This window comes from Protopterus annectens, chromosome 3.part0 (assembly GCF_019279795.1).
Source record: "Protopterus annectens isolate FY-2018-M chromosome 3.part0, PAN1.0, whole genome shotgun sequence".
Lineage (NCBI taxonomy): Eukaryota > Metazoa > Chordata > Ceratodontiformes > Protopteridae > Protopterus > Protopterus annectens.
In genome coordinates, this window is record NC_056731.1 from 1,465,431,791 (window position 1) to 1,465,503,879 (window position 72,089).

Below are 72,089 nucleotides of genomic sequence, written 5' to 3' on the forward strand. Positions count from 1 at the left end.
CTTATAAAATATTCCATTAATTGTATCACAGCACTGCCTTTAGACTACCTTTACTCTGTATTCCAACAGTGCAGAGGATTTAAGCACATTTTCACAAAAGTAACCAGACCACTGCAGATTAAACTGAAATCTTCATCTTTTTCAATAAGAATTTAAACAGTGTTCTGTAACACACAGCATTGATACTTTATGCCAACCTCTGCACAAATGACAAGGTCATAAAGGGAAGGCTTTTCCATGGGCTATTTCTAACTCTGTGTGTTGTGTGTAATCTTTTTAAATTTGCCGCTAAAAGCCGTACTGTTTGAGAAACCGCAAAATTTATTGAAACGCTAAAGTACAAAAGTTTTTCGTCTAACACAATGGTTAGACTTCCTCAGAATGAAGCACAAACAATGACAGTTAATTTTTAAAAAACTGTTATATATACTCCCCGCCAAATACTCTAATAGTACCACAGGTCCTTAAAGGCACAAGTTCATAATTAAAAATAACTATAAATCTAAATCATCTAAAACCACAGTAAATATATAAAAATTACATGATATCAAGTACCTTATATTACATCTAAATTCAACAACAACTATCTTTAAACAAATAAAGATATAAAACCTTATATTCATATTAATAACTATAGATTATAAATAACTGAACAATAAATACAACATACATCATGAAAGTGCATTACATAATTGAAAAGAAAACATGCATAACTAGGTAAAATGAAATAGCCTGCACGTAAGTCTAAAATAAACTAACACTAGAAAAATATCATCCAATAAATACTTCTTGTACCCTTATTATATTAAAGGTATTTAACTATCACATAGGACACTAACTTTATGTAAACAGTTGTGCTTAAAGAATGACATTTAATGCATTACACATTACAACCTTTTAATTAAATTTGTATTCTAAAGCTGTATGAAAAGCATCTAACAATGTATAAGATTTTAACATTACCTATCCAAACTCCTGAGTTTTAATAAACACATTAAGGAGCATTTTTCATTTAAGCCTGGGTGAGAATTTTGCGGTTTCTCAAACAGTATGGCTTTTAGCAGTAAATTTTAAAAGTTTGTTTTCGTATTTTTGCTGTAGTAGCGTGTTGTGTGTAATCTATTTTTTTAACTAGATTACACAAGTAAAAAGGGGTGGATAGAGCAGTGGTGAAAATGGGGTTGGCAAGTAGATGGTAGGACATGAGTTAAAGAATACAGGAATTTGCAGGAGGATCATGTGAGAGCACCACACCTAGTAACTTCTTAATGACATAAATGTACATTTGCACATACAATTTCATACCTTTGGAGTGTCAGCACACCAGTGATGGAAGACAACGACAACATAATGCTGTATGGCCAATTGGACCAAATCAAGCATGTCAAGATGACATGCAGCAGAAATGGAGAGCTATGTATGGGGGCATAATTCATTTGGTGGAACATGCCCTTTTCTGGGGGAGGGGTGAGAAGGAATGTTGTGCTTGGTACTTATGAATGAGACACAGATATACAGGACATAAAAGACAGACACATGATGATGGAAACAAAAGGTTGGGAAGCACCATGATTGAGGATAGATAGGGGAAATTGGAGGTATACCCATGTCCAGCTTAGCTTGAAAATAGTGAGAATTTAATCCTCACCTTCAGAAATGTCATCACTGCCTCCTGCATTAGCTCCCTGGGTCAGAGCTGGAAGTGGCATAATCTTTGCAATTCAACACAGGACATTTTTAATCCTGCTGATATGTGCATTGAGGCTCTGCTCCATTATATCCTCCACCAGCCTTGTTTGATCCTGCTGGTTGAAAAAATTGCCACCTACACCACTACAGCTCTCTGAATGTGCCACTGCTCAGCATCCAGGGCAGAGCTACCTGATGCAGGTGGAATAGGTATGGCAGGGGTTATACAGGCAGCACTGACAGGTTCTGAACCTGAAGTGCTGGGTGTCTGTGTGCCCATCTGTGTAGGTATGGTGAACTGGGCTACAGTGGTTGGTCTACCTCTTTGTGCTGTTGATCATTTTTTTCAGCAGCATGGTATGCAAATAGCCGATTGTGAATAAATTATAATCCCCAAAAAATAAAAAAGAAAAGAGGGAGAAAGAGTAGGGGAGACAAAAAAGAGATAATTAGATACATAACATTTAATAGTAATGTATTTTTTCAATAAACTTTGTCAAAACATAAACATTTATGGTATTTTACTATTGTACACCTTTGCCACATCCATATATGACGGAAAGGCATTTATATGTCATAAAATAGACAAGTCTCACTGCTATGATACAGCACAGAGTAGCTTTTACTTCCTTGTGATGGATAAGAAATATGCATTCAAATGTAATAATTGCAAATACCATAATTTGATACTTCCTGATATATTATTGCTGTTAATATGTTATAAATATTTATCCAGTAAGAAAAAGTAGCTACTGCTTCTAGGTACTGAACACATACACTTAAGCTGCTGTTCTCATTGCCTATTGCAAGCAGCAAGAGTTATTGGGGAAGGCACACATGCTTGAGATGAAGGTTGAGGTATGCCTGCTTAAAATGCTAGTGACTGAGGGAAAGAAAATAAATTTCTATTTTGAATTTGGACCTGAGACACACTTACTCCACACCTCTCTGAGGCAAGTAAGTCTCTTCTGGTGCACCTTACAGTTTGCAGCTATCTCCTCTGCAGTGGTACAGTAAAAAAAAGAATATATACATATATACATGCATGTATATATATATATATATATATATATATATATATATATATATATATATATATATATTTATATATATATATATTTATATATATATATAGTGAGAGGAGTCTGCATGTCCTCCCTGTGGTCATGTGGGTTTTCTCCCACATCCCAAAGACATCCTGTAGGTGGATTGGATACTCTAAATTGGCCCTAGGTGTGAGTGTGTGCATCTGTGTGCCTTCCGTGGAAGGTTGGGTGCCAGCTGGCAAATCGACACTGTAAAACTCCACTGCCAATCATGAGCGGACAAGTGATCCGCTGTGGTGACCCCTAATGGGGAAAAGCTGAAAGAAGAAGAAGAACAACAACAATATATATATATATATATATATATATATATATATATATATATATATACAGTTTGAGAGAGATACAGATATACATATATGTATATATATATATATATATATATATATATATATATATATATATATATATATATATATATATATAGCTTTAGCTAGCTATATACATACATATATATATATATATATATATATATATATATATATATATATATATATATACACATATATATACACACATGGGTCTATTTTAGATCACTGAAATCCCATTTAATTGACTTTCATTTCACTGAGACCAAATCATCTAAATTTCAGGACACTGACAACTCATTTCACTGAATCTCATTTCAGCGACAGCTTACAATACTAAATTTCAGAAGACAAAATAGGAAACCAAAGACAAACACACTCACAAAACTAATGACTACCTCTTTCCACAATTTAAAAACTTCTTACTTATCCTCTTAACAGAAACCAGACAATATAAAACTAAGTGGGGGGCTATGCCCCCACTCACCCCCTAACTATATATACTAACTCCAGGATCGCACTACAGTGGGAAAAAGGACATATACCTTTTACTTTCCTCACAGTACTCTACATGGTGCCACTATTGCTGGGAATTCTATTGCTTACAATTCAGTGAAATGAATTTTCAGTATTTTGAAAATTAGGTGATTTGGTCTCAGTGAAATTAATTTCAGTGAAATGGGATTTCAGTGATATAAAGTAGACCTATATATATATATATATATATATATATATATATATATATATATATATATATAGGTCCCCTTCAGTAGATCGAACATATAACAAGTTTGAACCTCATATGGCCGAGACCATATGTTCGAACTTGTAAATGTTTGATCGGACTGAATGGAGATCTCCGGGTGATGAAACGCGATAAGGGTTGGGGGGGGTACTATTAATGTACCAATGGGACTACGCTGCTAAAATGTTTGAAATTTTGAATGCAGGAGAAAGATATATACATGTATGACATGAAGAGGTTCTAATTGCATAACAAAGGATAGATTTAATTTTGGAAGATAACCTATTGCAGGGTAGAATTAATAAACAACTGTAAAATTTTTTCAGAGTTACTAAACCTTATATAGCCGGTATGTTTGGGATACCTAAAATTCATAAAGATCTGGACAATCCTCCTTTGAGACCAAAGGTTAGTTCCAAGGCTTCCAAGACACAACCCCTGGGTTATTTTGTGAACAAAAAACTGAAACCTTTTTATGCCCAACACTTACATATATTGATAGACTCCTGGGATTTTCTAACCAAGATTAGTATGTTGGACTTTAATGATGAATACACATTTGTGACAATAGATGTCAAGGACTTATTTTCAGTGATTACACAAACATTGGGTCTATCTTGGTTCGAGGAAATGTTAGTGGAATTTAACTTGTTGAATGCCAATGATTTTCATATTGTTTTGGAAAACATGGAATTAGTACTTGCTAATAATTACATATACCATCAAGGAGAATATTATCACCAGGTGGATGGAGTGGCTATGGGGGCAGTTTGTGCCCCCATATATACTAACACTGTAATGTTATATTGGGAAACTCGTTTTGTTTTCAATAGTAATTTTATGACATACATTAAAAAGTATTATAGATACCTGGATGACATTTTTGTTGTGTGGCAAGGTCTGACAGAGGTTATCTTGGAATTTATGAATTATATTAATTCTTCTACTGCTGTTCTTTCTTTTACGCATGAGGTTGGGGACCAGGAAGTGAATTATTTGGATGTCAATATTAAAAATAATTTACCTAACCACAGATATACATTCTGCATTTATAGGAAGAATTGTTTTTCTAATACCTACCTACATTATAAAAGTAGTCATCCCAATATTTAGAAGAAAAATATTTTAAAAGGGCAGATGGTTAGAGCCGCCCGTATGACATCAGTAAGATTGGATTTGGAGAAGGAATTGGAATATATAGGTGGGTTGTTCTATAATAGGGGTTATCCCATAGAGATGATCAATAGTATCAAGAATGAAATTTTATTAGGATGAGGGACAAAATTTAAACCACTTTTTTATAATGGAGATGATATGCTGAACAACGCCACCTTAGTAAAGAGAGATGAGAATATACTGTACATGGTATTAACATTTAACGAAGATACAAAGAAGATATGTGACATTTTGATGAAATAGTGGGATCTATTTAGGAAAATGTCCAATAGGTTGGAAGTTTTTAACCAGTCCCTAAAATTTGGTTATAAGAAAAATGATAGTGTAAAAGAATTATTTGAGAAAGAGGTTTGGGGTGAAGTTATAGGCAAGGCAGGCACTTTTAAATGTGGGCATTGCAATCAATGCATTTTTATAGCCAATAAAGAAGAATTGGTTATACCAGTACGACAATACAGATGTCATGTGAATGAACTGTATAATTGTGGGACTAAAGGGGTGGTTTATACTGCTTACTGTCTGGTATGTTGGGGAGTCTACATAGGCAAGACAGAACGTAGTTTAAAACAACGTATCTATGAGCACATGTATGAAATTAGAAAGAAGGAAAAAAGCAATGCACTGTATAGACAAGCTTTAAAATGTGCCAACGCTGATTTCAAATTTTGGGTATTGGAAAAGGTTCAAATTACAGAAAGATGGGGTGACTGGCAGAATAGGCTTGAGTATAAGGAATTGATGTGGCAGTTGAGGCTTGGTGCATGTGTTTTTCCTGGTCTAAATGACCATGTGAATTTAACATCAGCATTGAAATTAAAAGCCATCTGCTAGTAGTTGATAAAGTCCTATGATAGAAAATTTTTATGAGGAAGCATTATTGCATGTTATATGTATTTGTATTTATTTATTTATTTATTTACATATGTTGTATCTTTCAGCTTTTCCCAGTTAGGGGTCGCCACAGTGGAACTCTGGTCCGCTAATGATTGGCAGTAGATTTTTACATACCGAATTGCCAGCCCTGATGCATAACCTTCAACAAAGGTACGCCCATTCACGCATGTCTCCACACAGAAGACGCTTTAGCTGAGAATCAAACAGGACAACGTCTTACTGTGAGGTGACAATGCTATCGCAGCACCACCACCGCAGTTATTTATTTACATATGTGATATTTATATATGTACCAGTTATACAAGTAATTATTTACATGTGCAATCTTAGTATTTTATATATATATATATATATATATATATATATATATTTACATTTTTTTTATATACAAGCTTTTTTATAATTATGTTTTCTACAATTAGATTTTTTAACATAAGTTTTCTTATATATTAGCTTTTTACACATAATTCTTATGGATTACTTATATGTAACTATATGCATTTAAATAACTCATTTTATTGATGTCTATTGGTGTTTATCCAATTATAATTAGAGGTGAACTATTTAAATGATGAAGGGATGTGATGCAAACAGATTCTGATGAAGTTTCCTGTTTGGAAAAAAAAAACGCTTAATTGGTGTGTTTGTTGTATAAACAACTTATTATTCATTACTTTGGATCCTGTGGATTTACTTGGGACATTTTATCCTGTTTGTGGCTGCCTTCATCAATTGTTTCATGTGACCAGACCTTCTTGAGTTGTTTAGACCTATATATATTTATATATATATATATATATATATATATATATATATATATATATATATATATGGTTCCCCTTGACTTGATCGACACGCCAAAACACCGACGCTCAGAAGACCGACTCCAGAAGACCGACGAGACACATGATCGACAAGGTGAAATCCCGACAGCCGAAACACCGACATGGGCAATGTGTGAGCGCTACTCGGTAAGTGTGCGATAGTGAGGGATTTAGCATTAGGGAGCGGACAGTTAAGTGTGAGATAGTGAGGGATTTAGGGTTAGGGTGCGGGAAAGGTGAGTGTGCGGTAGTGTCAGACTTAGGGTGCGGGTCAGGTAAGTCTTCAATAATGACGGAGTTTAGATTTAAGGGCGGGTTAAGTGAGTTAGAGTTAGGGTGCGGGTAGGGTAAGTGTGTGATAGTGACGGATTGTAGGTTTAGTGGCGGGTTAAGTGAGTTAGGGTTAAGGTGCGGGTAGGGTAAGTGTGCGGTAGTGTCGGACCTTAGGGTTAGGGTTTGGGTTACGGTTAGTGCAAGTATAGTTGTGTGTAATGTGTAGTTTACATTTTGTGTGTCGGTGTTTTGGGTGTCGGTGTTATGGTGTTCGGTTTTGTGAGTTGTCAGTTTTGTGCATTTTCGGTCTTTTGGTGTCGGTGTTTTGGGTGTTGGCTTTGTGGCGTGTCGGTGTTGTGATAGGGATCCATATATATATATATATATATATATATATATATATATATATATATATATATATATATATATATATGGGTCCCCTTCAGTAGATCGAACATATAACAAGTTTGAACCTCATATGGCCGAGACCATATATTCGAACTTGTAAATGTTCGATCGGACTGAATAGAGATCTCCGTACAGTGTGGAATGGAAAGATTTCCCATTTCCACAATATAGTGCAATCTCGGAGTTGGTATATTTAAGTAAGGGGGGTGTGGGGGGGTGAAGATGTTTAAAAGTTTTTGTTGTTTTTTTCTTTTTTTTACTTCAGTGTTCGAACTATTACAAGTTCGAACATACGGTCTCGGCCATATGTTGTTTGAACTTGTAATATGTTCGATCTACTGAAGTAGATCTATATATATATATATATATATATATATATATATATATATATATATATACTTACATACATATACACACACACACACAGACACACACATACATATAGATAGAGAGATAGATGTAGATATATATATATATATATAAGGGTTCCGTTCAGAAGCTCGAAATCCTGAAATCTCGAATTTCACTATTTCAAGCCCAAGAAGCCGAATCCACATAATAGCGAAAGTTTAGAAGCGCAAAATTCAAAACCTTGAATACCGGAGGTTTTGAATTTCGCGCTTCTAAAGTTCCACTATGGTTATGTATTGAGGTAAGTGTGTGTGTTAAGGGGTTTGGGTAAGGGCTGTCATGTGTGTCAGTGTGTTTTGTTGCTGTGATGTGTGTGTGCGAAGAGAAAGTAGCTTGTGTGCTGGTGTTTTGTATGTGTTTATATGTAGTGCGATCTTGGAGTGAGAATATTTAAGTAGGGGGGTGTGGGTGGGCGCAGCCCCCAACATGGGGTGTAGGGGGACTTGCCCCACTGTTTTCATGTAGTAGTGTGATTGTGTGTGTTTGTGTGGTGGATGGTTTTTGTGTGTGTGTGTGTGTGTGTGTGTGTGTGTGTGTGTGTGTGTGTGTGTGTGTGTGTGTGTGTGTGTGTGTGTGTAGTAGAACCACAAATTTCAAAACTTCCGGTATTCGAGGTTTTGAATTTCATGGTTTTTAGTTTTCTTTGTTTTGTGGATTCTACTTCTTGGGCTCGAGATACTGAAATTTGAGATTTCGTTATTTCAAGCTTCTGAAGTGATTCCATATTATATATATATATATATATATATATATATATATATATATATATATATATATATATATATATAAAGCATAATGAGCACAATTGTTGGTAGATCTATAATGCCATATCATAGACAGGTGATGAGTTAGTATACTTACATAACTGAGGAGTGTTTGCAGTCCTAAATTCATCCTCTTATCTGTGTAGGAGGTCCTGCTTGCACTTTTTTAAGGTGACTATAGTGGTGACAACTTTGTTCTTCAGTGTTGTGAATGCCAGTTCCACTCAGGACAGCCTTCTCTAAGCTATTTGAACACTCAGTCTTATACTAATTTTGTAGGTCTTTACACCATGTTTACATTTCCTACACTTAGTGCAGATTGCGGTACTCAGGAATGATAATGATTTAACACCTCGTTTGGATACTTACAGTGCTCATTGGGCTGACTTTGCACTTTATAAAAGTAATCATATAGCTAATGCCCTTCTATCATACTGGGAAGACTGTTTGGATTCAGAGAGCTCAATTTTGCTAAATAAACACAACGTTTTGAGAATTATCTATTTTCTACACTGCTGCATTGTCAAGGTCTGTTGCTATGCCTTACTTAATGCTTTTATTTTAACATTAAAAGATAAATTGCCCAGAGCTCTGAAAAGCGTTTATTTATCTGATTTTTTTTCTTTTCCCTTTTCTTTTGGCATAGTCATGTTTGAATTACAAAAAGTATGCTATAGAATGCCACGATCTATATTTTTAGTTTGTATTTAAATGTTTGCAGTTTTATTGCTGATGTGTGTATTATAACTTTATCGGAATTTCTGGAATTTTTACATTTGTTGCAGAAAGAAAAATGTTTTATCTCTGTGAAATTCTAACTGGCTACCCTTCACAAAAGCAGAGATGGCACTTATAATAGTTTTGTCTTAAATTTCTAATGCTACATTTTGAATTTTTATTGTTAATGCTGCAATTTATGACACAGTTATACTTATATTGTCTGCATTACAAAATTGTTATAGATTGTTGTTGATATTTTATTTCGGAATTCTTTTGGGGGGGTGGACTGTTCTAGCTTGTATGTAGAATCATTAACTTTTAAATTGTTGTGTTCATGATGGATACGCGCATAAACACATAGTTGAGCTCACAGCCATGTTTACTGTGTATTATATATATTTATATATTTATAAATAATTACATGTGTCTGTTCTGTGTTGCACGTCAACAACATAAAGAAAGAGAGGAATACACCTGCAGTGTTTCCAGTCTTTGTTTAATATTGTGTGAGCACATGCTTTCTTAACTATTGTCAATATCACAATCTTCCAGAAATTTGCTGTCAAATGAGAAAGATAACATCATCGGGAGATTTAATAAAGCCTACATGATCATTTTTACCATGTGCATGTCACAGCATGATGTACCCATAGCAAGGGAAAGTTTTAGATTCAGTGAGCACAGTGTGGAGGTGCTCAGTCCTGTGCAAACCAGGTAAACACTGAGGTATGCTAAGCATAAGCAGCTAAATTGCATGCTAGTCAACCAATCCAGCACAGTGGAGCTATTCAATAAGCTATAAAGCATCCGTGTAGGCTCCATGCTTGCTTGTCCTGCATATTCCAAAACTTTTGGAATATAACCAGGGAAAATAGTCTACATGGACAGAACCATGTCAACTGCTGCATTTGCAAGGTAAGTCTTGAACCTGGAGTATATTGAGTAATAATAGGAATGAGTGGCATATCCTTGTATCACACTAATAGAGCAAAATATCCTTGCTTGTGCCATAACAGTAGCTCACCTTTGCCCCCCCCCCAACAAAAGAACAGTCTATGCTTGTCTGTGGTCTGCTATAAGCTTTAATCTGTATAATTTTGACATGCATATGTGCAATATATGCAAATGACAAGGAATACTTGATGCAATCAGTAATTTAGTGTGCATCCATTAGGAGCTGGTAGTCTTAAAAGTAAAAGTTAAGATAAGAGAGTCAATTAATTGTATCAGTGCATTGTATGTCACATATGAAGGCACTATTCTTATCTCCGTTTTTTCTCACCTCGACCCTTATCTTTTTTTTTATTTCATTTTTATTTTATTTATTTTTTATTATGTCATCAAAATGTGTCCATGTCATCTATGTGTACCACATCACTAAATGTTCCACAGCACAACAGGGTAGGCCTGCTCTCAGGATCCACCTGCCCCCCTCCACCGGCACAAGCACCATTGCCCAGCACATCTGGGAACCAACATGTCAGCACTGCCTCTGTTGCCCCTGCACTACCTGCCCCTCAGATAGTCCTGCCCCGGAGGGTGATCTAGTGGTACCATCTGGGAGCAGTGGCAGAGTTGGTGATTTTTTTCACCCATGCTGAATCGCCAGGGATGGTGAATAGCGTTGTGCACTGCACTGTTGGTGCACTCCTATGCTGACTGGAGAGACTGCTCTCCCTCATTTTATGTAATACCAGGAGGAGGACATGCAAATTTCAAGTTCTCCAACCAGTGGAGGAGGGAGGTGACAGTGATGACAGTACTTTGGGTAATAACTCAATTTTCACTGTCACCCAGCTTGGCAATCATGGGTTCATGATGCCCCCAACCTCAGCCCAATCATGGGGCCCCCCATCCTTTTGTGTCCATCAATCTCCCTTTCTCTTGTCTTGTTTGTCTTGTCTGTCTGCAATTGCTTCCTCACGAACGACTACCTTTCTATTAAGCCAGCACTAAAACTCCTAGCTAATAACCCTAAAGTTTGAAAATATTATCCCTTTGAGCTTTCATTCGGTTTTTAATATACAATGTATAATTATATATTTTTCATATATGGAATATATATAACTATATATAACTATTTATAAGCACTTTATTAGTACACATTTATTTAATTAGAGTGGTAGTAATACATTTTTAGAGTATTTTTTCTGTATTTTTCTACATTTTTAATTTATAGGGGAAGTTTAGTTGTTGCTGTAAGTAAAGATATATATGTGTTTTTAATTCAAATGTAATTTAAGTGGTAATTAATCAATTATTCAATGTTTAGGAAGTATTTAAGGGTGTTAGAAGCAATTTGTAATGGATTCTGATGAAGTCTTGGTGACAAGAAGAAAGCGCGCTCAATCCTGTTTTGTGTGTGGTCGTATTAAATATTATCGTTTAATTCCAGTGGACGGTGTTGCTGTTTTCTAATTCCATTGTGTTATTTCTGTGAGGAATTACCCTTTATGGTAAAGCAAGCGGTGGTTTGTGCAACAAGTGCTTCCTCACCTACCCAACTTACGTCACCCAGACATTCCTATGTCCCTACCCCAACATTCCTCTCTCTCTCTCTCTCTGTCTCAAATAAAAAAAATTGTCCCATACGTAGCTCTCCATTTCTCACACATGTTTTCTTGACACACTTGATTTGGTCTAATTGGCTATATAACGTGACTGTGTTGTGGTAACCCCTCATTCTGGATGTCACAGTCCAAAGTCAGTAAATATTTAGCAGATATGCTCACTTTACACTGCTAAAAAATGGATGGCTATGGTCCTTTCCTACCTCCCTCCTGCACATTCCTGTCTGATTTCCCTTTGTTCCTCCACCTGCTTACTCCTCATTTCACCACTATCCTATTTTCCCTCTTTAGTGCATTATGTGATGGTGCACAAACGCGCAGCAATGGTAATACAAAAGCAGTTAAAAGTATTACATACAGCTGTAATTGAAACCAGTACAATCTGGCCCTAAAAAGGAAACATATCACTGCATTAACTGCATTAATGCATGCTGCCACAGAGTCAGTTAAGTAGCAAGTGTATTCCAGAGACTCAATGCTATCAGACTTTGTTCTCCCCCCTGCTTGCTTCTCATTTCATCACTTTCCTATCTGCCCCATTTTAACACCTTTATTCTGGTCAAAAATAGAAAAAATAGAATCACACACAACACACATAAATAGCAGAAAAAGCAATGGATCCATTCACTTTTTGGGCTCCATGTTTGTAAGGAGGTATGCATCATGCACCAATGCACACTGAGAGGCAGCAAAATGCAGCAACATATCTTATTTAAACAATTCATGTCATGCATTATCACTCTGTAATGAAAAGTATTTTAAAGTGTTAGATACACCTGTATTCTAACCCAGTACCATCTGGGCCAAACAAGGAATGCATCACTGCATTAATACATGCTGCCACAGAGTCAGTTAAGCAGCAGGTATATTTTATAGACTCAGTACTAACTGTCAGATTTTAGCAGTGAGGCTCACGTTTGCACACTGCTTACCTCTGCATAAACATGTGTATCTCACATGTGTATGCACTTTGCTAACCATCATGCAAACCTGCTGCTCACCCTACTATGGAAATATTTATGTTATGCTGTATTGATGACACATGGGTGACATGTTTACTGTTCGTTTCCTGTGTATGACATGAAATTACATGTGTAAACATTTACACACTGAGTGCCCCATCTAACAATAGGTCACATATTTATAATACATCAATCTGTTGCCACCCCCCTAAGCACTACGACCCTAGTGTCTCAGTACTTTTTCCACACATATTTCAACCACAATACAAAATGTAATATCAAATGTTGTGTACTATACAATGTACAACCGTCTGGTAACATGCAAAACTACAGCTATTGACCTATATGCCTAAAGACACTTAGGTTCATAGGCTCATAGATTTGTACTAAGCTAACTGCCCTTGTGAGCCATTTTAAGCCTAGCCAATTATCCCTTGTGAGACTCAAACCCTGCACCTTGTGTTTGTAAGGCAAACACCTTAACCATTAGGCCACCCTCCCATCCGTCTTCTGAAAAGCTAGGGAAGGAACCATTATGGATCATATATACAGGGACATAGGTGACCTTTAGCATACTTGACCCTACCCATTTTGTTTTTGTCAAGGGTGCATCTTGCTTATTGAACGTTGTGGCTTTTTTGGATACTGACCTCACAGACCTGAATGAAGGATAACAGGACATAACACCTATGTTGACTTATCCAAGGCCTTTGACACTATCACTCGTTCATGTGTCATAGTGAAGATCTTCCATGTGGGAATTAAGCCATACAGTAGCACAGAGATAGGCAACTGGCTCACTGACATAACAGACACTCTCAATGTTGGGGACTGCACCTCCACCAGTAGCCAAATACCATTAGAATAGCACAAGGATGTGTGCTGGGCCCTCAACTGTTTGCTAACTACTTCTCTGAAATCAAGGCAATGGTAGATAGCCTGTAGATTACCAGGTTTGCAGATGACTGGTAACTGGATACACTAATATAGTGTCCCCCAATGATGATAACATATTATGGAAGGAGCTGCCACACACAAATGATTGGTGCCAAACTCACAGACTGAACCTTAAAGCATACGATGGCTCATTGTCTCCTTTGGCAATGAAGTAACATTGCTAATTATGAGATACATAGCACCCTTCTAAGCTCAAACACAGTGTTGTGAGACTTGCTAACACATGTTGATAGCAATCTATACTTTCATCACTATGTATCCATAGTGGTGACACACACATTCTGCATTGCTCACATCATACATATTGGCATCACATCCAAGACCAGGGTGGCCATACCTTTGCTGTACTCTACTCTTATCAGACCACTAATTGGATCCAATGCTCCCTTCTGTCTGTACCTCACCAGACACCTGCAGCAACTGGAAAAAACACAGGATTTTGCCTGTAAGACTTCAGGACCTCCAAGCATGATATACATGGAAAGACTCAAAGACCTGTCAGTGTACTCAGTATCATGCAGGCTGCTGAGATGTGACCTATGCCTGACTTACAGAGCAGTCTCAGCCAGTCTCTGACATACTGGAAGTGCTGCACATCTGCAAATCAAATGGGACTAGAATAATTTGTTCCAGAGTTCTCAACCTAGTCAATGACATAAACAGAACATGCTGGTGAGACAGATATATTCCCCAATGACTCACATTCCTCTGTAATTGACTCCCACTGTGTGTGAATCAGTGTTCCTCAATGACCCTGTTCATTTGCAACCTTGACTACTGATTGGGTGATTGCAAAGTCACTGCTGGGTTGGCACCTATGTCCCTCATGGACAGGGCCAGTTAGTGCTGCTCGCAAAATCACTCTGCTGACAGTGACCATCCAACTATGCTCAATAAGGGTACTTGTGTTTTTACAACTAGGCTTCTAAACACCGTAGGGCCATTAAGGATGTAGCCTCCTATGTACATATGAAGCTATAAGCCTATGCAGGTCTTCCAACATTTTGTCTCCAACATGGCCTGCTGATGCATCTACTATAATTTCACCTGCAATCTTGTAAAAGTTAGACTTTGTGCCATGCTGCTTGCATAACGTACTATGTTCTGTAGTCTGTGTACTTAGGTAGGGGTTCTGTGCTGTTCTCGCTGCAGTCAACTGTGTGTGTGTGTGTGTGTGTGTGTGTGTGTGTGTGTGTGTGTGTGTGTGTGTGTGTGTGTGTGGGTATGCCTAACCAGAAGAAGAGAAGTGTGTATCTGACACTTACCACTCTTACCACTCCAATCCCATGGATTGACAAACTTGGGCATACCTACAGATCCATTTTATGCAGGCCTCCCAACTTCTTCTCTATAACATGCACCGATGATGTTATCCACTGTAAGATGACCTGCAGCCATCAAAAAGTCAGACTTGTGCCATGGTGCTTGTGTAAAGTACTGTATTTTGTAGTCTGTATACTTCGGTACGGGTTCTATTTTCAGATCAGTCAACAGGGTGTGTGTGTGTGTGTGTGTGTGTGTGTGTGTGTGTGTGTGTGTGTGTGTGTGTGTGTGTGTGTGTGTGTGTGTGTGTGTGTGTGTGTGTGTGTGTGTGTGTGTGTGTGTGTGTGTGTGTGTGTGTGCGTATGTGTGAGCTGTTGCTTGACTTTACACAGAGCATTTTACATCAGCATGTGGGACACTGCGATATTGTCCTCAACAGACACTGTTGATGTTATCAGCTATAAAGTGTTGTCTGAGACGCTCCAAGTTGGACTTGTGTCATGGTGACTGCGTAAAGTAATGCATTCTGTAGTCTATGTAGTTAGATAGGTAGGAGGTTCTATTCTCATTGCGGTCAACTGTGTGTGTGTTTGTGTGTGTGTGTGTGTGTGTGTGTGTGTGTGTGTGTGTGTGTGTGTGTGTGTGTGTGTGTGTGTGTGTGCTTGTGCACTTGCTTGACAGTAGAGAGTGCATTTCACAAAAGTATGTGGGACATTGTTTTACTGTTTTCCTCTCAACAGACTCTGCTGATTTGCAGGTGTGTAGTATACACATCAGGGCAGGATCAGAGATGTCCCATAGTCCAGGCACAAGTCACCTCATCTTTTCCAATACATATTTAAGAAACAAGGCTTTCAATATATCTATGTACACCATGGGGTGGTTTGTAGGACCTGTATTTTCTTGGTGTGAAACCCCCATGGTCTGTCCAGCTGTTGTAGGTTTCTGGTGAGGTATATTCAACACAAAAACAAAAATCCACAGCAGTTTCTGAAAATGGCTTTATTTCAAAGGATGAGCTCTTTCATATTTTTTATTATTAAGACTTCACCAGATAATTTAAAACACTCAGGAAGCGGATTTAAATACAAATAAAATCAGTCATATGATCAAGCCTGCTTCTGTCTTAAAGAAACCTTGTAATGTACTAAACTGAAACATATTGTGATATTATAAAACACCCACAATACTCACAATTATCAATAGAATAAACTAGGATCCTATAAGATCATTTTAATCAATGATTATACAAGAACTATTATAAACTAAATAATATTGAATTAAATAATTAAGTACTCATCTTTTACAAGCTCAGTACTTAAGCAAACTGCTTATAGATATAGCATAGTTGAGCCTGGGGGCACTGAGGCATTTAATTACAACTGCCACCATAACTCACATTTTTTAGTATTGAATGCCATGGACCCCCCTTTATGACTCTGCTGTATTTGTTCTAATACTGAAAACAAAAAACGATGATTAACATGTGCATTAGCATGTTTGTACAGAGCATTAGTACTTTCTTTTTTGTTTATTTCATTGATGTGTTCATATATACGCTCCTTTAACCTCACTGATTAAAATTATCTTATAGGATTCTAATTTATTTTATTGATAATTGTGGGTATTGTGTATGTTGTATAATATGGCAATATGTTTCAGTTTTAATACATTACAATATTTCTTTAAAATAGAAGTGGGCTTAATCATGTGACTGATGTTACTTGTATTTAAATCTGCTTCCTGGATGTTTTAAATTATCTGATGAAGTCTTAATAATAAAAAAGATGAAAACACTCATCATCATCTTTCGGCTTTTCCCGTTAGGGGTCGCCACATCGGATCATCTCTTTCCATTTCTTCCTATCCTCTGCTTCTTGCTCTGTCACACCAACCGCCTGCATGTCCTCTCTCACCACATCCATAAACCTTATCTTAGGCCTTCCTCTTTTCCTCTTACCTGGCAGCTCCATCCTTAGCATCTTTCTCCAAATATACCCATCATCCCTCCTCAGTACATGTCCAAACCAACGTAATCCCGTCTCTCTAGCTTTGTCTCCAAACTGTCCAACATGAGCTGACCCTCTAATATACTGAGTCCTAATCCTATCCATCCTAGTCACACCGAGTGCAAATCTTAACATCTTTAACTCTGCCACATCCAGCTCTGACTCCTGCCTTTTTGTCAATGCCACTGTCTCCAATCCATATAACATAGCTGGTCTCACTACCCTCTTGTAGACCTTCCCTTTCACTCTTACTGGTACCCGTCTGTCACAAATCACTCCTGACACTCTTCTACACCCAAAAAGATGAAAACACTAATCCTTTGAAATGAAGCCATTTTCAGAAAATGCTGTGGTTTTTTTCTGTCTGGTGAGGTACATGCAAAAGGAAGCATTATACTGTATTACTTTTCAGATAATATTTGAGTACAATGCTGTTATATCCTCCTCAGAACCGGATACGATGGTCTGGCTTCTAGGTACATTACATAGCCTTTCCATACCACTATGGATACTCGATCTAAGTGCAAATTTCTATCTATGTGCATTCCCAATTCTTGCACCACTGGTTTCAGTACAGGGGGGAGTGTTGTCAATAGTGTATTTACAGGAAATTCCACTTTGCTTATGGCACAAATCCTGGCACATTCTGTATTTATTAGTAGACCATGTGGCTTTGGCACCAATCATTTGGGTGTGTTAACCCCTCTTGTACTATAGTCACATCATTGGTCAACTCAATGATTGCAACCAATATGCATGAATTAGGAAACTTGGTAAGCTACAGGTCATATTTTGTAACCTGGATTGTTGACAAATAGATTCCAAACAATATAGGGCCCAGTACAGATCCTTGGGGTACACCAATGGTGACAGCTGCAATGGTAGAGGTTGATTTACCAACTTTCACAGCATGTAATCTGTCAATGCGGTTACTGCTCAACCATCTAGTGGCATAAGTGTTAATCCCCAGCTGGTAGAGTTTGTCAATGAAACCTGAGTAGGGGGATTGTGTCTAAACCCAAGGACAGATCAAGATAGGCAGTATGTACTGTGTTAACTTCATGCAGACCTATCACACAGAAACAACAGGCTGTGACATCATCACAGATCACCTATAGCATGACTCAGAAAATACGCCTACCTGACATGGTGTACTACAGACTTCTACACACCCTCTAGATGGACAATGTTCCCGTAAAAGGGTGTACATCAACATGCATCCATCTGAGTGGGCTCGGGACAGCACCTGATGCATGCATGTATAGACATATCCTGACTCTCCTGATCTTTGATGTAGACCAACATGTCATCATGGACCTTCAGCAAATGGACATTAGTAATATCCTGGCTATGTGCAACAGACATGTGAGTTTTTGATGCTACATCTATATGTCTATTACATCTGTCAGATATCCTCAAAGAGCATCATCCCTTGGAACTTGAAAAGGCCAAGGCATTCAACAGAAGTCCACACTGAGGTATTCACTCCACAATGACAGATGTGGTCATTAACACCTATATCACCAAGTGGGTAGAACAGTGGATCACATACATGGCATCTAAATATGTAGAAATGTGTGAAGTGACCTATATCTTGTGTCCAGTGATCAAGTGTATACATCAGGGCTGTCTGCTAGGCTCTTTTTTGTCCATGATTGAATTCACAGACTTCAAGAATGACATACAAATCCTGTGTCCCAGCATCTGTCTGGAGGACTACAGATTCTGGACAATCATTGACTCCAGCTGTGATACTGGTATAATAAAGACAGTATCAACACACATCAAAAATTGCTGCCATAGTCATGACAACACATGAGATGAAAAATAAAGCATGTGGGGAGTTGTTTTGTTATGCAAACAAATGCACAAACCAAGGATCATGTAGATGTCACACTATATCAGCAGACCAGTTGTTATGTGGACTGTGTCCTAGTATATATTGTGTGTGGAATGTCCACCAACATGTGTCTATGGTGGTGAGTACCCCCTTGTATGTAACACAACTACTGAGTATGTGCAGTACATCCACATGACAGGCAATAACACCTTCATAGTTCACAGCCTTCCCCACAGCAATACCTGAGTACAATGTAGCCTTCCTCAAGTCCTTCCATACACATCTTCCAATGATGTATAACTGAAGTATACTTCCTTTGTCACTGTGAGCTGTCACACATCTATTTGTACATACCTAGATATTAGTTTTGTTGCATAAACATTACTGTCTGATTGCATGGAACCTACATCTGTTTCAGTGATGCACTCATGACATACATAGCTGTTTAATGACATTGATGGCATAGTTTACATTTGTGACAGTGCAGGTTGTGCCATATATATCTCTGCCATGTACACGGTCAAATAGCCTGCAGTGATCATAATGTCAAGTGTGTCTCTTCACACCTCCTGCATATGTTAGTGTCAGGAGAGTGTGCTTGATTATACTCATAGATTGCTGACATGTCCTAATATTTGTACAAGTGTGTTTGTGCAGAACCATCTATGCTCACTCAGAAACATATATGTAATGTCAGAGACATGGGTATTACTGGTGGTATTAATCTGATATTGTCCATGATTGTGCGTGATAGTTGTACTGCTGGCCACGAGCCTGTATCTGTGTCCTACTTATTAGAAGAGCCTCTGCTGATAATACAGGCATACTTAGGAAAATCAGTTTGCACAGCTTCCCAATATGCACCCAACCCCAATTGTATTTAACATCCATGATACACATTCTCTCCATTGTTCATGTCTGGATGCTTATATCACACAGACATCCTGCACTGTTATGTCACCTTGTATGACAGTCACATCATATACATTTGTCACTGTGCAGTCCATACTGTGCCTATTCAATAAACACACTTCCCATGACTGTTTCTTATAAATGGCAGTCCATGTGTCCTTACTGATCATTAACACAACTTGTACAGACTGCCTGGAATGGAATTCCACAATACTCAGCACTATATACACAGTCCTGTCCTGTGCCTGCAACATATACATTAATATAAAAAAAAACTCTGGTGGTCCATGTGGCATTCTGGGCAATCCTGCTAGCCCAATATGCTGGAGTGTACATATACACCATCTTGTCCCTGTAACATAATACATTAATATATGAAAAACCATGGTGATCCGTGCAATACCCCTAACCCAGTTTGCTATGCCATAACTAAGTTTGCCATCCATGTTGCTTGACATGGTTTCCTGGTTGCTATGGAACGATGTTTGTTTACATTTGAAAATGAGCTGTGGCATGAATATTCATTAAGTGCTGCTGCTCACCTCGCAAACACGTAAAATACATGTAGACTTCAAGCAAATCCTACACGTTGTTTATTGAATCCGAGGGCACAACTTGTTTGTTTTGCACTTTCAGTGTGAATTCATAGAATATCACATTATCAGTGCATTTAAATACCTTTTCTCCTTCCTAATATATACCCTTGTCTGCGGCAACTATGGGAAATGCACTAGTTTGAGTGTTCAGTTCCATACAGTTAGTTTCCTCTTGCTAGGTAACAAAGTTGCTTAAACAGCTGAAATGTATATTTAAACTATTTGATCACCCATTTTTTTCCATTTATCATTTGTGTACCATTTGGCATTGCACACCATTGACTGGCATTCGTCAATAGCAGTAATGCTAGCATAATTAAACTTTTCTATTTAGTATATGTCATTCATATTTCACATATAACCTCAAGCTAATGTATGCCCAGTATCATGAATTTGACAATGATGATATTCAATGTAAAATTCACTTGCATATGAATGATGGGCACAATACTTTTCTTATAATCTTCATGACTCATCACCTATCTAAACTATATTTGTAGGATAGTTATGTCTTGTAAAGCATTTATGTAACATATCCCAACCTGTAATACTCAGCTCATTCAAATGCATCCATCTGAAATATATTTACAAACAGAAATAATGACTTCTACATAGAAATGCATTCCCAGGACTAATTAAAATTAGACACATGCAGGCCTGAAGTGTATCTCCATTCATTCACAAATTAGTATAATTAAAACTTCCATGCTTGAAATGTAGCTCTCTTGGGGCAATGTTGATTAATAAGCTAAGTTTCAAATTTTACCTGCTTTACCCCATGGGCTTGATTCCCAGCTGCTACAACAATATTTTGACAGTGTGTCACAATTCATCCTCTTTTTCCTTCTAAATTGCAAGGATTAAAAGCACTGATATTAAGCACTCCATTATTGAACAATAGAACCTGTGTCAATAGGTTGAGCATCACACATGGCAAAAGTTCAATGTCATGTTTTACACCTTTGCTGTCTATAGGATGTAAGTAGTGGCAATGTGTCAACCAAAGAGTCCATCTGCTCATTATGCTTTCATTAGCATAGTCTGCCATTTTCCTTTGTTTGCAGGCTCTACACATCTTATAGAGCCACTTAATGAATACCAAATAACATATTATCGTATTGGCAGCACAGCACTCTGCAAACATGATTTGTATACTTTGTGTAGCTGTTAATAAATCTGTCCTTTGCTCTTTATGTTGTAATATTGCTTTAAAATGTCTACTACCACTGGCTATTATACTACATTGTCAAAAAATATAGACTTGTATATCCATAGGATCCGAATGATAACATTTATAATACCATAAAGCAAATCATAGATACATCTACAGCTGTCCCCTTTACACCTTCCTGTGCTAATTTATTTATGTATGTTTGAAGTTAAAAGCTAAATATGAACTTAAAATGCCTACTAGAACCAAAAATAACTGCAAATCTTATGTTAAGGACTAACACCCAAAATGTTTAGAGCTAGTCCACAATAATACTGCCCAGTTTGACTTAAAGAAAATAGCTAATATCCTGGCTGACAAACAAAATGCAAATTTGAATTCACCAATGATTATCACTATTCCGCAGATTCCACAGTAATAGCTGCCCTGTTTAATCACTATGGAACAAGTCCTGTTAGCCCTCTTAAAAGCTAAGAACACCTCATATATGGGTCCATATAGAAAACAATGCTGCCTGATTATTAATGCCAAACATGACTTATGTGAAATCTCTACTTAGCCTATTTAATCTAAACTTCTCCACTGCTTACATCCCTGAAGCCTAGAAAACAACCACTATAATGCCATTGCACTGGGGTGTCCCAACAGCAGACCCTGGTAACAACAGGCCATTAGTTTCACTAGCATCATATGTAAAGCTATGGAACATATTATCTTAGGGCTGATTAATCTGGACATTAAAAGTCAGTTAGCTATGGACCCTCATCAATTTGGATTTGTCAAAAGAAGATCTGAAAATGAAGACTTATGTTTTTCAGTGAATAGCTAACTTGACAGAAACCATGAGGTTATAGTCACAGTTGCCACTCCGGAAACCAAAATCCTTACCAATAGTGTACCACATTGCCCAGACCTGGGTCCTCTCCTATTTGCCATTTGTTTCTCAGACCTTCAAGTCAACACTCCTGGCCTATGGTTATTTAGTTTGTAGATATGTAACAAAAAAAGTAGAAATGCTACACAATGCTGGATGCATCAGAAGAACACAAACACCAACAAGTTGTAATCCACAGATTTAATATAAGACAGTAAAAATTGATGTTCATTAAGCGCTTTCATCCACATGCAATGTGGACTTCTTCAGAATAACACCAATTAATGAATTAAGCTTTTAAACACATTTTTTTGGCGCCAAAACAAAAAAGTAAAAAAAAATAGCTTCATTTAAAGAAAAAATACATTTTTCTAAAAACAATACATTTTTTTTTTTAAATACATATGAATTTCACAAGTACTGAGTAATATATTCAATACTCTTATGTCCTTATTATGATTTGTAATTTGTGATTTATAATTTATAATTTATAATGTATAATAATACCTATGGTTTGTGCAGTAATTTGATAGTTCAGTATTATATTATATTTCATCCTTATTTCATTAACATCTTATAAATTAATAAATATACCAATATCAAAATTAATATAAAAATTGAAAATAAAATCAATATCAATTTTGGTACCAGTGAGAGTGGCATTCAACATTAATTTTCTAAAACTAAAAAATGAATTACTATACAGTCTATGAGTATAGTCCTACTGATCCTACAAGTTAACCTGTAGAATAGGTTTAATTGTAATATAGTTGTTTAAGCCTGTTTTTTTGGAACCGTCAGTCAATATCTGCCATCTAACTTCCTTCAAGCCTAAAAAGGCTTTATAATTGCCTCCTCTTTGTCCCTGCCTAACATGTTCCAAAATAGCAAATCTAAAACCGTGACTTTCCCCATGTTTGTCTGTATGTCTAAACAGTGCATTAGATTTATCTTTTCTTTTTATGGCATACAAATGGTCATACATTCTCCTTTTGAACATTCTCTCCGTTTTACCTATGTAAAAACTCAGACAGGTCATACATTTGGCCATGTATACAATATACCTAGTGTTGCAATTACCATACTGAAATGTAATTCTAGTCCTGATTATATTCTCCAAAATAATGCCTTCAATTTCTAGTATAAATTGACACTGTCTACAGCTACCACATTTTGTAGTGTGTCTGTTCTGCTGGTTTCTGACCATCTTGCCCCTCTCCAAAATCATCTTTACATTCTTCCCCATTTTATATACAAACATTGGGGTATCTCCAACTATATTTTTTATTTCATTATCTGTCGTAAGTATATTCCAGTTCCTATATAGGATCCTCTTGATTTGATTCACTTGGGGTGTGTATTCCAAAATACAAGCCTTACTATACCTTTCATCCAAATTATTGATCATAACAGTAGTTGTTAACGCTTCTTTTCCTAGTACTGGAAAATATTTCTTACCCCATTCACTAACTACATACTCCTTAACATCATTCAACAAATGTATTGGATATCCCTTAGCGCTAAATAATGCTTTTATGAAGTCAATTTCATCAAGCATTTCTGGGTATGTGGACGTCATTCTGGCCGCTCGTATACACTGTCCTTTAAATATATTTCTCATCATTTTTTGAGAATGTTTACTAGAAAACTCCAAATAACTATTGGAGAAAGTGTCTTTCCTGCGAATAGGAGACTTGAATCCATTAGCTGTACTAGATATAAACGTGTCCAAATACACAATACCTTCAATGCTGTAGGAGTGTGTACATTTTAAATAATCACCTGTATTGTTCATGAATTCAATGAACTCATCTATTATATGTACTGGACCATCCCATATAATAAGAATATCATCCAGGAACCTTGAATAATATCTTACATACTTAAAATACTCACTTTTGAAGATGTTCTTAGTCTCCCAATCTAGCATGACCAGGTTTGCAAAAATGGGGGCACAAGCAGCCCCCATTGCTACTCCTCTGGTCTGCTTGTAAAATTCACCCTCAAAATATACATAATTGTGTTACAGTACAATAGACATAAGTTCCATTATTAAATTAATTTGTTCCCATTCTAAACCTGAGTAATGCCTAATACTGTTACAAAAACTTTCTAATCCTTTTTGTTTGGGAATACATGAAAATAAATCTATCACATCCACTGTAATGTAAACAATTCCTTCTTTCCAAACATCAGAAGTTAAATTACCTAATAGGACCCACGAATCCTTTATTAAGTGAGGTATCTTACAATATATATACTTAAGCCATTTGTCAATAGCTGTACCTAATGGAAATGTTTTTGAATGGCTATCAGAAACTATAGTACAGAATGGCGGATCAGTTATACTCTTATGAACTTTAGGTATACCTACTATAGTTGCTAGTATCGGATGTTCTACTTTTAGGTATTTGTATGTTTCATGTGTAATACGTCCATCTAATAGAAATTCTTCCAAGTACATTTCAATTTGCCTATATCCTATACTAATTTCATTTTTAGATACAATAGTGTAGTTTCCTGACTCCTGTAATATTTTGTACATTTTGTTCGTATATTCAAATGAGTCATATAAAACCACACCTCCACCTTTATCAGGTTTCATCACCCTGATGTTACTATTACTTTTTAACTGTTGAATAAGCTGTGCTTCTTCATCTGTAAGATTATTCAATACTTTCTTATATCTTATACTGTTTTGTAAACAGGGTATTTCCCTAGTAACAATTTTTTCGTACATAGCTACACTTGGGTGTATAGGAGGGATACAAACACTTTTTTTCCTCAACCCATCCTTAATACCTGAATGTGGTTTATTATGAAAAAAATAGCTAAGTTAATTTTCCTAAGAAATAACTTGATCTCAGTTAGACAATCGACTACGTGGAATGTTGTCTTTGGCATGTATTTCATACCTTTAGAAAATAATTCAATGTACTCTTCTTCAACTACATTGTTGGTATAATTATATATGTTAAAGTTGTCCATACTACATGCAATACCATCAATACTCTTTTCGTCTGAGACTGGTTCAACTAATACATTGTTGTCAATACTTGTCTCATCCTCAATACCTATCTCCTGTTGTTCCCCATTTCTGATTCATGTAATTTTTCTGTCCCCATTCCTGTCAGTTCCTTCTCCACTTCCAGTTCTTTTTCCAATTCTGCTGTGATGTTTGTTCCCAACCTACATGAAAATTTGAATTTCCAACTTCGTAGTGCCCCTCCTGAATGTAACTCTGACGTCCGTCTATATCATTGTCATTACAACCCTCAGTATTTCTCCTTATATTTTCTTTCCAAGTATAGACTCTATTAGACTTATACTCAACTATGTCTCTATTTGTCTTTTTGTTTTTCTTCGCTTGTATTGTCTGATCTTTCTTCTCAGCTAATGTATATTGTTTAGTATATAACTTCTCCCATTGGTCAAATAATAAATCATTTGTTATAGCATTATTTAATTTATCTGCTTGTGCTATAAGCTTACACAATTTTTCATTGTTTTTCTTAATTAGCAGACGCATGTAAACAAAACCAAAATTATTGAACAAGATATCAAATTCCTCACACACTTGATCATTTAAAAACACCCCCATAGGTACTTTAAAAAAACAAAGTCCCTTAGGGACTATATTCAAAGTAAGACATTTGTTCAAATATGCGTTGTCTATCTTTACCCCTTTTATTGCATTCAATGTCTTTCCAAATGAATAAATAAGCTTGTTTAATGTCCCATTAACTATATTAGCTTGAATGGGTTCAGGCCCACTTGCCTGACTCAAAGAGTTAAAGCATACATCTCTTTGCAAAAAGTCTTCCAACTGAGCGACACACTGTCCCATGTTACACTTAGCTATATTGTTACAATTAACACTCACTCTGGGACTAGAGCTGTGTCTTACAATACCTTTCATATTTGTCGTACCGCTATTCATGGTTATTGAGTAAGTTTTTCCTGCCATGGTATGCTTGGGTTAGGTTCCTGTTCAACGTGATTCCTCATCCAAATTGTAGAGCAAAAAGTCAAAAGTAAAGTCTTTTCCAGATGACCTACTGTTGTCGCTTACGGTTCCATGCAAACCCATGCTTTCAAGAGCTGCAGATGCGCCGGTAGCTGCCCCCTGGCCATCGGGTAGTTTGGAATCCACTACACTTCCAACAGATTGATTGGACGCTTTACACATACGTTGTGATACCTGACCTTTCGGACCAAGTTGTGTCATTAGTTCCAATAAGCGAGTTACTTCCTCTTTGAGGGTAGACACTTCGGAATGAAGTCTCTGCAACTCATCTTTGCCTGTCGGGGAAGACTTGTTGGAAGGAAATTCATCCAAGGTATCCATGCCGAAACCACTAACAACACCACACAATAGTGTTCAAATGACAATATTGTTCAAATGACAATATAGGTTTGAGATAACTGTAAATTGGGAATTATTATTTGGCCTTCAACAAATCACAACTGTTCTAGTAGGGGTTAGAACTTGTCAGCAATTGATGCAAAGACAATTGTCTCAAATTAAATTTGTAAAAATGTGGTATAGTTAATTTAGTTAAACAAACTATATCCCAAATTATACAGGGACACATTCCTCTAACCAGATGACTTTTTAAGAACTCTAAGAACTCATGTTGATAATTCATTATTTTTTGACAATCATGTCTCTGCAGTAGTTAGGAAAGCCTTATGCATGACTCAGACTTCTGTTCTAGATTAAAAGAAGTCTTAATTCCCCTTTACTTGCATCTCATCAGTTTTATTATTGACATTATTGAACATAATGCCACTTTTGGCAAATATTTGTCTAAACATACCACTCAACTTGAGAAACCTCAGAGGTTCTTAACTAAAAGCAAACAAATAAAAAAATCAATGTCCTCAAAAATTTTTGGTATCAGGTAGATCCCTCCCCTCACTTCGTACTATGGAACAAGTCTAGTTAGCCCTCTCAAAAGCTAAGGACAACTTATATATGGGCCCAGATAGAAAACCATGTTGCCTGAGTGTTAATGTGAAATATGCCTTATGTGAAACTCTTGTTTAACCTCTTTAATCTAATCCTTTCAACTGGTTACTCACATCTCTGAAGTTGGATGTTTACCACAGAGTCCTAGAGTATATGTGTCCAGGCTTTTGAGCCATAAAAGATCTCACACCTTTTCTCCTTTGATTTTTTTTTCACAGAACAAAAATACTCCTCAAATGCCAAGTTAAAGGAAGCAAACCTTAATTAACAGATAAATAAGACACATTGGTGTGATAAGATTCAGATCCCAGTGAATCTCTCCCATCTGGAGCAAACTCCCACTACATGTCATGCAGAGTAGATACAATGCCATCTTCAAGGTAAACTCAGATAACTGGATGGGAGCATACCTCTCAACCATTCAGTGCAAGAAATATGGACAAAGCCAGAAAGAATGGGGGGACATAGGCCCAAAAATAGGGACATAATTTAAATATTTCTCCTATAAACTTAGAAAGCTGATAGAATAAATGGTTTTGCATTATTATGTATTTTTGAAAGATATAAAATCTATCATTATTATGTATTGTCTGAAAGATATAAAGTCTAAAATTCAAATGTCTGTCATTATTTAGTATTATTTACTGACTTCAATCTTCAATGATTTGCCAGAAAATCACAAATTTTATGATGAACAGGCCAAAAATATGAGGCAAAAATTTGGATATTCTGGAAAAATCTGTACATTTGAGAGATATGGATGGGAGGCTTCAACTATTTTTTCCTAGTGTGCATATTTTAGTTTTCAGACACTAGATGCTACTACTAACTATGCTAAAATAGGCATGCATAATGTAAAAGAAGGCTCTGGACATATTGTGATCTATGCCATGCAACAGCTACTGGACTCTTTATATGTCAAGTGAATGAAAATTTAGGATTTGTGTGATCACATGAGCCTCATGAGCAAAACATGTGCCCAATGTGGTTTTGGTCCAGTACAGCAAGCAATCCGTAAGATGCAGCCTGTCACCATTATCATGTTATTTGTCGGCAGGATTCTGTACATCAGTTTTGGAGACCTGATGCAAGCTGTTAGTAGGAGCCAGGCCTTTGAGGGTGGCATGCAAAAACCCCTTATGTCACATACACATGGTCTCAGCATGAGAAGATGCCGGCAGTGCTTTAATCGACACTTGCTGTGCGTGTGACATTATTGTTTCTGCAGATAGCATATATGAGACACATGGGCACGCAATATCTGGCTTTAAGGCATCCATATCAGCAATGATGAGATCAATGGACAGCTAACTTACGTAGTTTTCTGGTATTTAGTACAGAGTTTGCATCATCTGATCATTACCATCTCTAGTTTACATTGCACATAGATGCGATGAAAAGACTATAACCTGTCCACTGTTGTCTGCCGATTCTTTAACTTTGAGTCCAAGGATGAGATGATGAAAAGCATACATGTTTTTTGGGGTGCTCAGAGCCAGTTATTATGCAATGTGATATGTATAATGTTAAGCAACTATATGCACTTTCTCTTCTATAAAGATAATGATAATCTCTTTATGTGACACTTTTTGAAATGGGTGCTCCGTCTTATTTATTATTTGCACAGCAAAGACTCCCATCTTTCATTTGAACCTTTTTCCTCATGTGTTGTCTATAAAAAAAATGTGTGTTTATATACTATTTTTGTAACTGCTTCACTGAGTTAATGATGTTTCTGTTTATTAACCCTTATTTGTAAGATTGTATACATATGTAACCTTAAGGTATCTCCCTTATACATTTGTACTTTTATGGCTTTGTATATCTGTGTTACTTTCTGGAACTTTTCTCTTCGGGTCTCAGTTGAAAAGGGGCTTATTGCCCAGTCGGACATTACCTGGTAAACAAATGTAAATAAATAAATAAATGAATAAAATCTTACTGCCTTCTTTAAGAAGACCTGTGCCTAACATCTAAGCATGAAAGGAGTCATCACTATTTGAAGCTCTTTGCTTAGAATACTACCCCCCCCCTTTGAAAACAAGACGCAATCATCATCAGTAACAATTAGCATTAACAATACTATGAAATGTTAAATCTTTTCTAGCGCAGAAACTTCCATGTCTCTTAAATGACTCCCCCAATTATACTCAAATCATCAAGTCAGGCAAGAATTTAAAATGATTATGCATACCTGCAAGTTCCAACATAGGATCCAGGGAGTTAAGATCCTTGATGATCAACAAATGAACTTCATCAAAGCAATGGAGTATTTGTATTGGCTTTCAGCTGGGTCATGGCAGAAACACAGTCTGCATGTCATGTTACAGTTTTGTAGAATGGCTCTGGGCATGTCAGAGGGACAATAGGATTACACAACCTGAGCATCTGCTACATGCCTCATTTTGTATAAGTCCATTACACAAAGGAGAAGAAGCCTTATGAATTAAGGTGAAAGTGCTTACTGCTTAATGTGTTTCTGGTGTTAAATAAATTTCTCGGTTGTGTTTTATTTTAGCTTTGTATTTTATTTTTTTGTATTTAGTTTGGTTCTACTGTTTTTGTTTATAGAAAAAGGAGATATGCCATAAGATGGATTTTCTTTCACTCTTGTGTGACATAATGAGTGGTTGTACTTTATCCATGTCCTCATCTTTTCCATCAATTTATCACTGTCACACTCCATATATGCTATGCAGAGTCCAAATGGAAAACTCCACTAAAATTACATACTTTTCAAGACAACTCAGGCCAGTAACATCTTTGTTGCATTTTCAGTCAGTAATTGGAAATATATCTTAGATATTTAACAAACAGAACCACCTCTTTAAGATGCCAGGATGACAAAATATTGCCTACAAATGCACTTGCTTGGCTCACTGCCCTGTTTTGACTGTTCTACACTCAATGTGTGCCTGTGTGTGTTTGTGTGTGTGTGTGTGTGTGTGTGTGTGTGTGTGTGTGTGTGTGTGTGTGTGTGTGTGTGTGTGAGAGAGAGAGAGAGAGAGAGAGAGAGAGAGAGAGAGACAAGGATAAAAAACCTTGCAATTGACATCTGTTCCCTACTTGCCTATCAAACTCTACAGATGGGGTTGTTCAGGGGATCACTTTTGGAGTCTGATGTGACTCAATAGCACTGGATGGATGGTTGCAAATATGAAACAGTTTTATAACTGGCTGCATTCTGTTCATGCCTTTCTTTAGTATGGGTCACGCATCTAAACCAACCCAACTACCAAAGTGAGTAAAAGAAATAAGTAGTTGAAAGTAAAACAAAATGTGGATGCTAATCTTTATAAGTAGGGATTATTTTAGGTCTATCATTTAAAGCTTTACAAAACCCCCAAACTAATTTGTACTACAGAAAAAAACTCATGGAACATAGGCAGTGATAGTGAAAAAATACAACAACAATAATAATAAAAACAATGTCACACATTATTATTATTATTATTATTATTATTATTATTATTTTATTACTACCATCAAGTTTCATTTATTTGGCCCATGTTTTCATGATTGCGGACTGCAGATATTGATATGTTTGGGCTGTTTTTAATTCTGTTTGATCATTTTAGTGACACACAGAATATTTTCACTTTAAAGCAGCTTTAGAGGCTAAATAAAGTAAATAACTGCAATGGAAGTGCTAAGAATGTGGAAATGGAAAATTTTCCTATCCACTGTTACACAGCAAAGCATCTTAAAAAGGATCCAGTTCTTATCAAGAACATTGTCTCCTTTTATGGTCGATCATCAAACTGGACAGTAACTGTAGTAGTCATGAAATTAAATAATCTGGATGTAGGTACTGTGAATGAAAGAAATATGGTTATAAACATAACTCTGAACTACTACAGCTTGGACACAACACGTTTTTCTGATATCTGATTTAAGGTTTTCCTTTCCCTAAGTTAAATAAAACGTTTGGAATTTTGAAATGGCCACTGAGAGGTAAGTAGCTCTCACAGTGAAATAGTCACAATGAATTCAATATGTTTTATTATAACATAAAACATTAACATTTATCATGAATTTTAATGAGAAAAGATTCTACTAAGCTGATTACACCCCACCTCCAAAAAAATTCTCATACTTTATTCATAATTTAAGGATTTGAACTTTAAAACAGGTTTTGGCATCAAAAACTTCCCAGGACATTGCCACAGAAGGCTCCCACATAGGTCTCGAAAGTAAAATTAGGGAAACAATGCAAACAATTGTTAACATTACAAAAGAAATACAGAGTGCATATCATGCTGAAATTAACTGTGTCAGCAACTCAAAAACTTTTATTGATGACAGTAAAAGAACTAGCCATTTGACAACTACAAAGATACATTTGTTTTTTATTAGAAAAAGTTAGGAAATGTGAAATAAAAAAGTCAGAGAAGTCAAATATTAATAACACCTGGGATGATGTACCAGCATTCAAAGCAAATACATGAATGATTCTCTGTAATGTACTGAATTCCAAAATGAGCACAGGATGTGTTCTAAAAACATCTGATTAATCTGGTTATAATGTCCTTATAGCCTAAAGTCTTCGGTTTTGGGGCAGTCTACTACTATTAAGTTCATTTCAAGTAAAAAAAAAGTGATACTGCCTATCTAACGTTAGAAGAGTGGTTTCCAGCTCTGAAATTGTAATTTTATTAGCCTTTTTGGGCTGATTTCTATCTCTTTCAACTTTCTGGCTTAAAAACCTGGGTGTTTGCACATTTTTCACATTGTGCAGCACTACGAGGCTACAGTTAAAGTATTGTAGGTGCCAGAAAGTCTGCTCTTCAAATTTTCCCTTAAAACTAGCTGGTTTCTCAGTAGTAGCACTAAAATCTGAACCTATGTGACTAGCACTTGTTCTAGAACCTGCTGGAAAGCACTAGGAAGCCTGAAACTGATACAAGCACTCAGCTCTCCTTGTCAATAAGGAGAAATAAATCATAGGCACTAAACAGCCTACAATTGCAAAGTACCTTGCAAAGGTAAGGGAAAACAGCTCTTAAACTTTACAAAAAAACACTTAAAACAGGCATGTCCAAGGGTCAGCTTCCGGTGATTTCTCCTGTCCACCTGGTGAATCTGGGCATACTGGGGCAATGCAGCAACTGCCTCATGTACACAGACAATCCTCTCCTCCTACCACCCAACACTACAACCTGCGAGTGATGCACTTACATAGCCAAAATGGAAGCAAAGCTCTCTCCGGTCAAGATTGTATTAGACAGTCAAGAGGAGAAGGCTAACACCTGCATTACACCTCTAGCAACTCATAGTCCTTCAAAACCCACATCATCAACATCCACACATAGAAACACTAAACCTACATATGCGGAGACCCTTAACATTAACCTGCCCAAGCAACAAGGACCTCTGAAGCCGAAACGCAAGCAAACACCAGTCACAACCAAAGTGACACATAGCTCACAACACCAGTGTGCCACCCAACAACAGCCTCTAAGACAAGACAATGTACCCAACACCTTAGTCATAGGTGACTCTATAGTCAGGCACACTGATGTCCCACTCACCAGGCTGAACAAGGCAAAAATTACAGTCAGCTGCCTGTTGGATGCCAGGATCCACCACATAACACATGCACTCAAGTCACTCCACAACAAGTACAAATACAACTCTGTCATTGTCCATGCTGGAGTGAATGACTTGAGACATACCTCCCTGGACTACATGAAAAGAGACATGGAAGAGCTCTTGGATCATGTGACCCAGGCAGGTATGACCCTAGCCCTGAGTAGCATCCTGCCTTCACCCAGAATGATACCACAGTATAAGGACAAAATAATTGACTTCAACAATTGGCTAAGCTTCTGGTGTCATACAAAGGGGATCCAGTATTTGTCTGCCTGGGAAGACATGATCGACAAACCACAATGCTTTGTCAGAGATGGTCTGCACCTGTCACCCATGGGATTCAGGTTACTGGCTAAAGCTCTTGCCACCCCTATAGTGCCTTTTTTTAGGCAAGGTTCAAAGGATAAAACCATCACCATAACAGACACAAGCATGCAAAATCTGAAGGTAATGCTACTCAATGCTAGAAGTCTAAACCTCAAAATGCACTCTCTCGAGCCACTCCTAAAAATGGAGAACATTGATATCTGTGCAGTAACTGAGACCTGGTTCAAGGCTCCAGAGAGCACCCCTGCAATACCAGGCTACAATTCATATCACACTTTTCGGCCACAAAACCAAGACCGAAACACTAAAGGTGAAGGACTGTTCATATTCACCAAGGATATTCACACCTCCTTGTTGCCCAACACAATGCATCTGAAATTCTCCAGGTGCAACTAACACTAGGTAAGACTGCAATCCAAATTGTAGCTTGCTACAGATCCCCCACCATACCCCAAGATTCTCACTACACCTTCCTAAACATACTGGAAAATATTAAGATACATCCAAACACCCTAATACTGGGTGATTTCAACTACCCTGCCATTAATTGGGAAAACTACTCAGGTACCAAATCCTTTTCCCAATGGTTCTTGGAATTTACAAATTCCAATGCCATGGATCAACTAATCCATTGTCCCACCAGGGTCTCCAATATCCTAGACCTGGTCATTAACAGCATGGGAGACAGATGCTCCACACCAGTGGTCACCCCTTCATTGGTCAGGTCTGACCATAAGCAAATCACCCTTGACATCCACATCCCACCCCCACCCCCCAGTAAGGAAACCTCCTTAAAAACTTCTCCAAAGCCAACTTCATGCTACTGAAGTCAGAAGTGACAAACTTCACAACACCAGCGCAGACGGGATCTGGAAGTTCGACTGCAGAATCCTACACTAAGGCACTGTACGAGCACATCCACTCATGCATGAATCATGCCATCCCAAATAGAACTAAGATGATCTTCTCCAAAAAAAGGAAGCCAATCTGGTGGTGCCCTGCTATAAACAAACTATACAACAGAAGGAAGAAACTGTTGCAAAAAAGAGGAAAATTCCAGGATGCAAAAAACTCTCTCACCAGCCTCCGTAAGAAACTGAGATCCCACATAAAATCCTCAAAAGCTAGATACGAAAATAAAATTGCCAAAGATTCCAAAGACAACCACAAGGCATTCTATAGTTATGTCAAGAATCTAACTGGCAATGCTCAGATCTGCACTGAGCTAAAACAGAATGGCATTAAATATACTGATCCCAAGGATATTGCCAATATCCTGGCAGATCGATTTAGTGCCAACTTTACCCCCCTCTCACCCCCTAAAGGGCCCATCTCAATACCAAAAGATTGCCAAATTCCGATAATCACAGCCACACAGGTAGAAATAGCACTCTCCAAAGCTAAGAATACAGCACCCATGGGACCAGATGACATCCCAGGCTGTGTACTACATGAACTACAAAATGAACTGGCACTCCACCTAAGTGTCCTGTATAATCATAGCCTCACCTCAGGCTTCGTGCCCACTGAGTGGCGCACAGCTACAGTATCCCACTCTACAAGGGAGGATCTGCCTTGAATCCCGGGAACTACCGTCCCATCAGTCTGACAAGCCTGATCTGCAAGGGCATGGAATGCATTATCATGGAACTTATAAACAAAGACATTGGCAACCTTCAAACACTGGACCCCGCCCAGTTTGGGTTTGTGAAGGGCCAATCTTGTCTCCTGAATCTGACTGACATCTTTGAATCAGTCTCCAGAGCTGTGGATGTGGGTAAGGCAGTCCATACAGCCTATCTGGACCTAACCAAGGCCTTCAACACCATCCCCTACTCTGGAATCATAGATAAACTTACTAAGCTGGGCATAAATCCCTACGTCACTCGATGGGTTGCCAACTGGCTTACTGACAGAACCCAGACTGTAAAAGTAGCAGACTCCGAATCCAGTTCCAGACAAGTGACAAGTGGAGTACCTCAGGGTTCAGTCCTGGGACCACTCTTGTTTGCCATCTACTTTGCTGAAGTATAAGCCAACACTAAGGGACTCTGGCTAACAAAGTTTGCAGATGACTGCAAACTGGGAGCCATTATAGAATCCCCAAATGATGTGGATATTCTACAAAAGGGCCTTACAGAAACAGATGCCTGGTGCCAGAGCCATGGGCTCAAGCTTAATGCCAAGAAATGTATAGTTATCCCCTTTGGAAAAAAAACATGTACCCATGAACTACCACATAGGAGGCAGGACACTAAACATTGAAAATGTGATGAGAGACTTAGGGACACAAGAGGACAGTGGTCTCACTTTCGATAACCACATCACCACAACAGTCAGGAAATCCTTCTATGTGGCACACCTCATCACTAAGGGCTTTTCATCCAGAAAAAAAGAGGTCATTGTCCCACTGTACTCATCCCTCATTAGACCCACTATAGAGTATAATGCCCCATTTGGTATGTACCTCACAAGACATCTGCAACAGCTGGAAAGGCCACAGAAATACCTCACTAAAAGAATCACAGGCCTAAAGCAGATGCCATATGCTGACCATCTAATAAAACTCCAGCTATACTCTGTGGCATATCATCTACTAAGAGGTGATCTCTGCTTAACATACAAGGCCATGTCAAACCCTGAGCTGTTGGACATGCTCCACTTAAAGAATTCACAATCCCTCAGAGCCACATGCTCCAGGGATCTAAACCTTATCATCACAATGAACAAAACATGCTGGAGGGATAGGTTGCTGACCCAGAGACTCCCCATACTCTGGAACAGACTGCCCATACATGTCAAGCAGAGCACCTTATTGGCCCTCTTCAAAAGGAACCTTGATGATTGGATGGGAGATAGGAAATTCACCCCGGGGATCATGTCAGTCGCACTGCTAGACAGGGGCACAGAGAAGTAAATATTGTGGGAAGAAATTTCTAGGGAATTGTTATGGCTAGGCTTGCATAGGCCTTAGGGCCGATAGCCTAGTACCAACCTATGAACCTATAATACAAAATAAATATTACTTTAGAAACTAACTGTGGTCTGCTCACAGAGTAACTTTTCTTTTCAAAGAGTGATTTAATTTGCTTCCACACTCTTATCTGATAAATACTACTTATACAACCAATAAATATTTCACTTTGGTATTATGCTTTTTTGCCATAATTTTAGAAAATACATTTTGCAAACAAACAAAAAAATGCTTTTATTGTTGAATACTTTTTTATAGTCAGAAATTTGGAATCCAACCCACAAAATTCAAGGTAATGGACAGTACATTTTATGTTTGAAGTTCTAATTCTCTCATAGCCTAATTACTATTTTTCCCTCCAAAAGAGTATCAATTTACATATTTCCAACTAAGAAAAGATAATCCCCCAGATTCTGCAAGCCTTGCACGGTGGGTAGGATTAGTGCAGGAGCTCTAGCAGGCAATATGTCTGCCGTGCGATCCAGGAATAGCCTGCAGGGGCGTGCATGAGCGCTCCTGCACTAGTCCTGCACGGACTCAGCCCCTGTATGCAAATTACCACATTTGCAGGAAAAATCCATGCAAATGAGTTAAATTTGTGATCCAGGAAGCTGGAAACCAGCCCTGCAGGACTAGTGTAATCTGCAGAAATGTACTCAGTTAGTAACCGAGTATATTTCTGCAAATTCCAAAACGAAGCCATGACAGCTCCAAATAGAGGGTGTATATCATTCAAAAGGCATGCCAATGGTCAAGTATAAAGCCATTGGCATTGGAAACAGTTTAAAAAATTTTAAAAATCAACTTTTATTTTTTTTTGCCGATCTCGGCTGTTTAAGCGTAGGGCAGCGGCGCACAAATGGGATTGGGGGAAAATAAGAAAATAAACCTAAAAATAAGCATTCTAACTAAAATCACTTTTCTGCCATTAAAGTCACTGGCAGGCAGAAGACAACATGGCCAGTTAGTAGTGGTTGCTAAGGGGGGAGGCTCAGTGTAAGACATGTAACTATGCATTAGCAGGCAATTCTATGCAAATGAGGGGAATGATAGTGAATCCCAGTTTTCCCTAGCATGCTAGTCAGGTCCCAACAGTGTAGGAGCAGGAATAGCTTGGTGCAAGTTGGCTAACATCATAGGCGAGGTGTCAGGCATACTTTTAGCAGATTGGAGCCCTGTGTCTCAGGTTTGCTCCAAGCTAAACACAGCTAAGCAAGGGGGTGTGTCTGAGTCTGCCTAGCACTCTCTACATTGCCTAAGTGGGTATGCGTGCTGCACACTGGGTTGAAAAAAAAAAAAAGGTAAACCAGGAAATAGCAGCTCTGTGCACATTTGAGCACTGTGTTTGTGAGGTGCACCCCCGGGCTTAAACAGAAAGGCAATGGGGAAGGAAAACAGTAGTAGGAAGTTAATCAAGGAGAACTAGCATAGCTGGCAGGTGAAATGTATCAGAATCAGCTAATTACACATGCAGCAGACCAGCCCAGCCCAGAGCACTACTATAAACTATGCAAACACCTTCCACTCTGGTTTTTCCCATACTCTACACCACCGGTGTATACATGCGGGGAAGTTTTAACAGACAAAACAACAAAATGAGAGGGGCTGCATTAGCTATCATAATCTAACTTGTGGAAGAGGCTGAGGGTGGTGAGGATGTGAATGCTGCAGACCAAGCCACAGTGAGGAGAGGGAGAAGAGTGTACAGACCCAGGGAAACCTACCAGGGGTCACATGAGCTGGAGATAGTGAAGCACTATAGGGTGGACAGGGACCTTCTTCAGCAAATTGTTGAGCTGAGTTGGCCACACCTGACACACAGAACTAACAGAGAGGAACCCATCCCAGTGGATACCAAGGTATATGTAGGCCTAAGAATACTAGCTACAGGTATCCTCCAAAGGCCAACTGTGGATATGATGGGGATCCCACAGGCATCAGCATCTAGGGTACTCCACTAGTTCCTGAATGCCATGTCAGCACATGCCGGTGAGCATGTATATTTCCTCTACACCCATGAGGTGCTGGCCAACAATATGCAACTGTTCCACCAAAATAGCAGAATACCCTGAGGTAGTGGGTGCTATAGACTGCATGCACATATGCATCAAAGCACCACCCAGTGAGTGGGGTAGGGTCTACATCAACCACAAGGGATTCCCCTCCATCAACTGCAGGGCATGTGCAATGCACAGGGCATAATAATGAATGTGTGTGCTGGCTATCCTGGAAGCTATCACAGTTCCCACATCTGGCATCTGACACAGCTGTACCAGAGATTTGCCAGTGGGGACATCCCTCATGGTCACCTAGTGGGGGATGCTGGATGCACACTGGAGCCATGGCTGATGACACCCATCAGAAATGTACACACACCCAAACAAGAACTCCATAATGATGCACACGTGCATACCATGATTATACTAGACCATGTGTTAGGATGCTCAAGTCAGGCTTCCAGTGCCTGGACACATCCGGTGGAGCCTTGCTCTACGCACCAGCTACATGCACCCAAATTGTCATTGTATGTGCCATGCTACACAATATGATCCTGCGGAAACAGCTGCAGCAGGAACAGCATGGGGCAGCGCCACACATAGCCCCACCATTGCCAAGGCCAGCACAGGCACAGAGTGACTTGGAAGAGGAACAACCTGAGCCTGCCTCAATAGGCAGAAGAAGGCATGCCCAGTATGCCCTGGCCTTGGCAAAGAGGTAACACATAGCACATATACTGACACAGAAGGGGCCCAGGGAATAACACCTCTCTCTGACTCTCACATACAGTAAAAGGGATGCCAAACATGACACTACCTGTGCTCAACCATGTGTAGGGACTGTACTATGTGCATCTGATGTAGGCAGCCCTGCAGCACCATCCTCAGTACTGGGACACCCACAAGGTAAGTGACTCACACATGACAGTCAGGGAGGTTCACATATCCAACAACAGTCACAGCCAGCAGGACAGGTGTAGACATAAACAAAGACTGTGCTATGGCGTCTGAATAATGCCTGTGGGTAAGCTCCTCCCCCCAGGCCTACACAGACAGACTACAGCAGGTCAGGCAGTGGGATGTTAATACTGAAGGGTAGAAAGTCAGAAACGAATATGTAGGTCAGTCAAAGCTAAGACCTGTAGTACTCTGATATGCTTCTAGTCAGCATGATAGGTTAGAATACAGAATTAAATGGAGTACCTGGCATACCAGTTCAGTCATAGCAAATATGTACAAGTGTCAGATGTGCCCACCCCATCCTTCGTAGAAATATAATAACAGTCAGGTGCCCCCCCAATCCTGTGTAGAAATGTAGTAACAGTCAGGTGTGCCTCCCCAATCCTGTGTAGAAATGTAAAAACAGTCAGGTGTGCCCCCCAATCCTGTGCAGAAATGTAGTAACAGTCAGGTGTGGCCCCCCAATCCTGTGTAGAAATGTAGAAACAGTCAAGTGTGCTCCCCCAATCCTGTGAAGAAATGTAAGAATAGTCAGGTGTGCCCCCCCAATCCTGTGTAGGAATGTAGAAACAGTCAGGTGTGCTCCCACAAACCTTATCTAGTTATGTAGTAATGGTCTGGTGTGCTCCCCCCAATCCTGTGTAGAAATATAGAAACAGTCAGGTGTGCTCTCACGAACCTTACCTAGTTATGTAGTAATGGTCTAGTGTGTGTCCCCCAATCCTGTGTAAAAATGTAGAAATAGTCAGGTGTGATCCGCCAGTCCTGCGTAGGAATGTAGAAACAGTCAGGTGTGCACCCCCCAAACGTACATATGTATGTAGTCATGGTCTGGTGTGTCTCCCCAATCCAATGTACACATGTTGTAACAGTCAGGTGTGCCCCCCACAACCCTATGTAGGAACAAGTATGTGTAGGTATAATACTACTGGAGCACAGATGCACAGAGGTGGCCAAGGTAGAAGGATAGGTTGTAGCTTCTGCACAATATGCAGGTATGTGTGTATTAGGTTGGTGTATTTCATTTTGTGTGAGAGTGGTCAGTATGTATGTATGTTGAGGTAAGACCTGGTGGCCATTGCCCACTAACACTGATGACAGGGACAAGTCCTCACAACTGCAGTACCAAACACAATACCCACCAGTATAACACAAGCTAACAGTAAGACATTGCAAATGTATGGTGGTAATATGTGTCACCATCTGAAAGACTGACATGGCATGACTGTTGGGCTGGATATACAAGCAGTACACAGGGGAAAGTACCCCAGAAATACAGTATATATTGTGTCACTGTGAAATGGGCACACCCTTGGGATAGTACAAATAGGTATGCATCACATTATCTGGTCCTGTAGCATGGGATACCGGTGTTGTCTGCCCAAACACTCACAGATCACAAAGGAGGTAGGACTGATGTAGTGGAAAACAGCTGATGCACCTGCACATGCAAGCATAACTGTAATGCCCAATGCATATCTGTCTGTCAGATGCATGTAGTGTCCATAGCACACATGGATCCAGCTCATGCAAACATCACCCACAGGTGCCTCCCTGGTTGTACCCCTGCTGTGGGGAATGGGTACAATATGACCCCAGCTGTATATGACAATAGCAAAAGAACGCAACATGCAGTGCAGGTGTCCCATGCAGGTGTGTCGCCAGCTGTAGGTAGCACCATTCTGGCATTTACACCACCAATCAGAACTGATAGAAGGAATATACTGTATGGCAGTCTGAGACTGTAGGACAGACAGAATGCAATGGCCTGCCACATCTGGCCCGCATCAATAGCCAATGGCCCACAGGCCTCTGCCAAGGGCCTGTGTCTCACATGTATTGCCAATGCATGTTATGTCGTGGACACCCAATTAACAACACAACACACTCCACATACACCATATGCAATGCTATGTGGACAAACCACAGTGATATTTCCACCATGTTCCACTGCATGAACTGTCGACCAACACCAACACACAGCCATGATGGGGTGACAACCATAGGGGAAAGTATCAGAGAATGTATGGATAATGTAAGGAAGAGGGGAGAATAACTGAGGGGGGGTGTGTGGCCAGCATGGAATGTGCAAGGTCCAACACAAAGCTATGTGCACACACTATCCCTGGCTGTAAACAAATAAATGGGTGCCTACATACCTGCCCGTACACCACAATAGGAGTAATGTCCTGACTCATGGCCCCTGCCTCTGGGTAACCTGTACGAATCTGTACAGCTGTGAGGTATTGCCATAGCAATATAAGGCTATGCTGTCATGTTGCTGGATGTACATGTATGGGATACCCTGCCAGCACTGTACCAAGGTGCTGAACTGGATGCACAGACCCAGCAGCAAGTGTCTGCAGCACCCCCTCCAGGATGGCATAATCCACCATGAATATGTAGGCATCTGCCCACAATACCACACACAGCTGCAGTCACCCTTGTCCCCCAAGACATCACTGTGAGCAGGAATATCCACCTGACAGTACATGAGGACAGAAAACATCACAGTGTATAACAGTACACATGTCTGAATATCTCTGCTAACAGCAGTACCATGTATCTGAAGCAGCACAGGCACAATCACCTACAGTACACATTATCCCCTGCACACTTTGTCCCCATATTGCCAAATGATCGACGGATACCCTGCAGAAACAGTTTGCTACCTGTAAGTGTACAACACAAAGGTCTGCACTTGAGTACAAACTACATGGAATCGATCCACACATGCAGTACAGAAAGGCATGCTGGGCATGCTCACACACTTAGAGAAATGAAGGCAATATCAGACAACAACATACTGAAAGGGCATACTGGGCATGTTCACACACTTACACACATGAAGCCCATGTCTGCAAACAACAGTGGACCAGACATATCTGGCAGTTGCAGATGTTAATGCAGACACTCCTCAGTATGCACCACTCATGCTGTGCACACACAGTGGATAGGAATGCAGACATATATCCAAGGACAACACACTATAATAAGCCAAAAGTAGATCTACATAGATGTGTGGAAGAGAGTGACTGTGACAAGGAGCCATTCAGGCCTGTCCCACCCAGCACACAACCAAAGGGCCACAACCACATGAGGTCCAGCTGTCACTCGCTGTAGATACTAGCCACTGGTATCTGTCAGCAGTACGGACTATGTGGTGCACGTTCTAGCTTTGCAACATGACCGTACAAGGAAGTAGTCATCTAACAGCTGTATACACGTACATGTGGAATATAAACCTGCGTGTGCCCACATGTGGTGTGTCAACCCATAGATGAATGGGTTATGGCCCATGCACACACACTGGCCTCCCCATAGCCATACTATGACAAGCCTGCTGAGGCCATCCACTGTGAAATACAGCTTTGGTAATATTGTAGCCCAGTAATCTCTGTGGCACGTTCTATAACTGCGTACTGCTGTAGTGTGATAAAATAGTTAGGTAGGAGTTCTAATCCCAGACTTGGCAACAGTGTTTGTGTGTGTGTGTGTGTGTGCGTGTGTGTGTGTGTGTGTGTGTGTGTGTGTGTGTGTGTGTGTGTGTGTGTGTGTGTGTTTGTGTCTGTGTTTGTAATTCGTATCCTGTGTGGAGGTGGTTGTGAGAGTGTAACAACTGGAGTCAATGGGGAGTGAGAGAGACTGTCTGTGTAGAGAACAATGCTTTTTAGGCTAATCACACTCCCTACAATTTAAATTCCCTACTTTGGCAAGGCTGCTGATGTCATCCAATTTAACATATACCTTTGGAAAAGTTGCAGCCCAGTAATCTCCATGGCATGTCCTATAACTGCGTACTGCTATAGTGTGATAAAATAGTTAGGTAGGAGCTCTAATTCCAGACTTGGCAACTGTGTGTGTGTGTGTGTGTGTGTGTGTGTGTGTGTGTGTGTGTGTGTGTGTGTGTGTGTGTGTCTGTCTCTGTCAGTGTAGAGAGCAATGCTTTTTTAGGCTAGTCACACTCCCAACAATTCAAATGCCCTACTTTGACAAGGTTGCTGATGTCATCCACGTTGAAATACATCTTTGGGAAGGTTGTAGCCCAGTAATCTCCGTGGCATGTCCTACAGCTGTGTACTGCTGTAGTGTGATAAAATAGTTAGGTAGGAGTTCTAATCCCAGATTTGACAACTGTGTGTGTCTCTCTCTGTCTGTGTAGAAAGCAATGATTTTTAGGATAGTCTCACTCACTACACTTCAAATGCCCTACTTTGGCAATCCTGCTGATGTCATTCACTGTGAAATACACCTTTGGGGAAGGACTACTCCAGTAATCTCCATGGGGCATCCTATAACTGCATAGTGCTGTAGTGTAATAAACTAGTTAGGTAGGAGTTCTAAACCCAAACATGACAGATGTATATATATATATATATATATATATATATATATATATATATATATATATATATATGTGTGTGTGTGTGTGTGTGTGTGTGTGTGTGTGTGTGTGTTTGTGTCTGTGTTTGTAATTCGTATCCTGTGTGGAGGTGGTTGTGAGAGTGTAACAACTGGAGTCAATGGGGAGTGAGTTTTGCGAATCTCTTATATGGTAGCCCTAGTATATATCACAATGTCCAGTGTACAGGGATAACAGATGTGAAATAGCTGAGAGGCTGGGGTGCATATCCATACCGCTGCATTTGACATCAAGGCCAGGCAAACAAAGTGAGCAACCCAAGTATAACCCAGATAACACACTCAACCCATGTCTCATGCACATACACACATACTTGCCAAGGCAACAACTGCTATGTTGGTAGTACCCTGCATATTCCCCACTGATATTAACCATGGTGTGATTGCAGTGAGCTACAGTGGACATGGCACCCCTACCATCAGTCCAATAGGCACGTACATGCTGACAGTGCACCTTCTCCACGTTCCCTAATGGACAACCGCAACACCTGTGGTGCCTTCAAATGTGACCCACAAAGGACATACCATGCCTGAAAACATGCCATGTATGGACAGATGCCACTGACACCAGGGAATACTGGTATCATGCTATCAATATAGGTGCAGGGTCAACCTGCCATCCATTAACAGTTCCTGCCACATGAAGCCAGGACTGGCACATCTGATGATAACAATCTGTGTACACAACATGGGCCAGACACCCCAGGTACAGTTCCACATGTCACTGTACATGCATGTGGGAGGTGTGCACATCCCAACCACCATACATGTCATGGACTAGGAACACATACATGGCAAGCAATGCACAGCATTGGACACATGCAATAGTCACCCAGGTGACTGGATGGTGAATACAATACCCACCTGTGTGGTCAGATCCAGACACTACACCCCTGAGTCACAATGAAGACCATTGTCATGTGGCCTGATGCCAAGGTATACCTATCACCTAGCCTTGTATAGCCATCTGGCACAGTCGAGCACGACTCGCCCATGCAGCAATGCACCCATGCATGGCAGTACTGGCACCCTGTGTCTGTGTGTGTGTTGTATGATGCGTATGACCACATTCACACTCACTACAACCCCCATTGGCATACTGAAGCATGCTGTCTGATGTCAGACACCTCCACTTACCCTTTGTCCATATAACCTCCGTATGACCCCTGTGGTACATGTGATACCTGCACTGTAATGTGTTGTGGCAATCCCACTAGTGATGATTTGTATTCCTGACCCTGCCAAGTGTGTCAATGTGTGTGCATCCCTGTGAGAGTTTAGCTGTGTTGACGCTGGCACCTGTTCATGCGGACAGGCATGTGTACTACACCTACCATATAGGTACCATATGCCTGTTGGAAATGTCACTCACCATCACATATACGTTTTGAGGGCTCCTCAACATGTAACTTATGTGGCACATCCAATAACTGCATAGACATGTGATAGCACTACACAGTCATCAGAGATTTGATACTCTGTACTGGTAGGTGTGTGAGACAAACATGCTTATGTTTTACTCTCCCACCCCTCCCTGACTATTATTTGCCTCTGACTGCTTCTCTCACTCCCTCTCTGGTGGATGTGGAGACTTACACCTGCTGTGCTTAGGCAGTAGCATGTGTATTTTAAGTGTTGCTCATGATCAGCTGATGGCCTCTGCCCGAATTGCAGCCCTCCTCTAGCTGATTGCATGTGGAACAGCTGTGGTAACATTCCCATAGCCAACTGCATGGAAACACACTCCAATATCTAGGAACATCATGTTGGTGTTGGGCCTTTACATTCACTGTGAGAAGGAACTCGATCTGTTGTTTGGCAAACAGCATCTCAAATGGATTGGGGATCTACCTCTAACAACATACTCTGTGGAAACAGGGCAACACACAGGAGAGTGATGTGCCTGACCTGACTACAGACTGTAAGTGCTGCTATACTGCATTTGGAGTAATGTTGGTGTAACAGGGTGTGTGTGGATATGGCTGTCCTACATGTTTTAATAGCTGCCATGTCAGTGCTATGTTTAAAAGAAAACCCCCCATCTGTAGGGTCTTCTGCAGACTAGGCGGTGTGTGGTGCCTTTTGTTTCATGTGTTACCCACAGAACACCTCTCTGGGAACTGCAGAACGTAGTGTGAGGATTGCAGTCTGTAGATGGTGACAACCGTGAGAGTTACTGACTTCATATCCCTCATAGGACATATGTTGCAACAAACCCTGTTACAACAGTAAATGTATGAGGGTATCACAGCAACATGTCAATATTGGCCCTGTGTATGTGCCTCTAGCCACAACTCTGTCACCCTTTGTATATATGTCATGCAGTAAGAGGTGCATATGTGCAGTACACCATAATTAGTGTCATCATATCTGATAACAAGCCAGTGAGATATTAGACTGCTACACATGTTATGTGTAGTAGGAGTTACAATTTATGACATAACCTGGACATTCTGTGATTGTGTGTACAGTACTGAGGTCTGTGTACTCATGGTGATTGTCGACATTGTGTGTATTGTTCATATGTACTTTGGCCAGTGTACAGACTGTCGTAGATGTCATTGTTCATGGTTCTGTTCTATCTGATGTTACATGCTGCTCCACTGTATGTTACCCTATCGTCTTACATGTTTTTTAGGACCATACACAAACATGTCCCATACCACAGTCAGGCTTCGGACAACACTTTGGAGTGGCCCAGTATATGTAAGGTTAGTGTGTGAGTGGCACATATGAGGATGGTGTTACACAGATAGTCCATTAACTGTACTATTATGCTAGCTTACCATATGTTGCTGTGGCTGTGTTCACATTGGTTGTGGTTATGCATTTTCACACAGGTGTATCATACTCTGTGCTGTGACATGCCTGTAGAGCCTGCCATACATGCTGGTACATGTACATTCCCCCATAGAAGGTGTAGGCCAGTGTTGAGCCAGTCTGCCTGTAGCCTGTGCAGTGCATTGTTACATGCCTTGCAGCTTAGTGTATTTACCCAGTGAGATGTCATGTCCAGATACTTGCCAGATGTACTGCTGCCAGGTCACTATAACAGTCATGTGTGTCAGACAGAGCAGTGGGATGCTGAACAGATGTATGTCAATATCTAATGGCTAGTATGTGGCCATGGCACCTCTGTACCAGCGGTTATCATGTGTCAGGACAGACAGGGGTGTGTGAATGCATGACCTATGGGGGCAAATGTGTACCAGTAGTTACGTGTTATACCCATCTACATGGCTGTTAACATCCACATTGTCAGGCTTGGTCCACATGTCTTGCACTAAGGGGTTCTGTGTATACCTCTGGACTATCCAGAGTGGGTCAGACTGTTCTCATATATTGGCCACTATCACTGCTGTAGTCCACAGGTGCATTAGGTGCTAGCAGTGGTACTGCCCTATGATGTCCTTAGGATGTCTGTTAGTAGACAATGGCGCACATGATAAAAGCAGATGTGACCTCCCACACACACCATGTCTACATTGCCTTAAGGTATCTGGATGTACATTACCATACAATCCACCTTGGGTAAATGCAGGCCTACCGCCTCCTGCCATACAGACTGTTCTGTTTGTCAATGTGCTTGTAATGGTGCCAGTTATGCCTTGTTATGTAACAATTACATCCCATTGTGTCATCTGAGTTCTTTACCACCTAGGGACTGTGTACAGAGTGTAGATAGAGGCTGCTGAACTATACATCTGCATTACTTACTGTCGATTGCTAGGTATCCTGTGGCCCAGTCTGTTTTTACTATTGTACTACAACTTAGTTCGGTTCATTCAACCTCCATAAAGACCACAACAAAAAAATGAGGAGCAAGTCCAGAATAAAAAATTAGAACCCAAATGTTGGACAAGAAGGAAGGAAAACCAAACTGCTTGTGGATTTAAAAAACAAACTCCTAGCTTTAGTTGTATTAATGCAAGCAAAAATAAGAACACAGCATTTTTGTCTGGATACAAATCAGGCTTCTTCAGATACATCTATATTGGATAATTAGCCAATATATATACACAGTATTAACTTGTTTAAATAAATTGTTTTGATACTGCAAAAACATTTGATTGCTAAACATTTGATTGATAAAATGTAAGGTTAAAAACATGATTTAAAAAACAATTTTCAACAAATATTATGACCAAATGCAGTTATTACAATTTGGCTAATCTAAGTTTTAGTAATGGTGTAAGGGAAATGCTGTCATTTAAACCTGGAGGTTTATTAGCCTCCAGGAAAATTTGCGAATAGGCTTCTCTGTATGACAACTTTGATTCCCAAGGTCTACCCCTGGGATCTTTCTGTACTGTTTCTATTACAAAAAAGCAATAACTTGCTTTGGGGCATGACAAGGAATGTCTGTCTAAGGCGTTGTGATGATTCCTATTACTTATACTATTCATGTGTATATATATTCGATGCTTTAGTTGCCTCTCGGTTTTACCCATGTAAAAACTTTCGCAACCATTGCAACAAACCAAATAGACTAGCCCTGAACTGTTACAGTTGGAATAACTGTGGGAATGTAAAACTTCCTTCCTCAAGGCTACTGTAACTTGTTCTTTTTGTATGATATGAGAACACTGGTTACAAGCCCTACACTTGTATGTCCCTTTCCTTTTATGTGAAAAGACACTACCATAATTGTCCTTTTCTAACAGGTTTTTGATGTTTTGTCTTTTTCTAAACACTACTTTAATGGGTTTATTCTTTAGGTTAGGTAAATCTGTAAATTCTGACATTTTTTTTATATTCTTTTTCTATTATATTTTTTATCAAATATGCACTGCCACTGAAATTGGTTGCAAATACTCTGTTATATCCCAGGCTATTGTTGGTTGTATAGCCATGTTAATTATTAAGCTCTAAACTTCCACCCAAAATAGGCTTGTATTTGTCATTTCTACCCTGTGTAACTTCAGTGTAAATGTTAGATATCAAATCACTGGGATAACCATGTTCCATAGACATATGTCTCAATTTTGTACATTCCTGTTCGTAATCAACATCCATTGATGTCATGCGACTGGCCCTTACATACTGGCCTTTGACGATATCCTTCTTTTGAAAAAACGGGTGTGCACTTGAAAAATTGATATATGTATTGGAAAAAGTGTTTTTTCTGTGTATAGTAAATTTAAAACCTTCTTCAAATTTACCTAAAGATACATCCAAATAATTTACACTATCCTGGGAAATTTGATAGGTAAACCTGAAGAAATGGGTGGTTGAGTTAAGATATTGAATAAACTCTTCAAAAAGTTGTGTACCCCTCACCCAAAAAATGCAGATGTCGTCCAAAAATCTGGTATATAAATTCCAATATTTCTGGTATGTACTATTGTACACAAACTTCTCTTCCCAGACTGATACAACCATATCTGCAAAGGTGGGGGCACAACTAGCCCCCATGGCTACTCCTGTCTCTTGCCTGAAATACTCTCTGAGAACTAATTCGGCCAATTCCAGACATAAGAATATCTCGTTTTCTGTAATATCTGGTTTGGTCCTTAGTGCTTCCTCTAATCAGGCAAATCCAATATCATGCGGACTCACTGAAGACAAGTCTATGACATCAACCGTAGCAAATTTCAAATGTGGAGAAAAATATTCTCTTTTTGCCAAACTTAAAAATTCCCAAGAATCTTTTAGCATTTATGTTTGTCTTCCCCAGAGTTTCTTGAGTTTCCAGTCCAAAAATTTGGACAGGGGTGCAATTTTTGCACCTTCTAAGGAAATGATAGGTCTAAGGGGGGGGGGTGGGTTCTACACACTTGTGAATTTTTGGTAACCCAAAAATGGATGGTACCCTAGGTGTAGTGTTTGCAAGATAATTGTATGTGTCAAAATCTATGACTCCCTGATCGAGTAGATCCTTAAGCGCCAAATCTATTTTTTTATAAGATATATTTATTTCATTAATAGAAACTTTAGTATATCTACTGGTGTCATTCAAAATGATGTTCATTTTCCCTTCATACATTATCTTGTCCATGAGGACAATACCCCCTCCCTTATCTGGTTCCATGACTCGAAGCTGTGGGTTAGAACATAATTGTGTCAATAATTCTCTTTGTTCATGTTTCAAATTGGAATGTATCCTGTTATTAAGTATTTGTATCCTAATTTCACTCTCAATCACATTTTCCAAGTTTTTTAATTGTGGATGAATAGGTGGATTAAAAACACTTTTTTCTTTGGTGTATTGGAATGTATAACAGAAGGTTGATCACCAAACATATTTTTTAAGTTTAACCTTCTAATAAACATTTTTAAATCAAAAATTACTTGTGTCAAATTACTGTTGATCAATGGAATGAATTTGAAACCTTGAATGAATAAATCAAAGAAACTTGCAGTAATTTCTATACAACTGTAATTGAAAATGTGGAAATCAGACATGCTAACTATTTGTGTGTTTTCATTTACACTGTGGTAACAAATATTACTCAATGCTGGTATCTGTAGCCTCTCTGCCCCTTTCCCCCCTGATAATAACCTCCCCTATGAAAATGGTTGTAATTATAATTCTTATTCCACAACCTCTCAGACCTACATGGGCCTGCTTCCTGTTGGTCAATAGTTACTTTCCCTTTCAGACATATTAGAATTATTGTAACCCTGTCCGTGGTGTTTAGCTTGTTGACCCTCTATTGGTATTGCTATCCTTGTTGTGGGACTGATCAAAGTATTTGGGTTGGGGGTATTGTATTCCCTCCCTGTATTCTTTCAAATCTCTATCTAGTTTCTTGTATTTTCTACACAAAATCTCATCACATTTCTTGTCTATTATGCCCCTTAATTCAAAATATTTGTTATTTTCAGTTTGCACTTGAAACAGCAAATCATTAGTAATACGTTTGTTGTACAAATCAATGTGCTCATGTAACATAGACATTTCCCTTTGATTATTTTTGATGATAGCTTTTAAAATTTCAAAACCACAATTGTCTAAAATAGTTAAAAGTTCTTTATGAAATTCACTTCTGACTTCGACATTATTAGGGTATTTATATAGATAAAGTCCTTTAGGTACAATACCTAATTTAATGCATTCATGAAGATAGTCATTGTCAATAGAAAAAGATTTGTACCTTAGTAAAACCCCATGCAATTTGTTCAAGTTTTCTTTGTAACTTTCCAGGGGTAAATCCGATACAGACCTAGCCCCTGGTTTACAAAATATAGGTTTGTCTTGCAGCCATTTAGAGAAGTGCCCTACTGGTATATTATTTGCATTATTGTCCCTGGAGGGCCTCCTGGCTGAATTCATATTGTCTTGGTTCCGTAGAACCGTAGGTGTAGAATGAAAATCTTGTGTATGGGCGTCCATTTCCTGTGCGTTCGCACCCAAGGAAATTCCTTCCGCTTGTTGCCATGGTCCGTTCCCCTTGTTAAACAATAACTCTTGATTCCTTGGCAAACAAGTGTTAGAAAGAAGAACCATAAGACCCTGGCTAAGAGGAGTCAATAGTTTCTTGGGTTGGGTCAATTGACCTGCTATTTTAAAAAATTTGCCCACCTCGGTTCATTTTGGACCTTCCGCTGCTGGGTGGTTAGTTCGGTTTCCTTCAACCTTCATAAAGACCACAACAAAAAAATGAGGAGCAAGTCCAGAATAAAAAACTAGAACCCAAATGCTGGACAAGAAGGAAGGAAAACCAAACTGCTCATGGATTTAAAAAACAAACTCCTAGCTTTAATAGTATTAACGCAAGCAAAAATAAGAACACAGCGTTTTCGTCTGGATACAAATCAGACTTCTTCAGATACATTTATGTTAGATAATTAGCCAATATATATATATATATATATATATATATATATATATATATATTTATACACACACACACACACACACACACACACACACACACACACACACACACTGGTTGTAAGACGTCCCTCCTATAATTAAAAATGTACTTAATAATGGCTTAGTACTGCTTTAGAAGAATGCCTTAATAGTAAATACTGTCAGTCAGTATGTTAAATAACAAAAGAATAAAAAATTCTATAAAATACAAGTATTAACTTGTTTAAATAAATTGTTTTGATACTGAAAAAATCATTTGATTGCTAAACATTTGATTGATTACTATTGTACTACTTGAAAGCCTCTGCCTGGACAGCAACATTTGTAAACCTTTCTGGACTACTGTATTAGTATAACTGTTTTACAGTTGCATTATTCTGTTTATATGGATGTCAGTGTCTAAACAGCTATGTGACACAGCATATACAAGTTTAATAGTACACAAATAAAGCTTCCCCATTTATGCAAACCTGTGTGTGATGTTATATCCTTTGACCTCTCTGTGGGTATATGTTGCAGGCAATGATTGTATGGGTGGCTCATACAGTGTCCAGTTGTTAAGGTGGTAACTGTAGGCGTAGTGGCTGTTCCATATTGTGTGCACCTTCTACACATATATCTTACTATACATATCTCTGCATATGTATGTGTAGTTACATATATATCTATAAATGTATGTATACATATATATATATATATATATGTATATCTGTATCTGCATATATGTGTCTGTGTATATGTATCCTAGGGATGTTGATAGCTTCCACATTGTACATTCCCTATGGGAGCCAGACTGTACTGCATGATATGTTACTGATACCAGCCTGGCATCATACAGGTGGGATGGAGTACTGTAAACATTTTGTGCCCATGTCGTGTCAGGGCCTGGTTATGGGGTCTGTAACAGTTGGTAGTGTATTGCAGGGCAGAAGTGTTTGGCTGTGGGGGCTATACCTATTCGTACAAGACATATGTTGATTGGGGCCTCTCAACTCCATTAATGGAGCATGTGGACATATATGTTGTTATGTTCCCCTTGTTATCTAGAGATGCATGTCCATATATACCTATAAATATATACATATCTGCTTGCATATATATATATATATATATATATATATATATATATATATATATATATATATATATATATATATATCACTTGCTGTATTTATATAGACATGTAGATGTAGACATATATAAATATAGATGTATGGATTTGTATTATATATGTTTATATATATATATATATATATATATATATATATATATATGTTTTATCTGTTTAGCTTTTAATATATATGCACACACATACATCTACATGTTGGAAAACATTCATTGTACTGTTGAATGACTGGGCTCGATGATATGTTTGTATAAACATCAGGCTTATGAATGTCTGAGATGGCTTAGTGGTAAATCACGCTGGCTATGGTGCTCAGGGTCCTGAGTTCAAGCCTTACAAAGGCTGTTTACTTTTTTGCTGGGCAGAACAAGAGCAGTTGGATACAGAGGGATTAAGGCACTTTTGAGCAGTTGTAAGCAGGTTTGCGTGGGTTTTCATGGAGGTAGCACTGCTAACTTCTGATTAATGTTTCTTATATTCAGTTAGCTTCTAAATTGCTTAACCTGTGTAAGCATTGTATACCCCCATGCAAACCCTTACTGCTGCTTAAAAGTGCTTATTCCCACTTACCCACATGCTAATTTCTTTAAAAGAAAAAAAAGAGTTGATAGCAAAGTGGTGAAAACAGGGCACAAAGAGGGAAAGACAGTAGGGAAAATAGCTAGGGATGTGCAGGAAGGTTATGGGGAAGGTCCATAGCTGCCCATTTCTTCTACAGCTACAGCTGTGCATATACACTGAATTTGGAGGTAGATTTGGACACTCACACCCCAGTGAGAGAGATGAGGACAACAATAATAACTTGTGATGCCAATTAGACTTGATTACATGTGCCCAGTGGACATGTATGCAAAATGGACAGCTATGTATGGGGTGAGATTTTTTTTTTGGGAACAGATTGCCCTTTTTTTTCAGGTGAGAGTGGGATGTTGTGGAGGGATAGTAAGTATATTTGGGGAGGTAGGTTGGGTAGCTTAACAGACAAGACAAACAAGATGCATACATGGGTGGTATGTGACACATGTGGGGGGTAAACACCTTGATGGGGAGGGGTGTTGGGAAATCTGAAGCCCATGAGTCCCCTAGTGGAAACAGTGTGATTGAGGTCCCCACCCATGGGCCACCACAACTGCACTTTCACAGCCCCGAAGGTGGCTGTGCTGGGGGCTGAGTCACAGAGCCAGCCTGACCCTCTAGTCATGACACATGGCCCTCAAGCTGATGTAGCAGATCACCAAGCTGCTGGTTGAGCTCGCTATCCACCACGACCTGGACCTGACGATGGGTGACAGGTTCCTGTCCACTCCAGCTCCCAGAGGGAGAGCCCCATCCCCTGAGGTAGTTCCACCCAAAGGTGGTGCAGGACCAATGGACAGTGAGGCCCCAGGTTGGGCCCCAAACACACTGGTGCCCGGTGCCATGGCCAGCTGAGGTTGGACAGGTGGGTTCACTGGGAGCGGCCTTCCCAAACATGCTATAGTGTTTAAAGTTTATCATCATATGTGGGTTAGTAACAGTCAACACATTCCAGGGTTAGGTATAACAAGATGTATAGATATTTCCATTAACCCAGACACCAGATATGGAACAGTTGCACAGCAAACAGAACACACGCATATATGGCGCCACAGTGGTATTAAGAACAGTATGCAGGTACATTGATGGCACCTTGCCACCAATGTTGGAATAATTCAATATAGCACATGCATGGGAACAATTAAAATATTTATCAAACAATATGGCATTATCAGAACATTGGAGTCATTATATACTGGTTGGGGTGGGTATGTTGTTTATTGTTGGAGATATGGTGGGGGGAGAGAAAGATGTCAATTAACAACTAGTATATTTCTGTAGTCCACATTACTTTCCTAGTCAGTGATGTTATCTGTACCTTACATGTCTTACTACACTACCCTATAGCCTTAGTTTGGACAGTGATATGGCTGTCGTCATCACTGTACATGAACTGGTTTTATCTGCAGCATACATCTCTTACCTGGTATACCTGTGGAGGGAATGCATGTTAACACTAACTGACCATTTCCACACATACTCCCAGATTCTGGGTTGATGTGCACATAGCTATCCAACTCTTTCTGCACAGACTTTGGCCATGTGTTGACCACATGCAGGTGTACCGGGACATATCTAGACAATTGCCCTCTTCAACTTAGCACAGTGTGGGTGACAGTGATCAGTGATACTTTATTATTCAGAGAAATTGCAACACTCACAATTCCCTCCAATACCAGAGTAAAGAGTATCAGTACAGGGTATAATGTTCATTTACGAAAAACCACCAAGAGAGCAGGAACTAGATGCACACAGGTTGTGGAAAATGTAGAGTTTGCTCTAAGGTTATGAATTTGACAGGAAGTTGTATTAATGGCATAAAATATCAAGCTCAGGACATGTTTAATTGCAGATCTTGTGTGGTGGTTTATATAGTGGGCTGTGGATGTACTCCACCTAAGTACTACATAGGACAAACTAAACGCCAGCTAAAGTTGAGAATTATGGAACACATGGGTGATGTTAGAAATGGCAGAATTGAAAATCCAGTTTCTGAACATTTTAATGCATCACATAATGGAAACTTGGATTCTCTCTTTTTCTGTGCTTTGGCTAGACCTGACAGTTATAATGCTGGGAATTTTCTATGTAAGCTGCTAAAATTGGAAAGTATGTTTATTCTTAACTTTGGTACTTTGAAACCTAAAGGTTTAAATTTAGAAAATAATTTGACCATTATGCAGTATTAGAAAAACTAATTTTTGTATTGTATATTTTATTGCTTTTTGCATTTTTTACAATACTTAAATATATCTAAAAATATTTTTTACTGCTTGTGTCTTGGAAATTTTCTCCTATGGCCCCTTTAATTCTGTTTAATTCTGCTTATAATGTATGATTATCCAATTAATTAATTAAGTGAATTTAAGAAAATTTGTATAAAATGATGCATGTGTTTTGGAAAGGGTTATTCCTTTGAAGGCTGTGGAAGCCGAGGTACCAGAATAAACCTGTGTGCATCTAGTTCCTGCTCTCTTGGTGGTTTTTCGTGAATTATTTGGAACTTTTTGAGTTGTGCTGATTATAATGTTCATTTCTCAGCACAGTATTCATATCCAACGTACCTGTAGGAGCAATGTTTGTTAGCACTACCTTGGATTAAAACACTCTTATACAGATTTCCTAGACAGTTATATTTAGTAGGACAGTGTGGGTGACAGTGATGAATAATACCTCATTATTCAGACCAACTGCATCAGTCACAATGCCATGCAATACCAATGTGAACAGTACCAGTACAGGATATCATTCTTGTATTTCTGGGCACAGTGTTGGTATCTGACAGACCTGTGGGAGAAATGTTTATTAGCACTATCTGAATGTTGCCACATACTGTACCAGATTCCACATTACTATTATGCACATATATCTCACTCTTTTACTGTACACACTCTGGCCACAGCTTGACAAGATGGAGGTGTAATTGGGACATATGTGGCTTCTTTGTCTCATAAGGTTTTGGGGAGTTCCTAGTGTGCCAGCTTTGTTCTCCTAGATGTGTGTCAATCAATTGTATATCCTGTTTGCTGCTTATATGTCTGGGATCATCCCACTGATTTCACAGTGGGACAGGTTGACAGGCAACAGATATGGGCTACTTTACTGGACATTCTGGACATATATGTACAGTTGTGGGATATGATTTTGTATGCAGACTACTACCACTGGCAGGTATCAAACCATGGCTGTGTGTGCTAAAATTACAGCAGTTCACATCTCAATTGCATGTGCTATTCGGGTTTTGTTGTTTGCCTTTTCCCTGTTTTCTGTCTATGTGTCTCTCAGTTGTACTAAATGACCTCTGGGGATTACACCAGTCATATACTGGCATTCCTACACATTCTACTTATGGTGCACAGTGTGGGTAACAGTGCTTAATACAACAGTACTATTACATGAATGCAAATCTACATTACCATATGATACCAAAGTATACACATGCAGTCCAGCAGTTAGACCTTTATTGTCAGGCTATTATCCTTTTATTTATATACGTCCTAGATGAGTCTCCTCCTGCCATATTCTCTGGTGTATGCTTGCCTTAATCAATACAGGTTTTATACAGGCAATTAATTTACTAATACTTTTAGATTTATTTCCTATGACAATGCATGCAAGAGTATTACTGACCTGCCTCACGTCACAACCTCTCCAGGTGACTTCCATGGGCATCCTGGTTCATGGCCCTCTCGATTGCATCTGTGGAGGACATAAGAGGAATATTTAGCCATGCCTATCCATGATATACATGAGCTGGCAATTATTACACACATAGTAGGGTGATACTTACACAGAGCTGGGACATGCAATGCTGTTCTATCCCCTTGGATCCACTGCTCGAAGAGGTCACTCTTATACCGCTTCAGGTTGGCATAGTGATGCCTGACCTGCTCACCATTTTGGGGTATGCCAGTGGCACTGGTGAGGTCACGGGCAAGACTGTCCCAGGCTTCTGCCTTATATTGGGAACCCTGGTACTGGCCCTGCAGCAGTCTCTGCTCATGGTCTTTGACAAGGAGTCCTGCCATGACTCTGGACTCCCGGATGCACCAGCACTGCACCCGAAAGTGCACACCCTCTCCCCTTCCTGACATGGTGCCTGGAAGGGAAGCTATAACCAGTTATGAGATGTATTCCAGCCTATTGGGTTTAAGTAGGGCTGATTTCCTGCACTTTTTCATGATTGGCCAGTTTTGATAAGGCTAAGCTATGGGCAAACCTGCTTACCTAAGGTTGGCATTGCTTAAAGGGATATAACACTGGGCACATTGAGTTAGCTAGCCTACACATTGCTTACACCTCCTAAGCTGGCCTATGCAATGTTTAGTATTGCTTACATTAGACGTTGCATTATATTTTCTTTTTGGCATTGATTTATTACTCATTACATCTTATATGTATGCCTGTTATCCATGATTCATGTGTACGTATACTGTATGGGGTCCTTGTGTTTTATTGGGGACTTCAACACTCTATTACAATTACACCTCACTTCTGGGCTTACTGCTGTACTCCACTTCACATATTTATGTTATGTAGTGGGCTATGGAATATATGACTGTATACCGATTTCTTTCACAGGTTCAGTTTGATTTTACTATAGTGAAGACTTGTTTGCTGATGCTTCATTCTTCTATATTGTTGTGATGGCTTGGTGGTTACCTACTGTGACTATACTGCATAGGGTCCTAGGTTCAAGACTTGTAAGGCTGTTTATTTTGTTGCTGGGCAGAACAAGGGCCATTGGATACAGAGTGATTAAGGCACTTTTGAGCAGTTGTAAGTGGGTTTGCATGGGTTTGCACAAGGGTAAACACTGCTAACCTCCGGTTAATGATGTTTACAGAGAGTTTGCTTCTAAATTGCTTAACCTATGTGCGCCTTGCTTACCCCCATGCAAATGGGCTTAAACCTGCTTACTAGTGTTTACATATGCATACTAAAACTTATTGGTGCTTAAACTTGCTTACTAGTGCTTTATTCATTATGACGCTGACACTTCACATGAGCATTTAATGCAGTACTCCACTTCACAAATATATGTTATTTAGCGGATTATGCAACATAAATATTGGTCATAACATGCTTTGCCAAGGAAAATGGAATGTGCTGCAGTGGGACTCGAACTGGGAATGCCTGCTCGTGCGGTGAATGCTCTGCCACTACACTATTGCTATGCTGCTTCATTTGCATATATCTTCCTTGTTATCCTCTTCTGCCATTTAAGCTGCAGTAGCAATAGCTAAGTGATGGGCACACCCGTGCACCTATGGTAAGCTTTAATTGGATTTTAAAATAAAAAATGTTTTGTTCATTTTATTTGTAATTACTTGCTGTTGTACATGAGGAGGAATGTTGGTGGGGATATGCAGACACCTATGAGCAATCTCGCTCATTTCTTAGCCCTTTCTGCTGTTCTTCATTGCGGAGGAGTGTATATTCTGAGACTCTGCTCTCAGAAACACCCCCTGCACTCTTACACTCTATGTAAGATTAGGAGCTCAGGGAGTGCACTTCATTAATATGCATGGCGCGCTTTCACCCTGCTCCTAAACGGCCGCTTCCATGGAGGACTAAGCTAGTCCTGCACAGAAGATTAGTAAATCCAGAGAAGGTATTATTTACTAGTAATAGTATTACAGGATTTAAAGTGTTGAACAAGAACTGAATGTATGTCTTAATATATAAACAGCAGCTATGATTGACCAAAGCTATTGATAGAATTCAGTAGATTATTGTTAGTTCTGTTATACTGAATACATTCAAATGCTAAATTACAACACATTTGTGTTTCCTTTTTGTAAATCTGCAAGCTCATTGGGATGACTGTCAGAGATCACATTTTATTAACTTAATTGCAGCTCATTTATCATTTAAATGTAGTGAATTAAAAAAAAAAAAGAAAATTTAGGGACCCTTGAAAATCTACATATTATAAATTGCTTCCTTTGAGATGAAAATGCAGGCTGTGATTCTGAAGCCCAGCCGTGTTTTGAGCAGGTTTTCTCAATACATTCAAGGTTTTCAGTTCAAATAATGGTAAAGCACTCTAGTCATAAGAAGGATCCAGTCCACAGCAGTACAGCGGTAAGAAGGATCCAGTCCAGGGAACAACAATGGTGTTGCTGATAAAGGCCACATGCAAACATGGTGCTCTTGGGATATGGTTACATGTAATTAGCCATGTGCAATTCCATGGAATGGTTCACCAGGACACAAATAGCATGGCAGAGGATTCAAAGAATAGATCTATAATGTTACTTGGGGGGTTAAGTAAAAACAGTATGATGTATTTGATGGTGAACACATATTCATTCCTATTGCACATGTGGGGGCTGTTAGCACCACTGGAAGAAGGTACTTTGAATTGAAACCATGTGTGTGTGTGTGTGTGTGTGTGTGTGTGTGTGTGTGTGTGTGTGTGTGTGTGTGTGTGTGTGTGTATGTGTGTGTGTCTGTGTTTATCTGCATATCTGTGTATATGTAGCAACATTATTATACGTGTGTGTGTGTGTGTGTGTGTGTGTGTGTGTGTGTGTGTGTGTGTGTGTGTGTGTGTGTGTGTGTGTATTTAAGTGTCTTTGTAGCTGTGTTGCATCGCTTGTTAGGATAACACTAGAGCAGATGCCTTTTATTTTGCAAGCACATAGTTTGAAAAATAAAAACAATATATGCAATTCTATAGACAGTTTATTCATGAAGATAAAACAATGAATAATGAAAGCACAAAATCTACAGGTTTAGTCTATTTATTTCTATTACTTTATTATAAATATAGGGATCATATATACTGCCTTTATTACTGGTGCACTGCCCCTAGCTGTTTGAGTAAATGTTATACATTAGCATAATAACATTTCCAATTCCTTATTACTGTTTCAAATGTTGAATTAGAAATAGTCAGCTTTTAACTGGCTTATTTAAATACTTTTGCAAACCATTACTGTTGATATTGTCATCAAAAAATTATGGGTCTTTAAAATATGTTAATTGCAATTTTCAAATTAAGCTTGATAGAGGGTATTATCCATGACTCAAAAATGAGAGTTTAAACCAACTATCTCATTCATTAAAGGAAGCAGCATAAAATGATGGCATATTTGTTAGTAACGGTATTACTTTCACACATAACTTCACTGATGGAGGAGGGGAAGAAAGATAAGATATTTCTAAGATGTCGACATGTTATTCTGTGATGCATCAAAATTATCTATTTAGTATTTTCTATCAATAAATAATGACAAATGGCTGTTATTATCATATGTGAATAGGGATGCAAATCAGATAATGCTTGTGCAGACACACAATCTATGTAGACTGACATGCTTTCCTTTTATCTTTAGTTTTTGGTATCTTTTTCACATTGCACTGATTTGCATTATTGGTCAAGGTAAACTTCTTTTACTTCTGCTTTTTTAACAGATATTTGGTAAATAAATCAATAAGGTAAGAGTATCTCCTAATTAGATTTGCACTTTTATGCAGAGTACTTATATAAAAAAATAATAATCAGTACAGTAACATAAACTTTGATCATCTAGTAAATCTGGCTGCAAAATTTACAAATAACAAAATAATCAATTTATGTGAGCATATCAGAGAAAAGAATTCTAGGTATGGGAGACACAGGGACATGCTGCCCTTAGATATGTTAGGACATTAAGACTTATGAATTAGTTGGCTCTTGAGTGGATTTGTTTTCAACATAACAATCTTTGTAGATCATATTATTCCCTTCATTGCCTATCCTCCCACTCTTCTAGCTCATATTTTTCTTTTTATTCAGGTTGTTTTATTATTTTGTGCCTTAGTACTGCTTCTTTGTGTTTAATGATCTAGTTATCTTTACAAAATAGCATACTCAGAGATGATGGGTCATTATCTTGAATACTATTTTATCAACTGGCCAAGCAACAGCAAGTATTGCATACAGTAGTAAACAGTGCATGTGTAATATGAAAGGTCTTTAGTAGATAATGGACTTTAAAACTGATGCTAGTATCAAAATTTTCTTTGTAGATGCTCATAATTTATGAAAGAAAACAGTACTTTATTTCCCAAAAATACAAGTGTTATGGTTAAACAAAGCATTATATCTTTGTACATGTGCATGATAGATCAAATAAATCAGTTGGAGACTTGTTCATTGGTTCAAGAGCTTACCAATGATGTAAGACAAATGGGGCAAACATACTATTTGTACTCAACTTCACAACTGGAGCTTAAAATATAACTTTATTGTATAATATCTGAAAAAGAATTGGCACTTCAGATATTCAACTTCATAGTTTCTAATACATCACATAACATCAATTCACTTAAAAAACTTTACCAAATGTCCTCGATCAGTCAGATTACTATAACCAATTGCCATTCAGAAGAAATGAATTATTCAGATCAGAGAGAAATCACTAAAAATACTTAATAAACATATAACACCAATTGTAATAGCCATTGACTTATAATAAATATTTCATCAATGATTCATTATGTAAACCATGGAATTGTAAAGTGTGATGAAAGAAAATAAACTAGACTTCTTTCTGTAAGAGGACAGCTTATTTTTTTTACCATATATCAAGGGTAATCTTAATTATTTCAGATTAGAATGTATGATTACTTTATATCTAGGTAATAGAATCCTGGAATGTGAAAGGTCTTCAACTACCTAAAAAGAGGAAATTAGTTTTGCACTTGTTCTATAAATCTAAAACTGGCATTATATTTATACAAGAGATACACATGACATCAAGTCAATGGCCCCAAATCACTAAAAAAAGATGGACTAATATTATTATATCATTGGCTTACAAAACAAAAAGCTCAGGTGTTGCTATTATAATTAAAAATCTTTTAAAGATTCAATAATTCATTATAACTCTGACTCCGATGGAAGACAGTATTACTTAATTATAAAAAGCAAGCTTTTGGATAAAACAGTATTATTGTTAAACATTTATGCTTCCTGTAATGGACAACAAACCTCTATCATGTCACTATATAAAATATTAAGTCTTTTTCCTAATCATTACTATATTATTGGTGGGGATTGGAATGCAATGGCAGAACTGAACATAGAAGAAATAAGAATAAAACATACAAAGATTATACAGCTAAGGTCATTGCTGAACAAAAATCCGGCTTTAATCTATTTGATCCCTTTAATATTCAAAGGAATAATAGCTTAACTCAAGAATATACTTATTATCCTTTGTGTCACAAACCTTGGTCTAGAATTGATTTCTTTTTGATATCAGAAGCTTTTTAAACTTCAATTATATTTTCAAAATTGAATCCAGATTCTTCTCAGATCATTGCAATATTTCCCTTGATATTAATTTGCACAGTTTTGTTCAGAATAGAACCAGAGTTAATAATTGGACATTAAATCCTAGTTTACACCAAAAAAGATGATGTAAAAAAGAAAATATTTTATCTATTAAGCTCTTAAGTCCCAAATCAGAGGCATATTTATAAGTAAAGCTACTTATTATAAGAAATTATTTAATCTTAAAGAATCATAATTAAAAGCAAAAATTAATAGACTAGCTCAGGATTTACAGAATAACATTAAGGATGAAACTACAAAACATATTGCTGACCTCCAAAAAGGACATTATATGTTACATATTGAACAGCAATCATTTTATGAAAAGAAAACTTTAGTGAGGTTCTATGATTCTTAGCAATAATAAGCAATAATGATAAAAATATATAATGCTCCATCTTTGATAACTGAGCTCATATATCAGAACAATGGTTGCAAAACTAGAGAAGAAATTATGGGAACTTTTCTGCAGATTTATAGTAACCTTTATGGAGAATATAACTTTAATTGTCTATCCAAAAATTAATTTATCTTTTTCAAAACTTAATAAGGATCAAGAAGATAAGATTGATGTACACTTTAATCAGCAAGAAATCTTAGATATTATTAACAACCTTAAATTGGGTAAAGCTCCAGGCCCAAATGGTTTAATAGCTGATTTTTATAAAACCTTTGCTCAACCAATTTTTAAAATGTTTAATATCTATTTAATTATATATGCAGGAATGGTGTTTCCTACCTCCATATGAATAATTCTAAAAAATTCTCATCCCTAAAACAAATCAGGATCTCAGAGATCCCGCAAATTATAGGCTATCACTCATAAATATTGATATTAAGATTTTTGCTCTAATTCTAGTGAACAGGCTAAAAGCTATCTTGCTGCAAATAATATCTCTCTTCAGTCAGGTTTCATGCAAGCCAGACACGTGTGATCATACATGAACATTAGATACACTAATTATGCTATATAATGACTATAATTCATCACCATTTTCACTTGAATTAGATGCCTCAAAAGCATTTGCTAGATTGAATTTAGATTTTTTTCTTTATACTTATATTGAATTTAGATTTTTTTCTTTGTACTTCTACCACACTTTGAATTTCCTTCCCCTTTTATTAATTTTTCAAAAATACTTTATTCAAATGCATATACTTCTTTATTTATTAATAACATTTTCTTGTCTTCAATTAAAATAATAAATGGTACAAGACAAGTTTGCCCACTTTCACCTTACCTATTTAATATCTATATATAACCTCTATTCTTAAACATAATTCAAAATATGCATCAGTTAATACCAAAGATTTGTAAAATTTCAGTACCCTTTACTGCTTTTGCAGAAATCTAAATTTATATTTTAGACTGCCTAGTACGGCATCTTTCATAATGTTGATATATTTTATAAATTCTCTAACTACAAAATAAATTTACTTAAATCCTACATTTTTCCTGTTAATCATAACTGCAATTTGCTCAATATTATTCCTGACTCATTAGTCAAGATTAGTACCTCACCTAAATACCTGGGTATAACATTTTATCACAACCCAACCTTGCTTTTTAAAAATAGTTTGGCAAAAATGTGGTCAAATATTGAAAATAATATTTCAAATTGGAATAAACTAATATCTCTCTATCTGCTTCCAAGGTAGCTATCATCAAGTTGAATATATTACCAAAAGTTTCATTTCAAGTTAATTCAATCAATCTAACAGTTAATAACATTTTTGGCAATATATATTCCAAACTTACAAAATTTATTTCATTCCCAAAATTGTTTTAAAATCGGCTATAGAAAACAAATTTATCTTAAAAACATTGGAGGCTTTTTAAATTATATTATGATATAATAAATGCTTGTAAAATTTTCAAATAAGAGATTTATAATCTTAAATCATCTTTGTGGAGTCCTTCTTGAGTTAAAATATGGTATGACTTTATATGTAATTCATACTGTAACCCAAAAGCATTACCTTTTATTAAAAAAGAGAATTTCAAAAGTCTTAAACTACATAATTTCATAAAACGTAAAATAAACATTCTTCAAAATCTTTTAGAATTGGTTAATTTAAATAATTCATTTACATTATTATAACTACTCCACTTAAATCCCAACTTAAAGATTAATAATAGACTCCTAAATCTTTCTAATTTCCCACTCCTTAAAGATAGGTCAATCCTGGATTTTTATTTAAATACAAATCTTTTATTTAGCAATTTGAGAAAGTCTGTTAACTCTCCAAAAAGCTATACTATTATATTTAGACAAATAAGAGAACTCATTTCAATATATCTGCATGAAACCAATATGCATGATATTAATATAACATTATGTAACCAAATTATGGAAATCCTTCACCTCAAAACACATGTTGGCAAATACATATAATTTATTTACTTCCTTTTCAAGAATCCATTACCTTTTCTAATTACTGGACCAATATAAACCTGGAAAGTTCATATAATCAACAACTCAAATTAAGTAATATAACTTTTTTTTTACCTATAAAAAACTCTTCTATATGGAGGATAAATAACAATGCATATCTAACCCCAACTATTCTTAAAAAAAATATCCCAACTTGTCAGCAGATTGTTCTCTTTGTAAATATTACAAAGCTGATATACTTCATATTTTATGGAGTTGTAAACCTTCATATACACTCTGGTGTTCTCTAAAAGTTAAACTAGCAAAACAGGGTTATAAAAAGGCTACACTTTGTGCAAATTTGTTCTTTTACATATCCCTCCGAATTAATTAGCTCAAAACGATATTCCTATACAAATAATATTATTCTCTCTGGTTAAACTCTTTATTACCCAAAATTGGATGGATAGATCTAAAATCAATTGGGATGTTCATAGGTTCATATGTTCATAGGATGTTAGTAGACTATTGACCTGGGGGTCTTTACAAGACTAGCTGTTAAATCCCAGTATAATACTAGATGAGCGATACCATCTATGTTTAAGGTTTTTCTAGCAAGGACTACCCATGTCTAGGAGAGAAGACGGGGCAATCCCTGGCAGAAATGTATGGTTTCCAATCCAGTCATCCATGTTGCACTTAAAAAGGGTCATGTTTCAAACAAACAGCTATCAAGTACATCCTAACCCATACATTGTTTATTTGCATTCCTTCTAAATGCTCCTACTATAATAATTACTTGGAGAAGTTGTGTGAATGTATTCTTACATTATAAACTGAATTATAAATTTTCTAACAGTTGACTGTTTTTCAATTGTACTAGTTTTTCAGAGTTTTATTCCAGTGTTATAAATCATTGGTTTATATACATTTCATTCTAGAAAATAATAAGTTATGTTGTTGTTATAATTAAGTATCCTTTTATAATCCTCTTTTTTCTTCCATTTGTTAATTAGAGTGCATGCTTCATTAGGCTTCTGGTATTTTATTGTACATAGTGTATATATTGTAAACAACTTATTTTCTGTATATAGTTTTAAATATTTTAACCAAGCCACTGGGGATGCACAAGCCAGTGCATTTCTTTCTGCCAGTCCCAAGCCCTGATAAATGGGGAGGGTTGCGTCAGGAACAGCATCTGACGTAAAATGTTGCCAAATCATACATGCGGGCAACAGTACAGATATACATACCAGATTGGTCGAGGCCTGGGTTAACAACGATTGCCACCAGTACTGTTGGCCAACAGGGTGCTGGCGGAAATTGGGCTACTGTTGACCGAAGGAGGAGAAGAGGGGGAAGTCATGCCCGAAGGCAGTCAAAGGCTAGGACTGTGGTAGTGAGGGTCAGAACTTTGAATGTTGGTAATATGACTGGTATAGGGAGAGAGCTAGCTGATTTGATGGACAAAGGAAAGGTTGGCATATTGTGTGTGCAAGAGACCAGATGGAAGGAGAGCAAGGCTAGGTGTATCGGATGTGGGTTCAAATAGTTTTATCATGGTGTGGATGGGGAGGAGAAATGGCGTAGGGGTTATCCTGAAGGAACAGTATGCTAAGAGTGTTTTGGACGTGAAAAGAGTGTCAGATAGGGTGATGTTTATGAAGTTGGAAATTGATGGTGTAATGATGAATGTTGTTAGTGCATATGCTGCACAAGGTGTGTGTGTGATGGATGAGAAAAAACAATTTTTGAGTGAGTTGGATGAAGTGGCGATGACTATACCCAGGGGTGAGAGAGTGGTGATTGGAGCAGATTTCAATTGGCATGTTGGTAAAGGGAACAGAGGGGATGAGGAAGTGATGGGTAAGTATGGTGTTAAGCAAAGGAATGCAGAAGGTCAGATGGTGGAATCTGCAAAAAGGATGGACATGGCTGTGGTGAATACATATTTTAACAAGAGAGAGGAGCACAGGGTGACATACAAGAGTGGAGGAAGATGCACACAGGTGGATTATATCTTATGTAAAAGGGCCGGTATGAATGACATTGGAGACTGTAAAGTGGTGGCAGGGGAAAGTGTGGTTAGGCAGTATAGGATGGTGGTTTGTAAGATGACATTGGTGATCAAGAAGAGGAAGAGGAGTGTGAGGGCAGCACCAAGGATCAAATGGTGGAAGTTGAAAAAGGGTTATTGTGAGGTGGAGTTCAGGGAAGAGTTAAGACAGGAACTGGGTGGCAGTGAAGAGTTACCGAATAGCTGGGTAACTACAGCAGAGCTGATAAGGGAGACAGCTAGAAAGGTGCTTGGTGTGACATCTGGACAGAGGAAGGAGGACAAGGAAACCTGGTGGTGGAATGAGGAAGTACAGGAGAGTATACAGTGAAAGAGGTTGGCGAAGAAGTGGGATTGTCAGAGAGATGAAGAAAGTAGACAGGATTATAAGGAGATGAGGTGCATGGCAAAGAGAGAGGTGGCAAAGGCCAAGGATAAAGCGTATGAAGAGTTGAATGAAAGGTTGGACACTAAGGAGGGAGAAAAGTACTGATTGGCTAGACAGAGGGACTGGGCTAGTAAAGATGTGCAGCAGGTAAGGGTGATAAAGGATAATGAGGGAAATGTGCTCACAAGCAAGGAGAGTGTGTTGAGCAGATGGAAAGAGTACTTTGAGGGGCTGATGAATGAAGACAATGAGAGGGAGAGAAGGTTGGATGATGGTCAGATAGTGAATTATGAAGTGCAGTGGATTAGCAAGGAGGAAGTAAGGATAGCTATGAAGAGGATGAAGAATGGAAAGGCTATTGGTCCAGTTGACATACCTGTGGAAGCATGGAGGTGTTTAGGTGAAATGGCAGTGGAGTTTTTAACTAGATCGTTTAAGGAAATCTTGGAAAGTGAGAGGATGCCTGACGAATGGAGAAAAAGTGTTTTGATACCGATTTTTAAGAATAAGGGTGATGTGCAGAGCTGTAGTAACTACAGAGAGATTAAACTGATCAATCACAGCATGAAGTTATGGGAAAGAGTAGTGGAAGCTAGGTTAAGAAGGGAGGTGATAATTAGTGATCAGCGGTATGGTTTCTTGCCAGGAAAGAGCACTACAGATGTGATGTTTGCTCTGAGAGTGTTGATGGAGAAGTACAGAGAAGGTCAGAAGGAGTTGCATTGTGTCTTTGTGGACTTAGAGAAAACATATGACAGGGTGCCTACAGAGGAGTTGTGGTATTGTATGCAGAAGTCGGGAGTGTCAGAGAAGTATGTAAGAGTGATACAGGATATGTACGAGGGTAGTGTGACAGCAGTGAGGTCTGCAGTGGGAGTGATGGGTGCATTTAAGGTGGAGGTGAGATTGCATCAAGGATCAGCTCTAAGCCCTTTCTTATTTGCAATGGTGATGGACAGGTTGACAGAAGAGATCAGATAGGAGTCCCTGTGGACTATGATGTTTGCAGATGACATTGTGATCTGTAGTGAGAGTAGGGAACAGGTGGAGGAGACCCTGGAGAGGTGGAGATATGCTCTAAAGAGAAGAGGAATGAAGGTCAGCAGGATTAAGACAGAATATATGTGTGTGAATGAGAGGGAGGATAGAGGAATGGTGAGGATGCAGAAAGTAGAGGTGGCAAAGGTGGATGAGTTTAAATACTTGGGATCAATAGGTCAGAGGTATGGTGAGTGTGGAAGAGAGGTAAATAAGACAGTACAGGCAGGATGGAGTGGGTGGAAAAGAGTGTCAGGAGTGATTTGTGACAGAAGTACCAGTAAGAGTGAAAGGGAATGTCTATAAGAGGGTAGTGAGACCAGCTGTGTTATATGGGTTGGAGACGGTGGCATTGACAAAAAGGCAGGAGTCGGAGCTGGACGTGGCAGAGTTAAAGATGTTAAGATTTGCAGTGGGTGTGAGGAGGGTGGACAGGATTAGGAATAAGTATATTAGAGGGTCAGCCCAGGTTGGAACATTAGGAGCCAAAGCCAGAGAGGCAAGATTACATTTTTTGGACGTGCTGAGGAGGGATGCAGAGTATATTGGGAAAAAGATGCTAAGGATGGAGTTGCCAGGTAACAGGAAAAGAGGAAGGCCTAAGATAAGGTTTATGGATGTGGTGAGAGAGGACATGCAGGTGATTGGTGTGACAGAGCAAGATGCAGAGGACAAGAAGAAATGGAAACAGATGATCCGCTGTGGCGACCCCTAATGGAGCAGCTGAAAGAAGAGGAAGATATAGTTTTAAATATTTTGTAAACAAGTTATTGCCTAATCTTTGTATATTATTCAAATTCTCATGGTTGGACATTACCTTCTAGGTAAATGTTTTGGATGTGTCTGTTAAAATTTATTAGCAAAACAAAAAAGATTTTTGAAAAAAAAAAGAGTAACACAAATAGTTTAAAATAGAGGTCAGAATCATAACACACATATGTAATAAAATATGTTTTAAAAAAAATGAACAGTTGTCAGGCTATTAAACATTATTTATATCCCTGACATGTTTCTGCATACGTTTCCACACCTGTCTAGATGTCTGTCCTCTGAAATGCATGTCAAGCAAACAATAGCTGAGATAATGGTTAATAAAAACCTGAAAATAATATGAAAAAATCAAAATCTTTTACAAATCAAACCACAACTGCTATATAATGTGATGGTTTTTTGTAATGAATTGTACTCCTTGAAGGCTGTGTTGGCCAAAGCACTAGGAACATTAAAGCTTTTTACAGGTATTTCTTCTGTGACAGTGGTGTTTTGTTATGCACTGGAACCATGGCTGATGACACCCATCAGAAATGCACACACACCCAGAGAAGACTGCCATAATGAGGCACATGCTCAACCAGAAATGTCATAGAGGATGTGTTTGGGCTGCTGAAGTCATGGTTCCTGTGCCTAGATACATCTGGGGGGGGGGGGGTTGCAGTACAATCCATGGATGTGTACAGAAATCTTCATGGTATGTGCCATGCTACACAACATAATCCTGAGGAAACAGCAGGATCAACAAGGTGAAGGGGCACACATCCCACCACCAATGCCATGGTCACCACAGCCACAGGCAGATGAGGAGTCAGAGGAGGGACCACCAGCTGCTGTGGGTGAAGGTAGACATAGACATGTTCAGTATGCTCTTGCATAGACTAAGAGACAATGCATACCACACTCAATCACCACCTAGCGACCTAAAACCTTCCTCCTACTCACAGTCATATAGGAACATTGATGTCAGGCAACTCACACGAACTTTACCTCCCCATGTACTGGCTGTGTACTGCTTGCATCATACAGAGTTGACCCTGAGCTAACACTGTGGCAACTGCTGCATTTACAAGCTAAGTCCTGAACCTGGAGTATATTGTTTAATAATATTACAGCATATCTTTGTATTTCATCACTTGGTACAGTAAGCAAGTAAATGGTGAGAGATTTGTAGAAAAAATACCTTAACATGTGACAGCATAGAGCTATTTGACTTATATGTGCCCATTAGTAAGTAGTAGGCCTCTGGCATCAAGGATTTATACAGTCACACCTCTCAAAAGTACTGATGTTCACTGCATGCCCTCAGTTTAGCACCATATGTTTGGAAAATCATTAAAGAAAGAAGTTAGAAAGTAATGATACACATTGCAGTTTCTGACTTCATAGCCCTCACAAAAATCAAGAAAAAGGCAGGATGCTAAACAAATAGAATTACAAGAGCAACATATCCTCATTTGTGCCATAGCAGTAACTCAGTTTTGTTCCGCTCCTAAAAAGAACAGTCCATTCTTGTTTGCGCCAAAGCAGTGACTCACCTTTGCTCACCCCAAAATAATAGTTTATGCTTGTTATTGCCATAACAGCTTTGTTCGCCTCTCAAAAAGAACAGTGTACCTCTGTATATGCCATAACAGTAACTGACCTTTGCTTTCCTCCAAAAGAGCAGTCTCTGCTTGTTTCTGCCATCCAGCCTGCCCTTCAGTTGTTTGCAACTGCATATCATATTATTTCCAGTTAACATCATCACACATTTTAAGGTCAGTGATATAGAATGGCTTTCACATTGCATGTCTCAGAGTACTGGTCAAATAACTGAATAAATGACCAAGAAACACAGAAAGGTAAGATGGAGCTGTATATTCCAAACAATAATCATAACAGGTTGTGTGATCACTAAGTGCACTACACCCAAAAATAATAAATGTACAAATAACAGGTTATGATTTGATATCAGCCTACGTTCTGTTGTAGTTGATTGTGTGAAGAATAAGTTCAATCTTTTTCTGCAAACCTGTTTGTGTGACATAGCACCCATTCTGTTTTTTGTAGGTGCTTTGGAGTGACAGTTGAAATCCAGACCTATGTAGAAATATCTCATGTGTACTAACATTTTCTACTGTGTATGTCATAGATTGCTTTTCCTCATTTCAACTATTTCTCCATTTTTTTCCTTTTCTTTTTGGACCACTGTTTGCGTGAAGTGCCACTTAACACAAACATGGGAACCAGAGAAAAAAACAATGTCAGGTTTGGCTGTGCTTATCTCATTTACACGAAGTGCAGCAGTGTGCAAACTGGACAACTGGATCATCCAAAATGTAGACAGCCAAAACCAGAATCTGGATGCATTCAATTAATGCTATTGGGCATTGCACAAACTCAGTAAGTGGCATTGCATGATGGTTAACAGCTAGACCTTAACAATGATTACAGTAAAATAGGAGATGTTAAGCAACAAGTCCTGTGGCAGCAGGTATAAGTGGAGGGTTGTATTACAGATGGTTGGCATTTTAGTACAGTGTCTGCAACTTTTTTTTCACTGCTGGTGACATTGCAGATTATAGCAATGAAATGAAACATGAACTACCTTCCTGAGCATCCTTAATTACCATGCCCCCATAAGACTTTCCAGAATCAAAGCACAACCCTCCCCATGGCTACAGAAAACCACTAAGTCAGAAATGAAAAACAGGGATAAAGCCTGAGAGCACTGGTGCAAAACCAACCCCCCTCTCAACTAGACAGAAATTCCTAGAACTATGCAATAGAGTCAAAAAGCTGATAAAACAGGCCAAATTCCAATACTACCAGTCTGCCCTAGACTCCTCCCAACATAGCCCCAAACAATTCTGGTCCTCCATAAACTCCATCCTCCACCCAGGTAAAGTCAGTA